Source organism: Triticum dicoccoides, chromosome 2B, assembly GCF_002162155.2.
Source record: "Triticum dicoccoides isolate Atlit2015 ecotype Zavitan chromosome 2B, WEW_v2.0, whole genome shotgun sequence".
Taxonomy (NCBI): Eukaryota; Viridiplantae; Streptophyta; class Magnoliopsida; order Poales; family Poaceae; genus Triticum; species Triticum dicoccoides.
The window spans coordinates 589486181-589558269 of record NC_041383.1 but is presented as its reverse complement, the minus strand read 5'-3'; the positions used below and the strand labels follow the sequence as shown (position 1 = coordinate 589558269).

The window sequence follows — 72089 nt, the reverse complement described above, 5'->3', positions numbered from 1 at the left end:
TATGATAAGCTCTACGTCCATCTACAACGGGTGCAAGTCAGTTTTGCACACACAGAATACTCAGGTTAAACTTGACGAGCCTAGCATATGCAGATATGGCCTCGAAACACTGAGACCGAAAGGTCGAGCGTGAATCATATAGTAGATATGATCAACATAGTGATATTCACCATTGAAAACTACTCCATTTCACGTGATGATCGGTTATGGTTTAGTTGATTTGGATCACGTGATCACTTAGATGATTAGAGGGATGTCTATCTAAGTGGGAAATCTTAAGTAATATGATTAATTGAACTTAAATTTATCATGAACTTAGTACCTGATAGTATTTTTGCATGTCTATGTTGTTGTAGATAGATGGCTCGTGATGTTGTTTCATTGAATTTTAATGCGTTCCTTGAGAAAGCAAAGTTGAAAGATGATGGTAGCAATTACACAGACTGGGTCCATAACTTGAGGATTATCCTCATTGCTGCGTAGAAAAATTACGTCCTGGAAGCACCGATGGGCGCCAGGCCTGCTGCAGATGCAACTGATGACGTTAAGAACGTCTGGCAAAGCAAAGTTGATGACTACTCAGTAGTTCAATGTGCCATGCTTTACGTCTTAGAACCGGGACTTCAACGACGTTTTGAACATCATGGAGTATATGAGATGTTCTAGGAGTTGAAGTTAATATTTCAAGCAAATGCCCGGATGAAGAGATATGAAGTCTCCAATAAGTTCTACAGCTGCAAGATGGAGGAGAATAGTTCTCTCAGTGAGCATATACTTAGAATGTCTGGGTATAACAATCATTTGATTCAACTGGGAGTTAATCTTCAGGATGATAGCGTCATTGACAGAATTCTTCAATCACTGCCACCAAGCTACAAGAGCTTCATGATGAACTATAACCTGCAAGGGATGGATAAGACAATTCTCGAGCTCTTCGCAATGCTAAAGGCTGCAGAGGTAGAAATCAAGAAGGAGCATCAAGTGTTGATGGTCAATAAGACCACCAGTTTCAAGAAAAAGGGCAAAGGGAAGAAGAAGGGGAACTTCAAAAAGAACATCAAACAAGCTGCTGCTCAAGAGAAGAAACCCAAGTCTGGACCTAAGCCTGAGACTGAGTGCTTCTACTGCAAGCAGACTGGTCACTGGAAGCGGGACTGCCCCAAGTATTTGGCGGATAAGAAGGATGGCAAGGTGAACAAAGGTATATGTGATATACATGTTATTGATGTCTACCTTACCAGAGCTCACGGTAGCACCTGGGTATTTGATACTGGTTTTGTTGCTAATATTTGCAACTCAAAACAGGGACTATGGATTAAGCGAACACTGGCTAAGGACGAGGTGACGATGCGCGTGGGAAATGGTTCCAAAGTCGACGTGATCGCCGTTGGCACGCTACCTCTACATCTACCTTCGGGATTAGTTTTAGACCTAAATAATTGTTATTTGGTGCCAGCTTTGAGCATGAACATTATATCTGGATCTTGTTTGATGCGAGACTATTATTCATTTAAATCTGAGAATAATGGTTGTTCTATTTATATGAGTAATATCTTTTATGGTCATGCACCCTTGAAGAGTGGTCTATTTTTGATGAATCTCGATAGTAGTGATACACATATTCATAATGTTGAAGCCAAAAGATGCAGAGTTGATAATGATAGTGCAACTTATTTGTGGCACTGCCGTTTGGGTCATATCTGTGTAAAGCGCATGAAGAAACTCCATACTGATGGACTTTTGGAATCACTTGATTATGAATCACTTGGTACTTGCGAATCATGCCTCATGGGCAAGATGACTAATACGCCATTCTCCGGAACTATGGAACGAGCAACTGATTTGTTGGAGATCATACATACTGATGTATGTGGTCCAATGAATGTTGAGGTTCGCGGAGATTATCGTTATTTTCTCACCTTCATAGATGATTTAAGCAGATATAGGTATATCTAATTAATGAAACATAAGTCTGAAACATTTGAAAAGTTCAAAGAATTTCAGAGTGAAGTTAAAAATCATCGTAACAAGAAAATAAAGTTTCTACGATCTGATCGTGGAGGAGAATATTTGAGTTACGAGTTTGGTCTACATTTGAAACAATGCGGAATAGTTTCGCAACTCACGCCACACGGAACACCAGAGCATAATGGTGTGTCCAAACGTCATAATCGTACTTTACTAGATATGGTGTGATCTATGATGTCTCTTACTGATTTACCGCTATCATTTTGGGGTTATGCTTTAGAGACGGCTGCATTCACGTTAAATAGGGCACCATGAAAATCCGTTGAGACGACGCCTTATGAATTGTGGTTTGGCAAGAAACCAAAGTTGTCGTTTCTTAAAGTTTGGGGCTGTGAAGCTTATGTGAAAAAGCTTCAACATGATAAGCTCGAACCCAAATCGGAGAAATGTGTCTTCATAGGATACCCAAAGGAAACTGTTGGGTACACCTTCTATCACAGATCCGAAGGCAAGACATTCGTTGCCAAGAATGGATCCTTTCTAGAGAAGGAGTTTCTCTCGAAAGAAGTGAGTGGGAGGAAAGTAGAACTTGATGAGGTAACTGTACCTGCTCCCTTATTGGAAAATAGTTCATCACAGAAACCGGTTCCTGTGACGACTACACCAATTAGTGAGGAAGCTAATGATATTGATCATGAAAACTCAGATCAAGTTACTACCGAACCTCGTAGGTCAACCAGAGTAAGATCAGCACCAGAGTGGTACGGTAATCCTATTCTGGAGGTAATGTTACTTGACCATGGCGAACCTACGAACTATGAGGAAGCGATGATGAGCCCAGATTCCGCAAAATGGCTTGAGGCCATGAAATCTGAGATGGGATCCATGTATGAGAACAAAGTATGGACTTTGGTTGACTTGGCCGATGATCGGCAAGCCATTGAGAATATGGATCTTCAAGAAGAAGACTGACGCTGATGGTAATGTTACTGTCTACAAAGCTCGACTTGTTGCGAAAGATTTTCAACAAGTTCAAGGGGTTGACTACGATGAGACTTTCTCACCCGTAGCGATGCTTAAGTCTGTCCGAATCATGTTAGCAATTGCTATATTTTATGATTATGAAATTTGGCAAATGGATGTCAAAACTGCATTCCTGAATGGATTTCTGGAAGAAGAGTTGTATATGATGCAACCAGAATGTTTTGTCGATCCAAAAGGTGGTAACAAAGTGTGCAAGCTCTAGCGATCCATTTATGGACTGGTGCAAGCCTCTCGGAGTTAGAATAAACACTTTGATAGTGTGATCAAAGCATATGGTTTTATATAGACTTTTGGAGAAGCCTGTATTTACAAGAAAGTGAGTGGGAGCTCTGTAGCATTTCTAATATTATATGTGGACGACATATTGTTGATTGGAAATGATATAGAATTTCTGGATAGCATAAAAGGATACTTGAATAAAAGTTTTTCAATGAAAGACCTCGGTGAAGCTGCTTATATATTGGGCATCAAAATCTATAGAGATAGATCAAGACGCTTAATTGGACTTTCACAAAGTACATAATTTTGAAAAATTTCAAAATGGATAGAGCAAAGAAAGGGTTCTTGCCTGTAATACAAGGTGTGAAATTGAGTCAGATTCAATGCCCGACCACTGCAGAAGATAGAGAAAAAATGAAAGATGTTCCCTATGCTTCAGCAATAGGCTCTATCATGTATGCAATGTTGTGTACCAGACCTGATGTGTGCCTTGCTATTAGTTTAGCAGGGAGGTACCAAAGTAATCCAGGAGTGGATCACTGGACAGCGGTCAAGAACATCCTGATATACTTGAAAAGGACTAAGGATATGTTTCTCGTTTATGGAGGTGACAAAGAGCTAGTCGTAAATGGTTACGTCGATGCAAGCTTTGACACTGATCCGGACGATTCTAAATCGCAAACCGGATACGTGTTTATATTGAACGGTGGAGCTGTCAGTTGGTGCAATTCTAAACAAAGCGTCGTGGCGGGATCTACATGTGAAGCGGAATACATAGCTGCTTCGGAAGCAGCAAATGAAGGAGTCTGGATGAAGGAGTTCATATCCGATCTTGGTGTCATACCTAGTGCATCGGGTCCAATGAAAATCTTTTATGATAATACTGGTGCAATTGCCTTGGCAAAGGAATCCAGATTTCACAAGAGAACCAAACACATCAAGAGACGCTTCAATTCCATCCGGGACCAAGTCCAGGTGGGAGACATAGAGATTTGCAAGATACGTACGAATCTGAATGTTGCAGACCCGTTGACTAAGCCTCTTCCACGAGCAAAACATGATAAACACCAAGGCTCCATGGGTGTTAGAATCATTACTGTGTAATCTAGATTATTGACTCTAGTGCAAGTGGGAGACTGAAGGAAATATGCCCTAGAGCCAATAATAAAGTTATTATTTATTTCCTCATATCATGATAAATGTTTATTATTCATGCTAGAATTGTATTAACCGGAAACATAATACATGTGTGAATACATAGACAAACATAGTGTCGCTAGTATGCCTCTACTTGACTAGCTCATTGATCAAAGATGGTTGAGTTTCCTAACCATGGATATGAGTTATCATTTGCTCAGTGGGATCACATCATTAGGAGAATGATGTGATTGACTTGACCCATTTTGTTAGCTTAGCACTTGATCGTTTAGTATGTTGTTATTGCTTTCTTCATGACTTATAGATGTTCCTATGACTATGAGATTATGTAACTCCCACTTACCGGAGGAACACTTTGTGTGCTACCAAACGTCACAACGTAACTGGGTGATTATAAAGGTGCTCTACAGGTGTCTCCGAAGGTACTTGTTGAGTTGACATATTTCGAGATTAGGATTTATCTCTCCAATTGTCGGAGAGGTATCTCTAGGCCCTCTCGGTAATGCACATCACTATAAGCCTTGCAAGAAATGTAGCTAATGAGTTAGTTACGGGGATGATGCATTACGTAACGAGTAAAGAGACTTGCCGGTAACAAGATTGAACTAGGTATTGAGATACCGACGATCAAATCTCGGGCAAGTAACATACGATGACAAAGGGAACAACGTATGTTGTTATGCGGTTTAACCGATAAAGATCTTCGTAGAATATGTGGGAGCCAATATGAGCATCCAGGTTCCTCTATTGGCTATTGGCCGGAGACGTGTCTCGGTCATGTCTACATAGTTCTCGAACCCGTAGGGTCCGCACGCTTAAAGTTAGATGACGGTTATATTATGAGTTTATATTTTTTGATGTACCGAAGGTAGTTCGGAGTCCCGGATGTGATCACGGACATGACGAGGAGTCTCGAAATGGTCGATAGATAAAGATTGATATATTGGACGACTATGTTCGGATGCCGGAATGGTTTCGGGTAGTATCGGGCATATACCGGAGTACCGGGGGATTACCGGAACCACCCGGGGAGACTAATGGGCCTATTGGGCCCTAGTGGAGAAGAGGGGGGAGGCCAACGGCAGCCCCCCCCCCCCAGTCCGAATTGGACAAGGAGGGGGCGGCGCCCCCCTTTCCTTTCCCCCTCTATCTCCTTCCCTCTCCTCTCCTACTCCCACTTGGAAGGGGGAAGTCCTACTCCCGGTGGGAGTAGGACTCCTCATGGGGCACGCCTAGGGTGGCCGGCCGCCTCCCCCCTCCTCCACTCCTTTATATACGGGGAGGGAGGCACCCCTTGGAGACACAACAATTGATCCCTTGGATCTCTTAGCCATGTGTGGTGCCCCCTTCCACCATAATCCACCTCGATAATATCGTAGCGGTGCTTAGGCGAAGCCCTGCGTCGGTAGAACATCATCATCGTCACCATGCCGTCGTGCTGACGGAACTCTCCCTCAAAGCTCGGCTGAATCGGAGTTCGAGGGACGTCATCGAGCTTAACGTGTGCTGAACTCGGAGGTGCCGTACATTCGGTACTTGATCGGTCGGATCGTGAAGACGTACGACTACATCAACCGTGTTGTGCTAACGCTTCCGCTTTCGGTCTACAAGGATACGTGGACACACTCTCCCTCTTGTTGCTATACATCACCATGATCTTGCGTGTGCGTAGGAATTTTTTTGAAATTACTACATTCCCCAACATTTGTCCATATTTTTAAGTGTTGCCATATAGATGTAGCGCTCTTCTATCTGGTACCTTCTCATTATCAGGGACGATGAGAGTCATATTCATTCCCTTTTTTTAGTAATGAATTGTTTGTATTGCACTTTTATTTTAACGCTTCTTGCTTCAGTTTTAAAGCAGCCTTCTAGCGTAGATAATGCAGGCAATAGGAGAGCTCCCAGCCTAAATGGATATATAGTGGCAGGTATGCGATTGCACTGTCAAAAACAATGCATCTTATGTAATCAATGATATTGATTCCATGTTCACATTATGATGATAAAACTGACGATTTTGTAATATAGGTTGTTGGAGTATAACATGGCCTCTTGATTTTATATTTATCAAAAATCCTGGTTCACCTCATGGTTTTGTTATCAAACTCTGCTTTACAAAGTTTTATTCTGAAAGTGATATGAGCTTTTAGCCAAGCTGTTTTTAAATTTATGAGTACACATGCAATGCAGGCAATAGGAGAGCTCCCAGCCTCCTCAGGCTGGCATGGGCACATCAAGAAGTGCTTGGATGTCAAACACGAGGTACAACCTACTATCTATTGAACTGATCTGGATCACTGCATATTCATTCCCCGTCTATACACAAGCAACAAATGTACCTTCTCATTTTGCTGTCTTTGATCTTGCACTAGCTTTGGCGATAATTGTATTCGGGTTGCAGGTGATGTGTCGGTGCTTGAGGTTGTATTCTCAAGGATGTGGTGGCTAAGGGATAAGGGAATGGAAGGAAGACGGCACAAAAGAACGGCGGCAGAGGGACTCGACGCCGACGAGGTGGCGGTGAAGGTCGGCCATGTTGCTCTCCGCCAGGAACAGCCGGGCATGCAGGGTCAGGTTTTTCTCCTCCAGCCTTGTCGCGCAAGCATCCTCGTCATGGCCATCAGAGTCGGTGGCGTCTGGAGTCGTGTAGGTCGTGCTCCAGTGGCGGAGCCAGAATTTTTGTGGAGCCTGGGCAAGTTGGGCCTAAGTGTATAATTTAAAATCAATAACCGGGTATTCGGATACGCAACATATAATATAGCACCAAACATCCAAACCACAAATCCACATTAATAACTAAGTGAAAACATAAACATAATAGTGTCACAAAAATGAAGTTTCACAGACCAAATAAACTAAACTTGACAAACAGAAGACATATAACTAGCCTTGCATAGAGGAAAACTCGCCATGTTGCCAACAAAAGTACAGCTATCCATACCAGATGTCGGTGTGAAATTTCTTTTGCCACGGTAAAAAGCATCTTTCATTTGTTCATTTTTGCCAAAAGAAGGACGCAAAACCAGCCTTGCATAGAGGCAAACTCGCCATGTTACCAAAGTCCTAGAAGACACTGTGGGATAAAATGAATTTATAATTCAAATAAATTTAGTTGTGTGATGTGAATATATTCAAAATAGAAAGCTTGCAAAAATAGATATGGTCACATGGGACATACCAATAGTGCACTAAAGAAAATCACAAGGCAAATGCCCTTTCCGAGACTGTATTGCAGTAAATGCTCAATCTCATTTGGATTAAATTCATTAGCAATGTGAGGTGTTGTCTGCTCCTCAACTTCTATTTCCGTTTACACACCATTCACATTTTCAGTGCTTGCTCTATTAACCAAAAACCACCTCATCTCTGAAATTTGATGTTAAAACTTGAAGTTAGTTGCTACATAAGTAAATAAAAAAATGAGCTACAAGTAACAAGTTTCCACTTTCCAGCATCCAACAAATATAATTTTTCTCTAGCCATCAGCATACTTCTCTAAATTTAAGCCCTAAGTCTATTGGTTCATTGCCAAATGACTTTTCAGATGTAAAAAAAAATCATCAAACACTTCCGTATGAAGATTGTTTCTTCTGAAGGCATGTAGTAGTAGTAATTAAGAATTTAACTAACATCATAGCATAGAGGAGCGCAGCGCTGCTGCTCTTTTGAAGTTGTGCTTGAGGTCTTGGGAGATTCAATCCCTAGCCCTAATTTTCATGGAGGATTCTTACGGAAAGAACTGGTGAAGCTGAATGAGAGGAAGGAGCGGATGAGGGAGGATTAGACCTCCCCGGGCGCCGTGTGTCTGCTCGCCGCTGGCCGTGCGTCTAACCGTCTAGGGCTCAAGGCCAGCCGGCAGCCGCCAGCCCCTGCGCTCGCCCCTGAGAGACGAACAGAGAAAGGGGGAGTAGGAGAGATCGATCTGTTTTTTTTTTTTTGAGGGAAGAGAGATCGATCTGTTGATTCCCTCACGTCAATTGTTTTGGCCTGGGCTGTGAACTGTACGAAACAAAGGCCCAAATGTTTTTTTTTTGCCCGGGTAAAGCAGGAAACCGAACAGGTTTGGCCCATTAGATTTTTGTTGATCGCTGTTGTCGCCGCTCCCGCGAGCCCGGGCAAGTGCCCAGGGTCGCTGGGCGGTGTCTCCGCCACTGTCGTGCTCTAAGTAAGCATAGCCTTCTTCAGGCTTGCTTCTGCTTATTTATTTGTTAATGGATGCAACCGAGTTATGCAACATGTGATGCCTCTTAATTTGTTACTGGTATATTGCGCTTGCATGTCCATGTGCCACTCGGACAGTAAAAAAGAAAATGGAAAGGGCACATACCCACACCGCCCCAACTACTAGTACAAACAGATTCCGTCTAGTCGTCCTGCACCCTTACAATTTTACTGTCAGCTTTTGTTTCATCCAGAAGCAAAAGTAGAAACTGATGAAGTTAGTCTTCTTTGTAGTTTGGAGCTAGAGTTTAGTCCAAACTTCTTTTTTCGAAGAAACTTTTCATTTATAGTTTAGTCCAAACTTCTTTTTTCGGAGGAACTTTTCATTTAGACAAAAAAGAGGCTTATGTACAGCGATGACAAAATTTTTAAGAGAATTTGTGGAAACCCTATATGGCAACTAAAAACCGGTCAAAAGCGTCAATGCCCTCGTTGGCTTGGGCAAGGCCATAAGCCAGTCACACTGCTTGATGTCCTCGAAAGGGTGCCATGAAAACGCGGTGGTTTGGCTCCTTCCAGATGTTCAAATCGTGTAGAAGATTCTTGCACTATGTCGACACTTTGAATCTTAGATGTTGATGAAACCATCTTGTCGACCACTCCGAGACTCCCGTAGTCCCATTGATGGGACAACACGGGATCTACCGCAAGAGAGAGTTATGTAGGCCGAAGCCAAGGACTAAGGGCATGTTTGGTTGACGTCCTGAAGCTGATGCCTGAAAAAATCGAGTGCCTGGACAACGCCTGAGATGTCAGTTGTTTTCTGCCTGGCCAGGCGAGGATTGTTTGGTTCCTGTCCAGGCCGGGGGTGTTTAATATATTAAATCAGGTCACTGTTCATCTGTACTTTCTGCTATTTTTAAATTGAAGAAGAGGGTTAGCATCCCAGGCACGTCTCAGGCACGTCCAGGCGTCTGGTTCCGGTAGCCTGGACCAGGCTAACAACGAGCTTGGGTTTTATGGCCAGGCTAATGACGCACTCCGCTTTTCCAGGCCAGGCTGCTATCGGATCTCCAGGACTCGAACCAAACAGGCAGCTCTCAGGCAAGCACCAGGCCAGGCAGCTTTGCATCAGGGTAGCAACCAAACAGGCCCTAAATGTCAACGGATGTACAGTTCCAAGATATTCGGTCCTCCTGCCCCGGAGCAAGGGCGGCATGGGATAGCATCGTCCAAAGGTGAACAAGTCACGGAGCTGAGCCGGGAAATGAAGACAGACAAGGACAGAGATCTAATTCTCATCTTGTAGCTCCTTCATAATCGTCCTAATATTTCTGGTTGCGATCTTGAAGAGCTCAGGAGCGTAGGCCTTGAGGGGGTCCTTACTGCTCCGGTTGTCATGCCAGAGTAGCAACTTCGCTCCATTGCCGATGGTGATGGTGGTCGATGCCCTGTATAAATCCATGTTGGCGGTGGAGGTCAAGTTTGGCCGGTGATCTTTCCTTTTCTTTTCGTTATCAGGGTTTTTGCATGCTCGGCCTTACTCAATCATTCCTTGTATGCTTTTTCAAGCTAGTTTTCTGTATAAATCGAGCCAACTATATATATATATTCTTCTTCAGGAGCACAGCGAGGTTCCGTCAAAAAAGAAAAGGTACGTCATGAGATCTAGGGTGCTCAATTTCAGCATGGGCAAACCCCACGTCAAATTCAACAGCAGCTAGATCCCAGATGTAAACAGACGTATATTTCACTCAAAGAAAAAGATGTATATAACTCCGCTAGAAAGTGGTTTTCCCATCCAAAGGCTGATTTGTACACACTTGCTCTTCCATGAGAAAGATGCATGAACCAGAGAGCACTCCAACGTTATGACTGCAGTTGCACATATAAAAACAATACATTGTCGTCCATAAACCTTCTGTCTGAAAGAAAAGGCTGAGCAAACTATGGTATACCCCTGTCTGTAGATAATTGATTTTGGGGAGTGATATGCTACTACTTTCTGGTAGCATCAGCTCTACGTTTTTGGAGACAAAATAACAATAGCAACCAGTGTAAGATGCACAATGGAGACCAAACTAGTAAAACAAGGAGAAACTGGGGCTGTGACACCCCAATCGAGAAAGCACAAACTCTTCTGTAATTCTGTTTGTGATCTCATTCTATTTCTACCATAGTAACTTTGTACTGTTTGAAATCATCTCTCCATGGCCTGAATTGGTCGTGATGCGCAATATTCTACAAAGGAAGGGAATAGATTGTTAGGGACACAGGTAAGTAAATTCAGTTGGCCTAACTAACCAAATAAGGGAAAATGCAATATTGCTTTTTTTTTTAGGATACACACAAGCGTGTGTATCATATATTATAGAGAGAAAGGGGGTAAAGAGCCCCATCCGCCAGAGTCTTACATGTGATTACAATACATGCGGACTCCCCATCCACCCACAAGCTAGCCAACTATTCGCCCGCTACCCACCTAGCTAGGGACCCAAGGAAGGAGGAGAGGTCGCCCTTAAGCAGACCAGCCGTACTCCAAGCCCGGGCCTCGCATGTTGGAGCCGAGAGCTCTGGCGAGGCCTAGATCACGATCGCCGCGGAGAAAAGAGAGGAAAACGAAAACGCCAGAGGTTTTTGTGCTACGCACAGTTCAGCAGCTTTTCTCATTAATCTTCAGCTTATTTGTACATCAACTGGGAAACGAAAAACCCTCCACGCCGCCGAGCCTACCGGACGTGCCATCCCACGTCGCCCGTCGTGCGCGAGGTGAGTGCAGGCCGAGTCCTACGCTGCATGCCATCCCATGCGCTCACAACGGCCGCACTAATCTAGCTAGCTACTAACTGAAAACGAAAACAGCTTCTGCGTGTACATGCACACGAGTCAGAGCCGGTTATTCAGCTAACTGAAAGCAAAAACTATCCTAACAGGCAAAGGATTACAGGCTCAACAATTCACCCCCTAATCCTTGTGCCCTGAGATCACCTTAACGACGCCGAGCTTCTGTCGAAGCTCAATGAACTTGATTCTGCCCAGCGCCTTGGTGAGGACATCAGCAAGCTGTCCGTCAGTGCCCACATGGTCGACATCCACCTTGCCATCTCCAATGCATTCACGAATGAAATGATATCGTATGTCAATGTGCTTACTTCTTTCGTGATGCACCGGGTTCTTTCTGAGCTCTATCGCCGACTTGTTGTCAACGCGCAGCTTCGCCGTCGTTGGCGCGTCGCCGGTGAGCTCACCAAGGAGCCTGCACAGCCACACGCCCTGGCATGCTGCAGATGCCGCCGCCATGTACTCAGCCTCACAAGACGAGATGGCGACCACCTTTTGCTTCTGAGATATCCACATGATCGCGCTGGAGTCGAGGAAGAACACCACACTAGTCGTGCTCCGGCGATCATCAACGTTACCAGCGTGGTCGCTGTCGCTGTAGCCGATCACCTCCGGCGCTGCATTACCTCCCCGCTTGTAGCAGCAACCATACTCCAAAGTCCCGCTAACATAGCGGAGGATTTGCTTCACCGCAGCCCAATGCAATTCTGCAGGCGCCTCCAGATACCTGCTGACGATGCCGACGGTGTAGGTGATGTCGGGTCGTGTGTTGCAAAGGTATCGAAGGCTGCCGACGACGCTTCTGTACCGTGTGGCATCCACGGCGTTGCCAGCCCCAGTCTTGGACAGCTGGAGACGATTCTGCATAGGAGTGTCGCTAGCGTTGCACCCCCTCATCGCAGCAGCTTCGAGGATCTTCATGGCGTACGCGCTCTGACAGAGAGTGATCTCTCCGTCCTTCTGTCGTACCTCGATCCCAAGATAATAGCTCAGGAGGCCGAGATCACTCATGTCAAACACACTGCTCATCTGCTCCTTGATGTCGTCGATGCTGCTGCCGGTGATGATCAGATCGTCCACGTACACGCCGACCAGCAGTGTCCCCGCGCCGGTGCTCCTCCTGTACACCGCATGCTCGAGGGGGCTGCGCTCGAACCCGAGCGGCGCAAGCGACGTGTCCAGCTTGGCGTACCACGCTCGGGGCGCCTGTTTCAGACCGTACAAGGCCTTCCGGAGACGCAGCACCTTTCCTTCCTCGCCGGCGATGACAAAACCCGGTGGCTGGTGGACGTAGACTTCCTCGATCAGGTAACCATTCAAGAATGCCGACTTGACGTCCATGTGATGGACTTGCCACCCTTGCCGCGCTGCCAACGCCAGCAGTAGCCGCACTGTTTCCATGCGAGCTACCGGCGCGAACACCTCGTCGTAATCCACGCCTTGCCGCTGCGAGTAGCCCTTCGCCACCAAACGCACCTTGTGCTTCACAATCTTGCCGGCGGGATCCCTCTTGACCTTGAACACCCATTTGAGCCCTATCGCTCGGTGCCCAGGCGGGAGCGCGGCGAGCTCCCAGGTCTTGTTCTCACGGATCGCGACCAACTCGGCGTCCATGGCGCGCATCCAGCACGCCTCCTCCAGCGCTTCATCGACGCCAGCGGGTTCTTCAGTAGCGATGAGGCAGAGACCCACTTGGTCTTCTCTCGCCACTTCTACCTCAGCCAGTACATGTGTCATCTTGCGGTAGCGCGTTGGCGCATGGTCGAGGTCGTGCCGCTCCCAGTCGTCACTAGGCGGCGTAGCCCAGCCGTCGTCATCAGGGGTTGGAGAGCACGCTGGCATTATCGGTGTAGTCGGACAGCTCCCCGGCGCGCAGGAGCTTGGTGAAGAGGATGACGAGGACGACCCGTCTGAGCTCGACGAGGAAGGCTGCACGTTGACGCTCTGTTCGTCGCTGTAGACGACCACAAAGTGTTCGTCCTTGGGAGTCGCCGCAGCGCCTGGCACCGGCGTCCAGTCCCACTTCCTCTGTTCTTCAAAAACGACATCACGCGTGACGTGCACCTTGTTCGTGGCCGGATCAAACACCCTGTATGCCTTGGCTCCTTCGGCGTAGCCGATGAAAATCATCGGCGTTGAGCGGTCGGCCAGTTTGTCGATGCCGGGGCTGACTCGCTTGACGTGGGCAACGCACCGGAATGTGGGCAGGTGATGGACCGCCGGCTTCTTCTTGTGCCACGCTTCGTACGGCGTCTGCCCGTCGACGCTGCGCGTGGGGGATCGATTGAGCAGGTAAACCGCGGTCTTGACCGCGTCGCCCCAGAACATGGCGGGCACGGCCATGCTCTTGAGCAGGCACCGTGCCATCTCCACCACGGTCTGGTTGCGCCTCTCGACCACACCGTTTTGCTGCGGCGTGTATGGCGCGGTGGTGCAGTGCTTGATCCCTCCATCCTCACAGTACAGACGAAATTATGTGGAGTTGAACTCCCCGCCCCGATCGGAGCGGAACGCCATGAGCCGGCGCCCAGATTCAGCTTCAGCAAGGGCCTTGATCCTTTTGAAACGTTGAAACGCCTCATCCTTGGATTTGATCACCTCCAGCCACATGTAACGTGAGTGATCATCAACTACCAGCAGGAAATATCGATTACCTCCGGTCGTCGCCGGCTTGATCGGACCACAGAGGTCCGTGTGGACGAGCTCGAGCGCGTGCTCCGCGCGGTACGCCGAGGCCTGCGGGAATGGGAGCCGGTGCTACTTGCCCAGGGCGCATCCGTTGCAGTACTGGTCGACGCGGTCGACGAGGGGCATGCCATTTGCCATCTTCAGGCGCGCGAGTTCGCGCAGCGCCCTGAAGTTCAGGTGGCCGTAGCGCGAATGCCACAGCCATGCCGTGTCGTTGCCGCTCGCCAGCAGGCACACCGGCTTGGTTAGCGCCAGGGGAAGGACGTAGAGACGCTCGACGTTGTGCGCCACGCGCGCGAGCAGCCGCCCATCCGGATTGCGGAGGCGAAGGACCCTGTCGTGGATCACCGTCTCGCAGCCGAGCTCATCCATCTGACCAATGCTCAAGATGTTGATGCACAGACGGGGTATGTAGTATACCTCTGCAAGCGTCAGGTGTTCCCCGCTGCGGCATTTGAAGAGGATCGTCCCTCTCCCCTCGATCTGCACACTGGAGCCGTCGCCGAGCCTCACGGTCCCCCGCGCTCCCACGTCAAGCTCGGAGAAGATCTCGCAGCGACCGGACATATGATTGCTAGCCCCGGTGTCCAGATACCAGGAGGTGTCGCAGGTGCCGCCCTCCTGGGCAACGCGCGCCTGGGAGCGTTCCTCGTTGAGAAGAACCCGCTCGACCGGGCGCTCAGTCGTGACCGTGAGCGCGATGACCGTGGCGAGCAGAAGAGTCGCCTCATCATCTTGGTTGCCCGCCACCGCAAGGTTCGCCTGATCCTTGCGTTCACGGCGCGGCTCGGTGCAGTGCTTCGAGAAATGCCCAGGTTTATTGCAATTGTAGCACTTTACCTGAGACATGTCGCGTTCCCCGTTCGGCGCGCCATCACGGACGCCGTTTCCGCCACCGCCTTGGCCACCGCCTCGACGTGGCTTGCCGCGGCGACGACTTGAGCCGCCGCCTTGTCCGCCGGACCCGCCTGGTCCGCCGAGGCCTCCTTGGCCGCCGTTCTGGCTGCCGCCCTGCCCTTGGCCGCGCTGATTCTTGCGCGCGTGCCATTGCGCCTCCGTCATCAGGAGCTGAGCCCCGCCGCCTCCACCTTGATCGTTGGTGAGGTAGCGCTCCTCCGCAGAGCGTAGACGGCCGACGAGCTCCTCAACTGAAAGCGTGTTGAGGTCGAGCATCATCTCGACGGCGAGGGTGATCTGCATGTAGCGGGGCGGGACGACGCGCAGGAATTTCCGAACCACCCTCACCTCTTCCATGGTGTCGCCGAGCGAGCGCAGGTTGTTGACGAGTGAAGTGATCCGCATGCCGAATGCGTCAAGCGTCTCGCCGTCGCGGAATGCGATGGCCTCAAACTCGGAGCTTAGCCATTGCGCCGTGGCCTCGTGCACGCGCGTGACTCCCATGCGCATGGTCTTGATCGTATCCCATGCCTCCTTTGCGGTCTTCTTAACCACGATCGCACCCACCATCTCCGGCGGTATGGATCGCAGAATGGCCGCCAGCGCCGCCTTGTCGTTGGGGACGCTCGACGGGTTCCCTTCCACCGCGTCCCACATCAAGTTGGCCTCCATGTTAATCTGCATCAACATAGACCACTTGAAGTAGTTTGTCGGCGTGAGCATTGGCCACACGGTGGTGCCGCTCGGGACGAGACGCTCCTGGACCGTGCGCTCGTGGACGACGACCTCCTTGCCGTACCGGCGGGTGCGGCTGCGACCACGGCTACGACCGCGGTCGGGAGTCGGCGAGAGCGCGCCACCACTGTCGCTGCCGTCGCGCTGGTGGGCTGCAGCATTCGCCGGGGAAGTCAAGCCGGCCATGGTCACTGAGGAGCTACGCGGCTCTGATGCCACTTGTTGGAGCCGAGAGCTCCGGCGAGGCCTAGATCACGATCGCCGCGGAGAAAAGAGAGGAAAACGAAAACGCCAGAGGTTTTTGTGCTGCGCAGAGTTCAACAGCTTTTCTCATTAATCTTCAGCTTATTTGTACATCAACTGGGAAACGCAAAACCCTCCACGCCGCCGAGCCTACCGGACGTGCCATCCCACGTCGCCCGTCGTGCGCGAGGTGAGTGCAGGCCGAGTCCTATGCTGCATGCCATCCCATGCGCTCACAACGGCCGCACTAATCTAGCTAGCTACTAACTGAAAACGAAAACAGCTTGTGCGTGTACATGCACACGAGTCAGAGCCAGTTATTCAGCTAACTGAAAGCAAAAGCTATCCTAACAGGCAAAGGATTACAGGTTCAACATCGCACTCAACCCTAGCGATCACCACCGTGGCAGAAGGGGTCGCCCCCTCAAAAACGATCGCATTTCGATGCGTCCAGAGTTCCCATAAAACCAGTGACGCCATGGTCTGTATGTCCTTCGCTTCCTTCTTCGAGGGGGCCCTCTGGGCGCAGGCATTGCACCACTCCACCACCGTGTCGCCAGCCTCCGGAGTGAGCTCCGGTCTACCGAGCGCGGCAAACACCTGGTGCCACACTACTCTGGCGAAAACGCACTAGATGAGCACATGATTCAGAGTCTCCGGCTTTTGGTCGCACAAGGGGCAAGCAGCCTGGTGGGGCAGGCCGCGGCGAGCTAGGCGGTCCAAGATCCAGCATCTATTTCTTCCCGTCAGCCAAGCAAAAAATCGGCACTGCCTCGGCGCTTTTGAGCTCCAGGCCATCTCCGCAAACGGTGCAGATTCCATTCCCCAAAACTTAGCCGCATATGCCGATCGAGCAGAGTAGATCCCGTTCGCCTCCCAAGCCCATGCAGTCGAATCCTCTATTTCAGGCCAGAGCTCCACCTCCATAACCCTCTCCCAGAGCTCGAACACCTCAGAAAGCAACGTGGTGTCTAAATCTGGCCCAATATCTAGGGCACATGCCCCATTGCTCATAGCCTCGAAGATGGTGCGGGCAGCTCAGACCTTCTTTCGCACCCGCATGTACAGGCCTGGCGTGAGGTCCTGCACCCTCATGCCCTGGATCCACCTGTCTTCCCAGAACAACGCATTCTTGCCACTGCCAACTCTCGTGCTCGTCGCGGCCTGAAAGATCTGGCAAGCCTCGTGGGAAACCTCAATGTCAAACTCCGCCCACGGTCGTGAGGCATCCGTGCGCTGAAGCCATGGCCAGCGGGCTTGAAGGGCATGGTTAAGCCATGAGAGGTCCGGAATGCCGAGCCCTCCCGCCCGCTTGGGCACACAGACCAATCTCCACGCAACCTTGCACTGGCCACCATTGGCCTCCGCTTTCCCGCACCAGAGAAAGCCCCGACAAATCTTCGAAATAGCCTTGATCGTCTTCTGCAGTATGTTGAGCGCCAGCATCGCATGTATCGGGATAGCGCAAAGAACAGACTTGATAAGCGTAAGCCGGCTGCTTATGGGCAGCATCGCCCCCTTCCAGTGAGGCAGCATGCGCACCACCTGATGAACCAAGTCATATAGTTGCAAGGCCGACAGCTTTCGGATGCTCAAGGGGAGACCCAAATATTTGCACGGGAAAGCCCCAATCATGCATCCCAAGGAAGCTGCGATGAACCTTGATTGGTCTTCTGAACACCTTATGGGCACGGCCAAAGTTTTGGCTAGATTCACTCGAAGGCCCGACACCTGACCAAAGGCATCCAACAGGTCTACACAGAGTCGCATCTCGGTCTCCACCGGCTTAAGGAAAAGAATGACATCGTCCGCAAAGATGGACACTCTCTGCTGCAGTCCGGGTCGCGCAAGGGGGGCGAGCAAACCCCTGTCAGCAGCAAGGGAGAAGAGCCGTTGCAGCGGCTCCATCATCAGGATGAATAGCATGGGAGAAAGAGGCCCACCCTGCCTGAAACCTCTTGTATTGCAAATCTGTGTGCCCGTCACCCCATTCACAAGCACCCGCGTGGAGGAGGTAGAGAGTAGGCCAATGATCCAGCCAATCCACCTTCGTCCAAAACCCATAGAAGAGAGCACCTCAATAGCAAACTGCACCGTGTCAAAAGCTTTGGAGATGTCAAGCTTAACCATGACAGAGGCATTCTTCAGACGTGCAGTTTCCTAACAGTCCCTTGAACCATCATGAAATTATCGTGAATCGAGCGGCCACAGACGAAGGCACTCTGGTGGCATCCCACGAGCTTGGGCTAATCGTCCGTAAGTCGGACCAATAAAATCTTGTCAAAGATCTTTGCTGCACCGTGCACCAAGCTGACAGGGCGAAAATCCCTAATCTCTTTCGCACCATCCTTTTTAGGGATTAGCGTGACGTATGCCCTATTGATGGCAGCCAGCCCACGCATGTCCCCTCTATGGAAACTATCTAGTGCTCTCATGAAATCTCCTTTGATGATATCCCAACAGCTGGCATAGAACCGTCCCGTAAAACCATCCGGCCCTGGCGCCTTATCCCTCGGCATAGCTTTGATTATCTTCGCAACCTCATCTTCTAGAAAGGGCAGCTCAAGGTGCGCGAGCTCCAGGCGTGGGATACCCAAGAGGTCGAGATTGAGGCCGTTAGCACGCTGCGAGGCCCGGCCAAGGATCTCCTCATAGTAACCATCTACCACCTCCGCGATTTCCTCCTGTCCAGTGAAGAAATTGTCGTTGCACTTAAGACTCATAATGGCATTACATCGCCTCCTGTGGCTGGCGTGCTGCTTGAAGAACTGCGAACTAGCATCTCCATCACGGAGCCACGTCAACCTGGAGCGGTGACGCGCGATAAACCTCTCCAGAGAGCACAAGCCGAGGAGCTTTCTTTTCATGGTCCGTCTAAGGGAAACTTCCCCCTTCGAAAGCAGCCTCATCTCCATCGCCACATCCAACCGAAGGATAACCTCAAGAGCTAGCGCAATCTGCAGCTTAACGTTTCCAATCCACCTTTCGCTCCAACTTTGCAGAGCCTTCGCAGTTACTCTGAGCTTGCTATCAAGAACCACATAGGGGTTGCCCACAGAGGGCACTGAATTCCACGCCGTCTGCACCACATTGCGAAACCCCTTGGCCTTCGGCCAGAAGGCTTCGAAGCGAAAGCGCTTGCCCACCTTAAAGTCAGCATGCAAGTCCAGCAGAAGAGGGCAGTGATCTGAGACAGCCGGACCCAAAGCTGAGAGAAAACAGGACGGGTGCAGCTCCTCCCAATCCACCGTGGTGAAGATATGATCTAGCTTTTCAAGGGTGGCCCGCCCACGCTCATTCGACCACGTGTACCTCCGACCATTGAGGTAAACCTCCTTTAGCTCAAGGGAGTTGAGCTTAGACCTAAACCGCACCATCATGCGCCTGTTGATGTGATCATTGCTTTTGTCCTCCGGGTTCGCAAGGAGGTTAAAGTCTCCCAAAACTACCCACGGCCCGACAATGAGCTCACGGATGTCAACTAGCTCCTGCATGAACTCAATCTTTTGCGCATCCATGGTAGGGCCATACACCCCTGAAATCCACCAGTGTGAGGATGTCCCAACCGGCGTAACGAGCGCGGTGACCATGTTCTCCGTGTAGTGCGGGTTGGAGAGTTGGACCACAAGGGGGTCCCAGGCCAAAAGGATCCCACCACGAGTACCAGAGGCCGGGAGATAGTAGAAAATTGCTAGTTTATTGCCCAAACAATGTGCCACCACACCCTGAGATACAACTTCCATCTTAGTTTCCTGAAAACACACTATGCTAGGATTGGCCGCCGTGACCACTTGGTAAATCGCGCTTCTTCGTGCCGGGTCGTTAAGACCGCGGACATTCCACACCAGCACCTTGATGGGGTGTGTAGCCATGGGAAAGGCCTACATCACGCCCCGCTCGCCGCCTCCACTCAAGCCGCTGCCTCCTCTAGCTCCAGCAACTCCACCACTGGCAGCACTGAAGGCTCCCAACCAAACAGTGCCAAGATGGCAGCAATGTGGGTGTCCGCCAAAGGCCTGCTGAACAAGTCGACGTACATCTTCAACGCCTCCTCCCCGATCACCTCCCCTTCATTGGCCAAGCAAAGTTTGCGAATGAGGACTTGCTGCCGCTTGGAGGCCACGAAGGGCCTTTTGCTCTTTGCAATTCTGGCGCTTCTTCGTGGAGAACCCGCGGGAACGTTGCGCTTCCGTGGCCGGCGTGACTTGGGGGCCTCAGGAGCAGCCAGGATGGGGGAAATCTGCCTCTGAATCTCCTCGCAGAAGGCATGCGCCGCTGCCCTGGGCGAAACAGGTAGAGGGGTAGGCAGTTGGGCCCCACCCTCATGCACATGCAAAACATCACCGCTCAGTGACCCCCCGAGAACCTCCACAGGGCTGCCGCCTGCACCTGGTGCATGGGCCAGGGGGCTCCTCTCCCTCTCTTCTAGCTGGGCTCCACCATGGTCCGGCCCCGAGACCGCATGCGGGGGACTACATAGGAGCGGGCCCGGTGAAGGGCTGGCTGGCCCACGCGAGCCCTCGTCTGGTGGCGACAGGCTGACCAAGAACCAATCAGAGGAGCGCTCCGATCCCACCGCCTGCCTCCGCAGCACGCCCGCCTCGGATGGCGAGAAAGCAGACCCCGGGGTCAAGGAAAGAGACCGCGGGGTCAAAAAGCCTCCATCGGAAAGCGGCCGGCCACTCCTGGCCATGACAGCCGGGGTCCCCGACAGGATCTCCACCGAGCCAATAAGAAGCGGCCCACTCACCCAATCACCGCCAGCTGCCAAGGGATTCACGCCGTCCTGGAGAGCCGTTCCCTCGGATCCTGCCCAACGAGCCATGCAGACCGAAGCTGGCAACCGGTCCAGCAGCTGTTGCCGCGGATCCCGAGACACCACCATGGCCCCAGGTCTGAAAAGCTGTGCAGAAGCCTGGGGCGACCGCATCTCCACCGTCATGGATGCCAGCCCAACGCGGCAGAGCATATCCTCCTCGACTGCCTCACCATCAACACTTTCCACTTGTCGCTCAACGATAGGATCCCCCACCATATCTGAACCAGCGACGTCAGGGGCGGGCCGGACCCGCGTCAGCGCATGCAGGGGTGACGCCACCCCAGTCCCAATTTGAAACTGGGTCTGCGGGACCGCGGGCGACGCCGCCGCCGGCGCGGAGGAGCCAGCAGCGCCCGCCCCCGAGCGGCCATCGCCTCCGAAACCAGACCGCCTTGCCGAGGCAGAGCCCGACCTACGCCCAGGCCCCGAGTCCCCATCCGACGGCGGCGATGGGGGCGGCGGAAACCTCGCCTCGGGCTCGTCACCATCCACCAGCACGGGCTCACCTAGCACCGTGATCTCGATTGGGTACTGCAGGGTATGCGCCATCCTGCCAACCGAGCGTCCACCGTCCGCCTCCGCCGCCCACAGTGTGCGGCTCGGCTCGGCGATGAAGAGCAACCGGCGCCGCGGGGTCTGTTGCGGCCGGTCCATGCGCAGCCAGACACGGAAATCTGCCATGTCATGGCGCCTGGCCGTGCCATCATCCACGCCCACCACGAAGCCAAGGCCCCGCAGGACCGCACTCGCCGACCTCTGACACCACGCATGGGCGGGCACACCCCGAAGAGAGATCGGCACGAGGTAGGGGAGGAAGACCGCCGTGGCTTGCGCCTGCCGGATCCATGGCCTGAGGGAGAGGTCGAACCAGGAAGAAGACGCCCGACCGGAGCGCACCATGCGATCACGAAGCGCTCCATCACGACAGAGCACAAGGAAATCGTCGGGGAAGAAGGGCCGAATGGACATGGCCTCAGGGCCAACCTCAAACTCCGCGTGCAGCGCTTCCGCTGCCGACGCCAAATCCACCTCCGGGCGCACGCCCGTGACCGACACCAGCACCGCCCGGCTGAGCTCCGCCTCCATCCGCCAGATATCCTCAGAGGCCTCCAGAAAGCATGCCTCCATCGACTCCGACGAGCCAAGATCCACCCGCGGCAAGGGCACACCCACGCTCCCAAAGGGGGCCAAGAAACCCGGGCCAACGCCGCTCGCCACGGACTCCGCCGTCCTCGCCTGCGGCGCCTGCACGACATGGCTCCGCAGCCGGACAGCCCTGGGCGGAGGGGGGCTAGGAGGTGGGGGAGGCAGAACCGCACAGGGGCGCATGGGCGAAACTCGCGACGGGGATGGGGCCGGGGTTGCGGGAGCCGCCGCCCTGGAACGCAGAGCAGGAGGAGGGCGCGGCGGCTGGTCGACCGGGGAAGGACTGCGGGGCGGGTGCAACCCCGCGAGCTGTGGCCGTGCCCACGGCACCGCACGCAGAAACTGGGATTCCTGCATTCCACCGAGATGTGCCCGTCGTCGCTACCGCAGTTGTAGCAGCAGGAGCTCAACCGGCACCCTCGAGGTTGGCGGCGGCCGAGGTGCAGCGAGCACGCGCTGCCGGGGAGGGTTCCGACGTCGTGGGGGCAGCCGGGACGGACGGCCCCGCGGACGGCGACTCCGCTTCACCTGCCAGCCCCCAGCGCCCGGCGGCGGCGGTCCTCCAGAGGGCCCGCCCCACCACCCTGGATCAGCGGGCCGAAAGCCGTGCCGACCACCGGAGGGACGATGATGGACCGCGGCTGGAGGTGGACCTGCGGAGGTGGGGAGGGGGCCCGCGCCCGCGCCCGCGACGCCGGCGGGGACGGGAGAGCAGGGGAGGAGGACTCCGAGGAAGAGGAGCCCGAAAGGGAAACCCGCGAAGCCATGGCAACGGGAGAAGGGGACGGTGGCCGCCGCCACCGAAGTGGTGAGTGGCGCGGGAAGGGGTGGCCACCGGCGCGGCTAGGCTTGCGGGAGCGTGCTGCGGGCTAGGCTTGCGGGAGCGCGCAATATATCAACATATATACTATCAAATACTCCCTCCGTCCAAAAATAAGTGTCTCAAGTTTGTACTAACCTTAATATGCGATATTGCTATGGAATTGGGCATTTGTTAGGGAAATCCATCTCATCTTTTGCGGGGAGGGAAATCCATCTATATAAGAAGCTGGCACATGCTATTAACAATCAAGCAATATGAGGAAATCACATGGTAGTTACTCCGTTGTGAACTAGTTTTTCCAAAATTAGCAACACGAAAACTAACACTGATGCACCGTAGCTGTTAGTACTTTGCTGCAAATAAATTCATTAACTACGATTGGTACCGTACCAGCGTGATCTTTAACAGGACAACATTGGGCTGCCTCCATTGACAAAAAATAATCTAAACAAAAAGAAATGGATTTGCTTTAACTGGGAACAGGTAAAAAATGTATTACTCCGTTCTTTAACAACAGGTGGAGCCATTATTGGTTATTAACGAAAAAAACAAAGAAATGCTATGAATGAGGTTACCTCCATCCAGAAGAAAAATCCACGCAACAGAGCTAACTGGTTGGGTTTGCTGGTGCTTTCTACACGTACTTGTTTCGCAAGTTCTGGAGTTAAATACAATAAAACGCGTTGATTAATAGTACGACATGTAAGAATCAGTGTTTCTTGCACAACCGCATAACAGATTACTTCGAACCAGATACCAATATGATTTTCTGCTACTTTCTCGTCTTATTTGGAAAGATAACTCCTCAAGCAAAACATAGTCATTTATTATAGCAAATAAAATAAACCTGCTGGGAATTTGATTTTGCCCTCCCATCATGTTGATGACCTTTGGACATGCGCTGAAAGCTAATTACTCAATTTTAATTCAACACAGCGCATTCGTCATCAATATAGTTCTCCACAACAAACTATTTCTATTTCAGGTATTTGGCAAAATTGCTCCAAAATCCTCTCACAGGAAAGCTGGACTTCTGCGCCGACATGTTGTGTTGTGTAATTGCTCCACAACCACTTTTCTTCTATCAATTTATTGAGATGCAAGCTTTGTAATTTATCAAAGAAGAAAATAATAATTACATGAAAATTTGCGCAACACAATTATGAAAATGCCACAATGCTTGTTGTTCCGAAGTCCTGCTAATTACCTAAGCGTACAGGGGTTTCAAGTGTATCTATAGAAAGTTTATGTTCACCATAGATTCAAGCAATCCGTCAGCAAGATATTTTGGACATAGATTTAACAAGCTTGTAAACCAATATATCACCGAAAAAACACAATGTTAGCTTGCAAGTTTCAAGGTTCAAAAGGAGATGACAATTGCGAGCAAAGACAACCACAAATTGTTTCTTAAATAACAAGGCATTGTGTTCATTAGGCATGGAAAATGATTCTGATCCTGTAATCATTATGCATAAAAGTTACTTTAGCCATGTGGTCGCAATAATTCCCAGAACGATGTTTCAGCATAAAAATAATAAGGAGAATAGTACATAATAGAAGTCCAATGAACAAAAAAAAAGTATGCACGTAGCATAAAAGCAAGCATACCTGGCTGACCATCAAAATATGATGGCTGCCTTTCATGTTCAGAGTTGTAGTACTTCACGCCACCGCGTGTTTGCCTTTTCATTGTTGCCGGAGGGCGAGTCGTTGCCTTGTCAAGCAGCATATCATATTCTCCCTGGCTAAATGGTTTGCGGAGAAGACGCAGCAACCTTTCCTTGAATTCAGAATCTGGCCTCTCCATGATATGGGCTGGCCACACAACACCATGTAATTCCTGCGACACATGTGGTAAGCAATTCAAACTATTTCAAAAAAAAAAAACACCATGTAATTTGAAGGATCATTTAAACCGAAATATTGTTAACCAAACCATACACTTTTTCAGCAAATATGCTATGCATAATATGGTATGTACTATGTATGGATAATTTTCCATTACTTTGTCAATGTTAATGTTAGTGCTCGTCTTTACCATTGGAAAAACTTGTTTCCTTTTTGCCATTCCTGAATTCACACAGGCTAGGGCTAGGCTTCGCAAACTCGCGCTGAGTCCTAACATGAGTGTAATGTTGCAGGTATCTGGTGGGAGTATATGTCCAGATTTCCATATAACGGAGAACTCTCTTGTCATTTATGTGTATATTCACTCATAAATAGTGCATCGTCAAACATTTGTCATAATTTATCCAAAGTTGTCTCAATTCCATCAAAAACTACCTATTTGTTGTCACACCCCAAATGATTGGTGTCGTGGCCTTAAATTCTCCATGGAGCATGGGAAATAACTAAGCAAACATATAACGGTATAAGCAAGTGATAACTTGGCAGCAGAGGCCATGGTAGGAACCGTATGAGACCAAATAGGGAATGGATCAAAAGCTAATCTACCATGAGGCATTTCCAAGAGTGACATTATAATTTTATATGTTGACAATTGGGTCCCAGCGAGGTCCAAAGACTCAAACTTGGGTGACTGCAATTGTTTCGAAGTCGAGTCAAATCTCCACCCTGCCGGATAGTTGACTACTAGTTAGGACTTCTACACAAGGGATTTAGGAAGGAATGATGAAGGTTTTTAAGTCATATAGTACATGTTTAGGACTACTTTTAGTGAGCATTACACATATTGACACAATTTGAGCGGCACAGATGAATAATGACTATATATCTCTGGGGCTAGGGTTTACGACACTTGGGTTGTGCAGTAACTTTCTTGTACCTTAGAGTGACATCTTGCGGAAGTGCAATTGTATGGGTAGATTTAACGGAATTTTTTTTTCTCGAATATGCACAAGCATGCGTATCATGTATTAAAGAAGAAAGGCAAGATGACCCATCCATGTCCACGGTATCGCTACATTATGCTTACAATGCTTTGCACTCCACATCTACCCTTAGCATGAAAGTGGACTACTCGCTCTGAACCCACCTAGTCAACGCCCCAAAGAAGGGGTCTAGTTCTCCTTTTAATATACTGGCCTGCCTCCACACTTGACCCTCGGTAATCATCCTACTTCACACATGTTGTATCGAGGGTGTTGCTCCATCAAACACAATTGCATTTATGTGCTTCCATAGTTCCCACATGGTCAAGGTGAGAATGGCTCGTATGTCTCTTGGTTTGTGCACAAGACCGACCATGCTGAAGCACCATTTGTCAAGTATGTCGTTTGTCGACGGTGCCCACCTTGGCATGCCTAGGGCTCTACAGATTTCCCACCAGACAGTTCTCGCGAAAACACTGTCCAGGAGAATGTGGTTGATTGTCCATCTTGTTGAGCACAAAACGGGCATGTATCTTGATGCGGTAGTCCTCTCCTGGCAAGTCTGTCGGATGTCTAACTTCTGGTCCTCAGGGCTATCCGCGTAAAGAGGCGACATTGCAAAGGCGCATTGGATTTCCAAGTGAACTCCGCTATGAGTATGACGTACCCCCTGCAAACTTAGTGGCATAAGTTGATCTCAAAGTCTCCATTCTTCTCCCAGGACTAAGAGATGGTGTCCGGAGTCTCAGGAACTAACTGCACCGCTGCCACTCTTGGCCATACCGCCAAGTACTCCAACATGGCCAAGTCCAGGTTGGGGCCCACATCTCATGACCATGTTGCTCCAATAAGGCAACTCTAACCATTTGGGTAGATTCTAACCTCTGAGGAACCTTGGCGTATAGCTGGGGTGCCATATCTTCCATTCTTATTCCGTCGAGCCATTGTTCTTCCTAGAAAAGGTGGTGCTCCCATCACTGGTAGTGGCCAGAGTGGTTGCTCTGAATATTGCTAGGGATTCATCCGGTATCGCAATTTTAAACTCCTCCCAAGGTCTGCCTTGATCCACATGGTGGCCAAGGCTATCGAGCTTGCATGGCAATTTTAAGCCATCTCAGTTTGGGGATGCCCAGACCACTAACACACCTCAGGGCGCAGACTGTCTCCCAGGACACTGCACAACTACCACCACTCACATCCTTCTTCCCACACAAGAAGCTTCAACAAATCATGTTCAGTGCCACCAAAGTTTTCCGAGGGAATTTGAGAGCGAGCATAGAGTGTATTGGAATTATATCAAAGTACATGGAGGATTGGGAGATTACTTATTTCATATGCCTAAAATTAATATGTTCTTTTTTCTATGGTGCATTATGGTATGGACTTAGGGTGTGTTTCTATCAATTGTAGCTTTAGCCCCCTAATCTGTGGAAGTAGCAATAGTTAAGGAGCCACTCTCAAGTTGTTCTGATTTGGCCATGCATATTAATGCCAACACTGGTACAATCATAATATGGACATGAGAGTTGTGAAGCATCATTTCTCCCCAAAAAGGTAAGAACAATGAAGTGTATGAGATCGCTAGCACAATCATACAAAAACATGGTATATGTAAAATACTAGCTAGTTCTTCTAAATGAGACCATAACTAAACAATCTTTGGCTTCAAACTAAACAACACCTTTATTTGGAAAAGGGTCCGCTTGAAAGAATAGACCAAGGAGCTTTTGAACTACGGAACTTAGCCCTACCTAGAGGGCCGCACATAACCTCCGCTCATGGTGGCCCCATGACAATGTTTACAGATCAGATCCTACCCACGTTGGAGTTAATGAGCACATAAGCACGAGTATAAGCCATCCTTTGTATCCATGACGGCTTTAGCTTGCATAAGAAGCAAGCGACTACGATAAGAGCATCTCCAACAGGCGCGCTAAACTAGCGCCGCGCCGCAAATAAGTCCGTTTTAGCGCGCGCGCAACGCGGCGGGTCGCTCCAGCGGGCGCGCAAAAACGGCGCGCGCGCTATAACGAGTTGGGCGCACTGTCGGAAACACTGCCCCGCGCGGGGTATTTCGGGCGCCCGCTACAGCGCGCGGCACACTCGAGCGCTCGCGCCCGCACTTCCTCTCCCACTTCCACCCCCATCCGGCCGCGCCGCCGCCGCCACCCGCGCCCCCCGGCGACCGTTCAGGTGCTTCCCTGGCCTATCCCCGCGCACCCGCGCTTCCGCCCCATCCCCTCCTAGTCAAGCCGGCGCTCACGCGCCTCCGTCGTCCGAGGAACAGCGCTCGAGCGCTCGCTGCCGCGCCGCGCCCGCAAGGTGTTTGACAAAACGCCTACAAGGTATGTATTGCTCAAACTTCATGAATTTGGTGCATGTTTTGAATTGTAGTTTTTATAGTATAGTATTGAACATTGTAGATGAGTTCGTCGTATGATTCTTCCGAAGAAGAATTTGATATGGAAGAGGAGGAGGATCTTGCAATGATCGTAGCTATGCATATCAATAAAAAAACCGAAGCACGGTGGTTCGGTTATGGGTCGGGAGAAAATTTGGAGAGATAGGATTGATGCCCATAACAGATTGATGAAGAACTATTTCATGGAGAATCCCACATACCCGGAGTCGTATTTTCGTCGCCGGTTTAGGATGAGCACCGACTTGTTCAGGCGCATTGCAGAGAAACTAGCGAGCCATGACCGGTTCCAGCAAAGGAGGAATGCCGCCGGAGAGCTCAGGCATAGCACCTTTCTGAAGGTGACAGCCGCTTTGCGTATGTTGGCATACGGTATCCCGGCTGATCTAGTTGATGATCACTTGGCTATGGGTGAGAGCCAAGCCATCATGTGTGTCAAGCGCTTTGCAGTGGGAATTGTGCAAGTGTTTGGTGAGGAGTATTTGAGATCTCCCACTGCTGAAGACGCCGCAAGGCTATTGGCGATGAACAAAGCGCGCGGCTTTCCTGGCATGCTTGGCTCAATAGATTGCATGCATTGGAGTTGGAAGAATTGTCCAAAGGCATGGCATGGGCAATTCCACGGCCAAAAAAAGGGTTCCACTATAATCCTTGAAGCGGTGGCCGATCAGGAGACTTGGATTTGGCATGCATTCTTTGGAATGCCTGGATCTTTGAATGACATCAATGTTGTCAACCAGTCACCACTGATGAATAAGATTGCAAACGGTGAGTTGCCACCTGTGCAGTTTGTAGCAAATGGCCGTATGTACAACTATGGCTATTACCTAGCGGATGGCATCTATCCAAAGTGGCAAACCTTCATGAAGCCGTTGAAAAAGCCGGAAGGTAAGAAAAATCTTGATTTCCACAATGCTTAGTCGGCGGCTAGAAAAGATGTGGAGAGAGCATTTGTGATTTTGCAAGCCCAATTTGCTATTGTGAGAGGACCGGCTAGATTTTGGGATCAAAAAATGCTTTGGTACATCATGCACGCTTGTGTGATCATGCACAACATGATCATCGAGAATGAGCGTGGCCAAGATTTAGACTACTCACAGTATGAGCCCTTGGGACATCCCGTGCGAGTGCGACGGAGGGCTGAAAGGGTAGCCCATTTTATTGCCTCCTATCATGCCATTCGGCGTCCCGCAACGCACAATGAACTTCAGAATGATCTGATTGAAGAGTGGTGGGCATGGCATGGACTACAAAGAGCATGATGATTTCTGCATTCGACATTGTATTGTTCCTGAACTATTTGTTGTGTTTAATAGTTGTTGTATTGAACGATAAACTATTTGTTTGAGTTGTAATGATAACGAAATTGAACTATTTATTATTGAATTATTTTGTTCGTTTGATGATTTTTGCTCCTCTTCTTGAAATGTATATGTGGTTTGTGCGGCGCGCGCGCGTTGTATTTTTGCGCGCTGCTGGAGCGGCGCGCGCGCGCTGCATTATAGCACGGCTGCTGGAGCCAGCGCTGGCGGCCGCGCTAAACCAGCTGAAGCGCGCACGGCAAACAGGTTTTTTGCGCGCGGCGCATAGCGCGGCTGTTGGAGATGCTCTAAGTTCATGTATTTGTGTTGATAGGTTAATCAAATAGTAAAGCTAGGGTTTATCACTATGACATGAAAGTTCATTTTCAATGCATTGTATGTAGTTTTGTACAATTCTGTAAGCATGATTATCACCAACAGACCCATCCATGTATGCATGCCAACAACCCATGTTATGCCGACCTTGACCGCTTCGGCGGAGCCTTGCGCCTGCGCTAGCCTTGGTTCTAATGTAACAACCCGGAGCGCCCTTGGGTGGGTTCGGACCTGCCTTGCAGTGACTCAGACATGGACCCTTTCGTGCCTCTACCACAATCACCGTTGGCGATGGCGTGTAGACAAGTTTCGGAAAAGATTACTGTATTGGTTATTCCGCACTTTGCACCATGCCCTAGAGCTTTTCTAGATTGCAACTAGGAAGATCAGGACGACGAACCAGGGTCTCCAGGGGGATAAGTGGATAACATCTGTCGTAGGCCTTAACACCCCAACGCAACTGCGTGTGGATGGCCTCAGATGAATTCTTAACCAAATCTGTGTATAAGATACCCTTGGCCATGTGCAACCTTTTCGTACTGGGACGGTTTGGAAGGAAACAACCACTCCCAAATGCAAGCTTTCTGCTTGGCTCGTGTTGCTGTTGGAGATATGCCCTAGAGGCAATCATGTATGGAGATATTTCCTATGTGTTTATGAATAAAGATAGTCCTTGGATGTAATCAATGATACTTGTTGGCAAGTACGTGACTTGTCTGTGAGATCTTGTGTTGTATGATACATCCTAAATTGTCCCTAGTCGCAAGTGACGTGTGGGCACACGTCGGACTAGACTAGCATATGACACGGTGGATGGCTCGGTCTCACTAGCCATGGAGCATTGGATGCTAACCGGATAATATGAACTCGGAAGGATCTGGTCGGATTCGACGTAGTCGAATCCCAGTCGAGATAAGGTCCGAGTCAGACAGACCCAACTATGAGACATAGCGATATGTCATCTGTGAGTCTCTAGTACAACATACGATCTATGTCCTAAGACCTGAGCTGACGCGTGTACTCGGGATGGTGACAGACTTGCTTTGGGCCAACCAAACGCTACTCCGTGACTGGGTAGTTACAAAGGTAGGTTTCAGGTTTGTCCAGTCCCATGCTGCGAGACATGGTCGAGCAAGATGGGATTTGTCCCTCCGGTGAAGAGAGATATACTCTGGGCCCCTCGTGTGATCCAACCAGGATAAGCATGGCCATGCGACAAGGATTATGAGATAGTCCAGTTTGTGGTCGGTATCACTGGAACGAGAAAGAGGTCGGGCTAGCACAAGGATGACAGTCTCGCCTTGAGCCCGACAACATATATCATGAGGCAAAGGAACAGAAGTGTGACACGTTGTACAGGTTCTCCTAACCAGCTTCATAGTCTGCTTGGTGGTCAGCACGCCTTGCTAGAGGCCGCTACCAATCGTGCAGGTCAGAGGTGATCCGAACTGTGACCAAGCCGACTTGAACCTAAGGGGTCGCGCGCTTAAGGGAAGGAACCTACGAGGTCGGTTCGGAGGACACTGGTCGGATGTGATCCGAGCTGGACTTGGAACGCGACCGAGTAGACTTTGGGCTTTAGGATCCGTGCAAGGCCCAAGTGTTGAGCCCGCGACGGATGCCTATAAATAGTGAAGGTGTGGCACACTTATTCAGTTGATCGCTTCGGCGCTGTCGTTAGGGCTTTGCGTGTGTTGCAACTAGCCACCTCCACTCGCCGCCGGTTGTGTGATCGGACCTAGCAGTCCGCCGCACGACGTTCCTCCTGCACGCGCAGATACCGTTAGAGGCGGTGCACTTGCGCCGCTCCAACGAACCTATATGAGGGATCCGACGACCGGCTGTTCGAGGGAGATCGGACGAGGAGACGAACCACGCGGACGCGCTGCCCCAACTCTTCTTCCGCTACACGGCACTGCGCGTCTAGTGGTAACGATCTGTGATCCATTCCCGTAGCATGTTCCCGGTTGTTCTGCGTGTAGAAAAAATTTAAGTTGCAGTCGACGCACCCTACCGTAGAACCCAACAGTGGCATCAGAGCCTCTGCTATAGGATTGGGATTCAGATCGTATGCATATTAGATATGTGGAGGCAGCAGATGAGATCTGTTGTCGTTGATGAGATCGGCTATCTGCACGGTTGATGAGATCAATTGCACATGGGGATTGAAAAGGCTATGTTTTCTGATGATCAGAGTCGATGAGGTCGTGACACAACCTACCCCTACCGGTCGGTATCCGCCATCGGGGTTAACAGTGAAACGTAAATCCGAAACGGACCGCCGTGTGCGTAGCGCCTTGTATTTCGCGCACAATCACTCAAACCGGTAGAATGCGATTCTATGCATAACTTTATTTTGCAGGGTTTGATGTGAATAGTATGGCTCATGTGTATGTGATGCATGTGTGTAAATTATACATGGCTTGCGTGTCATGTTTGTCAACCGGCAGGAGCCAAAGTGATGTCATTATAATGTATAACGACTTGTGTGTCGACTTGTGACTCTATGTAAAATTCATTACTAGTTGTAGTAGTTGGATAATAGAGATCAAGTTGGTGGTTTGGCGTCCCGGCGTGACAAACAAGATGAAGTTCCTAGATGGTCATCGGAGTCGGAGCCGACCTGGAAGAACGCCATGAAGGAGCCATACTATTTCACGATATGTGTTTATTTGTGATTGTTATGCTTCTTTGTTTCTATGCATGTTAGAATGGTAGAAAGATCCCTCATGAATATTAAGCGAATTGACATCCCTGATGTTGCACCTTCGCACGTCAAGTACGTCTAGTAGTGGGCTCATAAAATTGGGGTACTACTAGGTGTCCTTGAACTGAAGGGTTCATGTCGGACACGGACATGCACTGCATCAGGTTTACTTGACAAGGCTATCAAAATGGTTTTGGTCCTTGTGACAAAGAAGGTTGGGAGCCGGGGTATGAGATACCTTCCCTACCGACAGGAGTCGTATAGAGATGCGATTAGCAAGGAGTTGCTTACTGGATAGGCATGTTGTCTAGCAGTGATGCTAAAGCTCACTAGTCGCATGTGCTAGTCGGATCCTGAATCACTGAGAGTTTGCGGAGGGATGCTGACTTCAGTGGGAGTATTTCTATTTAAGGCTATAGTTACTCTACATAAACAGATTGCTTAATGATTGCATATTTTCTGTTGTAGATCAATGGCACCACCTGCTCAACCCAACTTTGCATTGAAATCAATTCTGGAAAAGGATAAAGTGAATGGAACAAACTTTACCACCTAGTATAGAAATTTGAGAATTGTTCTCAAGCATGATAAAAAGGAACATGTTCTAGAGGATCCACTTCCAGAGGAACCTGCCAATAATACTAATGCCACAACCAAGAATGCCTACCAGAAACTCGTTGATGAATCAAACGAGATCAGCTGCCTCATGCTGGCTTGTATGGAGCCCGATTTGCAACAGCATTTCGAAGATGTTGGAGCTTTCGATATGATCGAGAGTCTCAAGAGCATGTTTCAGGTACAGACTAGGACCGAGAGGTTCAACGTCTAGCGATCCTTGATGGATTGTAAGCTGAAGGAAGGTGATCCACTGAGCCCGCATGTGATCAAGATGATCGGATATGTGCAAGCTTTGGATCAGTTGGGCTTCCCGCTCTTGGATGAGCTGGCTACTGATGCAGTCCTGGGTTCTCTTCCGCCCAGCTATGGGACGTTCATCTCGAACTATCATATGCATGGCATGGATAAGAAGCTCACTGAATTGCATGGGATGCTCAAAGTGACAGAGCAGGATATTAAGAAAGGCACGCATCAAGTGTTGATGGTTCAGAAATCGGCTAAGTTCAAAAAGAGTTGGTCCAAGAAAAAGGCTAAGGCAAAGGGCACGAAGACGGTAACCTCCGCTGCTGCGCCGAAGTCTAGACCAGACTCGAAGACCGTTTGCTATCACTGCGAGGAGACCGGTCACTGGAAGAGGAACTGTAGCAAGTTGCTTGCAGAGCATGGCAAAAAGGCCGGAAATGCTTCTTCGGGCAAAGGTACACTTGTTGCATATGTTATAGACATTTACCTTGCTGACATACCTAGTAGCTCTTGGGTATTTGATATCGAATCGGTTGTTCACATTTGCAACTCGATGCAGGGGCTGGTAAGAACTAGGCGTGTGGCACAAGGGGAGGTTGACATCAGGGTCGGCAACAAAGCAAGAGTTGCTGCGTTGGAGGTCGGCACGATGCAGCTCCAGCTTCCTTAAGGATTTATTTTGGAATTGAATAATTGTTATTACACTCCTGCACTTAGTCGGAACATTATTTCTGCCTCATGCTTGATGAGTCAGGGTTATGAATTCAATTTAAAGGACAATGGTTGTTCGTTTTATTTGAATGGTATGTTCCACGGCTATGCACCCATTGTTGATGGGCTTTTTATATTGAATCTAGAACCGGAACCGGCCTATAACGTGAATGTCAAGAGGCATAAGCCTAATGAGATAAATCCGACATACTTCTGGCATTGCTGGCGTGGACACATTAGTCTAAAACGCATGAAGAAGCTCCATGATGATGGGCTCCTAACTTCGTCTGACTTTGAGTCGTTCAAAACATGTGAATCATGCTTGCTCGGCAAGATGACTAAGTCTCCTTTCACAAAGAGTTGCGAGAGGGCGTCCGAGCTGTTGGAACTTATACATAGTGATGTGTGGTCCAATGAGCACAATTGCCAGAGGTGGCTATCAGTACTTCGTGACTTTTACCGACGACTTGAGTAGATATGGATATATCTATTTGATGAGGCACAAGTCGGAAACTTTTGAAAAGTTCAAAGAGTTTCAGAACGAGGTTGAGAATCAGCTCGGCAAGACTATAAAGCTTCTACGATCTGATCGTGGAGGTGAGTACATGAGCCAGGAGTTTGATGAACATCTGAAAAGCCAAGGTATAGTACCTCAGCTCACACCTCCGGGTACGCCACAGAGAAACGGAGTGTCAGAACGAAGGAATGGGACCTTGTTGGACATGGTCCGGTCTATGATGAGCAAATCGGATTTACCCTTGTCATTCTGGGGATACGCTCTAGAAACTGCAGCTTTCACAGTTAACAGGGTATCATCAAAATCCGTAGACAAGACACCACATGAGATGTGGACCGGGAAGAGTCCCAGTTTGTCTTTTCTAAAGATTTGGGGTTGTGAAGCATTTGTTAAGCGACTTATGTCAGACAAGCTTACACCCAAGTCGGATAAATGCATATTCGTGGGATATCCAAGGGAAACCTTGGGATATAGCTTCCACAACCGTGAAGAGAATAAAGTGTTTGTTGCTCGGAACGAGGTTTTCCTTGAGAAAGAGTTTCTCAGTCGGGAGGCCAGTGGGAGGACGGTCCGACTCGAAGAAATTCGAGGACCACTTGGGGACGGCTCGACTGGTGATGAGATCATACCGGAGTCAGACAGGGAACCCGTAGTGGAAGCAACACCGGAACCATGAGGTCGGAAAGATTGCGCAGAGTGCGTGATGTATTGTTGCTAGAAAGCGACGAGACGGCCACATATGCGGAAGCGATGGTGAGCCCAGATTCCGAGGCATGGTTGGAGGCCATGAGATCCGAGTTAAAGTCCACTGATGAGAATCAAGTCTGGGACTTGGTTGATCTGCCGCCTGGCGTAACAGCCATTGGTTGCCAATGGGTCTTTAAGAAGAAAACCGATGTGGATGAAAATGTTCAGATCCACAAAGCTCGGCTTGTCGCTAAGGGTTATGGACAAGTTCAAGGGATTGACTACGACGAGACTTGCTCGCCGTTAGCGATGCTGAAGTCGGTGAGGATCGTAGTAGCTATAGCTGCATATTTCGATTATGAGATATGGCAGATGGATGTCAAGACGGCTTTCCTTCATGGAAATTTAACCGAGGACGTGTATATGATACAGCCCGAGGGTTTTGTCGATCCGACTAGCGCTAGTAAGGTATGCAAGCTCAAGAGATCCATTTATGGGTTGAGGCAAGCATCTCGGAGCTGGAATATTCGTTTTGATGAGGTCGTCACAAGTCTCGGTTTCATCACAAGCGAAGAGGACGCTTGTTTATACAAGTTAAGTGGGAGCTCGATAGTGTTTTTTATCTTGTATGTGGATGACATATTGTTGATCGGGAACGATGTTTCGATGCTAAACTCGGTCAAGGTGTCATTGAATGGCAAGTTTTCGATGAAGGACCTTGGTGAGGCAATGTATATTTTAGGCATTAAGATCTATAGAGATAGATCGAGGAGGCTGCTCGGCTTAAGCTAGAGCACGTACATAGATAAAGTGTTGAAGCGGTTCAACATGAGTGAGGCTAAGAAAGGGTTCTTGCCACTCTCACATGGTATAAGGCTAAGCGAGACTCAAAGTCCTTCGACATCTGATGAGCGAAGCAGGATGAGTAGGATTCCGTATGCCTCGGCAATCGGATCCATCATGTATGCCATGATATGTACACGGCCTGATGTTGCTTTTGCTATAAGCCTAACAAGTAGATACTAGGCCAACCCAGGTGAGAGTCACTGGGTAGCGGTAAAGACTATTTTAAAGTACTTGAAAAGGACTAAAGAGATGTTCCTAGTTTATGGAGGTGAGGAAGAGCTCGTCGTAAGGGGTTACGCCGATGCTAGTTTCCAAACCGACAGAGATGATTGTCGATCACAGTCTGGATTCATATTAAATATTGATACCAGTGACCCCCAGATTAATTGCTGATAAATATACGCCATGCTCCTAAATACTTCTAGTTTTCACATCCTTGATGCTAACATTTCTTTACAGTTTTAAAATATTAGGAAAGGGTTGCAATATGAAGATATTATGTAAGAGAAAAAATATTTTAAAAAATAGTTCTATTTAGCCAAAAATGTGCTTTAGCTTTAGTTTAAAATGCATTTCTCTTCTTTAGTACTTTCTTTGTTCCAATGAGCAAGGTCCGCCCGCAATCCAAAATTCAACTTTGACACGAATGCCCCTCTATATTTAACAAATATACAACAACTTTCATTTTTCAGAACTAACGTGATTTAAAATGCGATATTGTAGTCTTCAGACATGTTGCAGGAAGCATCAATATAAGCTAGACACATTGGTACAAGATATACTACTGTTCTGCATATTGATAGACTCTTACGTGGTACAAGATACATCTACCGACAACCACATATATAAAGTTAAAAAGCAGAACTCTACTAAAAAATAGTGCAGGCAGGGAAAACATAAAGGCATAGGAGATTCTCACCGAAGTAGTGCGAGACTGGGCATTTTGGACATAAGTTGATTGCCTTTTCCTCTTCACAGCATTCAGTGTTTCCACAAGCAGCTCCTTCGACGGCTTCACTTCTTCCTCCACCACTGAGTGATGCATAGTGGAATCGCGTACACCAGGCATCAGCACAGGTCCACCTATGGTGATCGCCGCCACCTTCCCCTTCCCCTTCTACAAAAAATAATTCTTTTTAGCCAAAAAAAATCTTTTTGCTTTAGTTTGAAATGCATGTTTTCTTTAGTAGTCTTAAATCCCGACTCGGCTACTTACTGAGACAAGGTACGTTAAGTACTCCATAGGTGTTTGTACTTATAAATATTGGTACCAGTAACCACCAGATGAATTGCTGATGAATACATGCCATGCTCCTAAATACTTGTAGTTTCAGACATGTTGTACAAAGCATCAACATCAGTTAGGCACATTGGTACGAGACATACTATATTACCGAAAATTCAATGTGGCTCGTACTATCATACGGTATCATTATCTGATCCATTGGTGCACCTCGGGATATATGCCCACAGCCGTATTGAGCGTTGTATTGCTTTTGGTGGCATCAATATTGAACACTGGCACTGTTGCTTGTCCGGTGTCCATAAATGCAGGGACCCGGAATGGTCTTGTACGGTCTTGTTGCCCCGCATTTTTCCTGGACCGGAGTCCACATGCAACTGATTCGCTGCTTTTTGCTGTTTTGCGTCTGCTGCTAGAACTGTGAGGTCAAGGGGGAATTGGTGCCGGTTTTTTACAGTCAGAAGAAATGTTGTGGTTGTCCGTTGGCTTTGCGTCAGCCCTTGCTTAGCCAGCTCTTGATACTACCTAGCAGACTATGATATTTATGTTGTGTAGACTGAGATTGTTTTCTACAAAAATGGATGCCCACTATTTATCTCTGTTTCCGCACAGAGTTCTAGTAGGTGCAAATTCCCCTTGACCTATCCTCAAAAAAAAAATCCCCCCTTGACCTCACATTCTAGCAGCAGACTTTTGACAGCACACCCAAAACAGCTAAAACCATAACAATGACATGAATTCAGTACAGAATTTTCAGGGTAACATCATTTACCTTCAGTTCAGAATTCTTTTCTGGCACCATCACAGCGATTCAGTTCAGAATTTATACGGGTGAATTTTCCAAAGAAAAAAGTATCCCTTCACTCGCAATGCACTCTAGGATTTTTTTTGGCACCCAAAAATGCCAATGGCAGCCATGAGATGACACCTTTCGCAGCAGCATCAGTAGGCAAATCTAGCAATAACACCTTTCCAGTTTTCTAGGAGTACTTGTCAAATCGAAGCCTAATGTCAGCTAAAACAGAACCAATGCCTCTTAATCCAGCCGAGCACTCGCGAATCTGGTTTCACTGCAGATTCCCCAGACTCCGCCCGGCCGCTGTCCCTGCTGGCCGCGTCGTCGCTCCCCTGCTTCCAATCTCGCTTCTCTCGTTTACATCACCGGCCGCCGCCCCTACCCCTTCCGGGAATATTGGAAACCCGCGCCAAAAAATCACGGGATCGGACGAGAAAGAGAACACGCCGCTGGCTAGCACACACGGTCGACGACCGAAGGAGCACCGTAGACCGGTCGCGGTAAAGAAAGATAGGGGGATCCAAGGCCTCACCTGAACACCGGAACGACAGGAAAATCGGCATTGCCGCCGTCGCCCTCTCGGTTTCCACCTCCATTTTGGCCACCCAAACCCAGCGGCACAGCGCTCCTCGCAGATGCAGGGATCCCGCGTGCGTACGGCGGTATGGGGTCATTCAGGAAAAAATATATTCTGGACCATGGTCCAAGTGCGATGCACATCCTGTACTGTACCACCGGTCCATCCGCGTTCCGTTAGCTACAAATGTCCCACGGGTGGTCCCCCCCCCATCCACATGTGTCTCGGGTCCCTACCGTATACTGTTCACGAGCTACGCACTGCACGGCTGCACCTACGAATACGATGTACAGGCACCGATGGGGGAATACTGGAATATTGGGAGCTCGCGCTGGCTGCATTTAGGGCATGTACAATAATACTATCTTAGGAGTGCCATGTAGAATAATTGATGAGGTGGAGGGGAGATAACTCATAAGAAAAGGCTTGCCTTCTCTTATTTAAGAGAAGATAAAAGATGATCTCTTAGCATAATTTGTCTCACCATATTTTAAGGAATAACAAGTTATTGAAGATAAGGCTAAGATATAACCCATTGTAGTTATACTTTTTTGTCATCTCTAAATTATATGCAAGCCATAAGATAAACCGCCTTATCAACCATTGTACATGCACTTAATACCCTCATCACCTACCGATCTCGTCATTCAAACGGTCCAAATAATGATATTATTTGTCAGTATGAGCCATATCGCTCCTTCCATACTTTTCTTCTTTGACGAAATATATTATTGTTATTCTATCATAATTATAGACTCTTATGTGGCATATCTATCCATAACCACAAAGATAAACCACAAACCACATCTCTAGTACCAAGACATGGTGTAGACTGGAAGAAAAAAATTTAAAAGACATAGGAAATCCTTGCCGAAGCAGTGTTGAGTGTTTCCAGATGTGGTTCTGTCGCCACCTTCATCTTCTTAGCACCATTTTTCAGTCCATTATTCTTCTCCTTCTGACCATGTTCGCACATGTATATATAACATGTGTTTACTTTGCTTTAGGCACGCGACAACATATAGAGAGGGGAAAGATAAACAATTTTACCTTTTGCGGATGTGCAGTGAAATCCCCCACACAAGACTTCAGCGCAGGCTCGCGCGTGGTGATCGCCGCCACCTTCCCCTTTCCCTTCTCCTTCTTCCCTGAAGTAGCATGGGAAGCCACTTCCTCCCCATCCTTCTTCCCTGCCCCATCAGACTTGTCGCGAACTCGAACCAAAACCGTGTCCAGCCCGCCTTCCGGCACGACCACTATCTGGTGGCCATTCACAAAGCGCATGCAACTCAAGTACTTGCGGTACTCCTCATCTATGTCCTCCAATTTATCATACAAAGGGATTTCCTCGAGGGAGTTCTTCTCCTTCATCGGGCATTCACTTCCTTTCAGGGCCGGGGAGCGTACGGGGCCGCTTTGGGCTTCGCCAGCGACGGATACCTCGTGCTTGGTGGTGACGGGAGGGCAAGGGGAGCCGCCCCGGGCAGGGATTCCCTGGGCGTCCATCTCAGTGGCGATGGAGTTGGCGGCGGAGCTTGGAGCGCGTGGCCATGGTGGCATGGTTGGGGCTTTGTGTCTGGGTTGGTAGCGAATGGGAGCTGGCGAAGAGGCGCCTCGTCCAGATTAGAAGTTTTCTGTTGAATGCCTCGCTTCTGACAATCGAGTATCCTGCAAGATGCCAGAGGGGATGGTTGAGTGGACGGTCTGAATGGAAAAGTTCGCCTTCAGGAAACTATACAATGACGCCTGATCGGTTGGTGACGATATGGTTTTAGCAATGGAAAAGTACTAGCATTTAATAAAGGGGCCCAATCCAATTTATTAGCATATATTTAGCACTTTTAATTCGTAAATTACAATTGGTTTTTCCGGAAGGCTAACTTTGGCAGTTCATCCAATAAAAGAGTCGTGATATAATTGTGCAAATCATTTTGAAATAAATGCAGCAAATAAAAATTAGTAATCTACTAGTGTAAAACCAAATAACTTAGGCTGGCCATAGTGCGAAAATGCTCTTCGGAGGCCGAGCACCATGGGGCTCGCTATCTTGGGCGTTGGTCTTCATATGGATCAGGCGCAGCTTCGTACTTGTCTAATGTATTCCACCCGCCAGGCTTTTACACGGCACCGTATTCTCATTTATGAACAGTGGCAGTACATGTAAAACAGCGGCCGTACTAACACACGAACAAGTGCCATCATCGGATCGTGCACGGCAAGATAGACGAACATAGGCAGTATTCTGGCTGATTCTAGCAACCGTTTTTACTCGCTGAAGGATCCATGCACGGAGCCGTCAGAAGGAGGCGGATCCTCTAACTTAGAGAAGCAAAGTCACGGTGCTACAGTGTAATCATAGTGTAAAATGAAGAAGGAATGTTAGAGACGTTTAACGGATTATTTACTATTGATATTTACTATAGATATAAATAATCTAGAATTAATTTTATTTCACCATCAAATTGTTTGTATATAAATAATCTAGAATTGATTTTATTTCACCATCAAATTGTATGTATGTAATGATTATGAACGTAAACATTAAATCTGTAATTTGCATATTAATTTAAACCATTTAGCCTTAATTATATGGATTGCAAGAAGGAAAGTTAGAGGATTGTAGCTTCTCTAACTTTCCTTCTTAATGTTAGAGGATCTGGTTCCCCGTCAGACATGTTCGCGTGCTGCTTAGTCAATTTCTAGCTAGCAAGCGAGTACTGGGAAAGATCACATCGGACCGGCCAGTTAACAAACCAGGTGGGCCACTTTGTCCAACTTGGTGTATCAAATTTGTAGAAAAAATCTTAATTGTGTAACCACCGACATAAATACATAATATGCCCGTTTTAGTACACGAAATCACCTGAAAACATCATTTATTGCTTGACGGGTTTAAAAAAATTGTGCATAATTCAAATTGTTTGGAATGACATTTTTCCTTCACATGGATTAATTGTCTAGATGCACTTTTCAAATTACTTTTGCATCACAATGTTTTGCTAGAAAATTTTGATGACAAATTTGTTTCCGGAAAGTGACTTCATCTCAAAGTTATGCTCTTTTTTACTCTGTCCGTCCCATAATAGGAGAGCCTTTTTAACAATGTACTAGTGTAGAAAACGCTCTTATATTATGGAACGGAGGAGGTAATACGTTCATGTGATAAACAAATAAGTGTACGCGGGCCAACCTTGCATGGATACGGAAACACATTCAGTTTATGATCAAATTTTCACACGCTATCAACAAAAATGCATTCGGATTGTTTGTCATTTTATACTAGCGGTTTATTTTAAAAACAATCGGTCCTCTAGCACTAGTAATTCTGTTACCAATTGAACATGCAACCCCCTCCCCCCAAGTTCTCCGATGTCATACCATAATTGCAGCTCACGTCGACCCCATAGCACTCCAAGTGTACTAATCGACAATTTCCAGGTATGAAAATTTCAAGAAATCACATCTTATACTCTTATGGCCACAAGATAAATCACATGTACGGAATAATATTTGATTGTCGGCCCCTCTAGCAAAGGATGGCAACCATTCGACTATTCACGCTCTTCAGTTTTTTCGCCAACCACATATGTTACCCAGTGTTCCTAATCATTTCAGTTAAGATGCGCTCTACCATTTTTCGTGGCGACATTTTTTGCTATTTTTTATTTTTAAATAATATTTCTTATTTTCCTATATAACCAGCTAAAAGAAGATGTGCTCTGCCTCATGCGGTCATATTCTATTTTTAAACTGGTTTTATTATTATTTTATAACTAGCAACACATTAACTTGTACGAAGAACTGTTTTGGTTTGTTTCGCACATCCAACCGAATCCCAAACCAGAAGAAGCACAACCTTTGACAGATCTGCCAAATGATTACCTGAATCGCACTCCTCAAAGAAGAGTTACATCCCATCCATGACAAAATCGCTCCTGTCCACTGTGCCACATGAAGGGGGCGACATGTGCATCACCTCCAAGTAAATGTAATGTGACATGTATCATCAGTTGGGCCCATACATCTCTACTTCTAATGGAGCAGTTGGTGAATAGTCCGTGCGATTTATTTTCGCTGGTTTATTTTTGTCATTCTCCCACCTCCGTTTTATTTTCATCATCCTCCTACCTCTGCTTACTAGGTACCCTCTAAGCGAAAAAAAACCGTCTTGGACTGGCAACGTGCGAACGAGCGAGCGAGCGGGCGAAGCCTCAGGTGCCCTCGAGCGAAGCCAAACCAGATCCCTTCGCCGCCGCCCTCGCCCCCGCAGCCGCCGCCCTCGCCCCCGCAGCCGCCGCCGATCCCCTCCCCATCTTCCTCCCTCAAACGCTACCCCAATGACATGAGTGTGCCGCCCCCTGCTTCCACCCGTCTCGCGATGCGCCGCCGCCCGTCGCGGCCACCCAGGCCACCTCCGTCGCGGCCGCCCCCGCCACCTCCCATCGCGGCCGCCGCCCCAGCTCCCGCCGCGGCCGCTGCCCTGCGCGCAAATGACCCCTTCCCCCGCCCCAGCCGCCATCACAGATCCCTCCGCCGCCGCCGATCTATTTGCTAGAGCCATATGACCATATGATCCCTCTACCACCTCATCTCGTGCTCCTGACATGCCGAGGGGGGAGAGGAGTAAGAGAGCAGGGACGAGTGCGCAGAGGAGGGAGATGCCTGCCGTGAAGCTGCCAAGCAAGAAGACAAAGGAGGAGCGATACTTGCGGAGGCGGCCGAGATCGGGTACTACATCTTCTTAGATCTTCGCTGTCGTCTAGGTCAGGCCTCCCTCAGATGCCCTGATCCTCCATCATCAGGTTCTCCATCTTCTTAGATCTCACCCTTCCGTACCCAATCGGCCAATCCTCTCGAATCGCATCTCACCTGTCTCTGGCGATGACTCCGGCCTGACATCTCACCTCTCACAGTATCCTCTCATCTCTCTCCCAGGGATGCCCTGCACTCTCCTCTCTATGTCTGCTAGCGGTGGCGGCGGCCGGAAATAGAGGGGACCAGTGGCAACGTGGAATGGTACCCAGGGGCGTTCTGGTACAGCGCGAGAGGAAGCAGATGAATGTGCCACATGTGAGAGGGAGAGGTCTGTAATGGTATCTGGTGGTGGCCTCTTGAAAAGAACCCAAGATTCTCACTAATATCCTGTAGCTTGCTGTGTTCTTCGGGCTCTCTCAAACGACAAGAAGATGAGTTACAGCGAATTATACGTCTCACCCCATTGTTTGTACAATGGTATCCACTTTGAGTAGTAGTGTTGTGGGTTGTGGCTAACTGGCTATGTGGATTTGTCAGTGATTTTGCTAGCTTTGATGTGTTTCGGTTGGATGAAAGGGAGTGTGTCGGTGCAGGTGCGATGCATCCGATTGAGTATAGGAGGACCGAGGACATGTGGTGAGGCGTTGTGCCACAGGGCACAACGACAAGGGTGCGCACAAGCTGACCAGCGTCTAGCTCCATGGCCTCATCAATGACAGAACCAGGTACATTGCCAACCATTCAATTTCCTCTGACTTGGACTGATGCATTCATGGATGATGGTGGCCTGCACGTTCCTTCACAGTTATTGATTAATCATAGCCATACATTGTTGTTTATCATTTTCGTGCTTGCAAACAACTATGATGTAAACTGTAGGCACCGAAGACATCTCATCATCCTACTATTTTTATCGCACTTTTTTGAAATCAATCTTCTGCATTCAACCCGTGTGAACTTACCTCCTGATTCATCTTACTTAGCAAATACGTATTTTCGTGCAGCATTTAGGACGACCATTAGATCAAAGTATGGTACTGCATTTTTTTGTACTGTTCCACAGATCGATGGCGTAGCTAACACTCTTACTTGTTCATAACATATATTCACATTTGCTCATTTCTGCATAAATTACTGAATTATTATCGAAATAAAAGATAACTTTGTGCAGTCATGATTTTTAAAGCAACCGTGTATTAGGATCTCAAAAATTATGCGCTTCAACATTACTAACTTACTTTCTGGAGAGATATCACCATTAATGATGTATTTTATATTGTTCAAAAGTTCCGTTGGTTTTGCACAAGGTGCTCCCCATAATTAAAAATGTATCCATCTTTAAGTAAAAGAATGGTGTAAGTAACTGCACCTATTTGTTAGATACTGGGTAAACAAGCTTGTCAATTTCCTCTCGAGAAATTGGCCAGGTTGCGCTCACAACTGAGCCATATCTACGATGCTCAATATGTTGTTGCTTTTCTCTCGGAATCCTCGTCTATGAGGACCAAGCATGACACAGAAGCGAGGAGGAGGATAAGAAAAATCTCGGAAAGCATGAAATGGGGAAGTTGGTGTGTGTTTGTAGAAGTTGAGCAGTTATTGTCCGAGAAAATGGAATAGCACATCTGCTGATGCATCCCTCTTTTCTGTTTCAAAAGTCCACATGAGTTCTATGTTATATTCTGATGTTTTCATATACTATAATAGCTTTAGTGATTTATATGACCACACAATGTTGGCTAAAACAGTACAAATTGGCTTTTTAAAAGAGGAACAAATGATCGTCAATGGTGCACTAAACCATGAGAGTGCGGCGCCTTCTGTGTTGTGGACATGGCATGGGCTGTCTTCTGTGAGTGCCTCTGTAACGTTTGTTATTTTGCCTAACTTTCTGAAGTTAAACCATCCTTTCACAAAGTTCCATCTCCTTGTTGAAACAAAGGTTCACTGTTGTGTTCTTGCTGCCATTCCGCGGTATATTGGAGTGTTTCATCCTAATATATGTCTGGTTACATGACCACAAAGAGATAGAAGAATATGATGTGTAAGTTACCTTTCTGATACAACCACAATACTATGCTGCTATTATTATTTGAGTTCAGAGATTTGAGACTCTGGACTTTATGGTCCGTTAAATCAGTTTTATTAAATTAACTGAAAAATAGATTAGCTCACAAGTATGTATACTCAGTATCTCAGGTTCTGCTTGCAGCTAATTTTTCTTGTAATGGCATCATCTAAAATGTTGGTATGATCGAATTGATAGAAGTTCTTTCAACATAGAAATGTATTTTCACTGTATAAATTTAGCCATTGCAGGTAAGACAGTAATTGTTAGAATCACAAATTACAAGATGTCATGATACCTGACGAAACTGCTATTGAAATTCGTACACTAATGCAGCATATCCCCTTGTTAGAGTCTGGAGCAAAATGGAGCTCTCCCATTCGTTTGGATTCTGAACCGTTCGATCGATTTCCCTGGCGCGTAATGGCCGTCGGATCTCTTGGTGCGCTGGTACTGGCCGTTCGATCAAGCCGGCGTTCGATCCTCGCAGGTCCTGGTCGTTGGATCACTGGCAAACACTGCTGCAAGCTCCGGTTCGTGCCACCGCCTGTAATTCTCATGCCCCACAGAGGGCATTATTGTCTTTTCTCATGCAGACGTATAAAAGGCAGAATATGGAACCCTAGCCGTCTCTGTCCTTTCCCCACTTCTCAGCCCCCTCTCCTCCCGTGGCGGCAGAAATCACATATCTGACCTCAGGCAGAAATCAAATCACAAACTGACCTGGTCACGAAAAAATTTCACTCTGCTGACCCTTTGGTGTGGCGCCCGACAGCCGGGCGCCGCACCCTACTGTGCAGTGCCCTTCCCTTAGGCGTCGCACATCCTGCCAGCGTGGTAGCCCTGGTCCAGTTACGGCCCCACACGCACCTGTGCAGCGCCTAAGAGCTAGGCGCCACACACCTGTAATGTGCAGCGCCTAGCTCTTGGGCGCTACACAGTCTGTGTTCCACTTGGGCTGGCCCCACCCTCTCTCCCCTCCCACCCCCACCCCACACACCCCCACCCGACCCAAACCCTTAGACTTGCGGCCCTCCTCTCTTCCCCTCTCCCCCCTCTCAAATCCTTTTCAAATCTTGCAAATCCGGAGTATTTGACCATGGATTTCGAAGCCAACCCCTCCCTTAAGGTAATCTCCTCCGATCCCCTCGTTTTCATCCATAGGAATTGTCACATTTGCTCAAATCTTGCTAGTTTGGGGAAACCCTAGATTTTGATAGGATTTGGAAATTTGTGTTGAATGATGTTATATTTCTTTGCTAATTTGGGTTGTTTAGGCTTCCATAGTATGCTAGGGTTAGGGTTATGTGTGTTTGATGTTGGTGTTAGGGTTATGTTGGTGTTAGGGTTGTGGTTATTGTTATGTGGGGGTTAGGGTTATTAATTCATATATATGTTAGGGCATATGTGTGCAAATATTTTTCTTAAGTATTTACTTGATATATGTGTGTTTTTGATTATTGTAGGGATGGGGAGAACATGTGTTTATGTTCATCATGTGGATAAAGAGGCCTTTTTGAAAGGCAATGTTGAGACGGACCCGGATGAGCTTGACATGGTGGTGGTCTTGGCCGTGGTGATGGTCTTGGTCGTGGTGGTGGTAGAGGCCGTGGTGATGGTCTTGGCCGTGGTGAAGGTCTTGGCCGTGGTGATGGTCTTGGACGTGGTGGTGGTAGAGGTCGTGGTGATGGTCTTGGTCGTGGTGAAGGTCTTAGCCGTGGTGATGGTCTTGGTTGTGCTGGTGGTAGAGGTCGTGGTGATGGTGTTGGTCGTGGTGAAGGTCTTGGCCGTGGTGGTGGTAGAGGTCGTGGTGGTGGTCTTGGCCGTGCTGCTAGTAGAGTCCGTGGTGGTGGTGGTGGTATAGGCCGTGGTGGTGGCGGTAGAGGCCGCAGTGGTGGTGTAGGCCGTGGTGATGGTGGAGGCAATGGTGATGGTGGAGGCAGTGGTGATCTTGGCCTTGGCGGCGGCCGTAGTGGAGGAATGTTCTCTTGGCTCAATGGACCATTGCCGTATGTGACTTACTATGATCTTGTTCTTTTGGCTCAATGCTTGTGTTGTCATTTTGTATTGTGTGACTAACTATTATATTGCCATTTTCATGGGTATGGAAACAATGAAGGGGGTGGAGGACACGGAGGGGGAAGGTGAGATCCCTTGGTGGTGGGAGGAGGAAGAAGAATAAGAAACTACATGGACCGTGATTTGGACAAGTATATGTGCTATGTGTGTATGACTATGTGAGGGGACTAATATTTCTGTGTATGACTATGTGAGATCCCTATGTGTGTATGACTATGTGATTTGGACAAGTATATGTGCTATGTGTGTATGACTATGTGATTTAGACTACTATTTCTGTGTTTTGGACGCCTACATTTAATTTGGATATGATTATGTGGCATCTTTATGAATCAAAAAACAAAAAAAACCAGCAGTTATTTGAAAATAGCAGTTAGTGCAGCGCCGAAGGCCAAGGCGCCACACTACACAGTGCAGCGCCTTGGTCTTCGGCGCTGCACACCTGGACATGGCAGTCCAGAGAGCAACAGAATCATTCCAGAGAGCACCAGGAGCGTTCTAGTTGGTTTTGCACCCCAAAAATTGCTAAGTCAGTGTGCAGCACCGAAGGCCAAGGCGCCACACTACATAGTGCAGCGCCTTGGTCTTCGGCGCTGCACACCTGGACATGGCAGTCCAGAGAGCAATAGAATCATTCTAGAGAGCACCAGGAGTGTTTCAGTTGGTTTTGCACCCCAAAAATTGCTAAGTCAGTGTGCAGCGCCCAAGGGAAAGGCGCCACATTATACAGTGCAGCGCCTAATCCTTGGGCGTTGTACTGTATAGTGTGGCGCCCTTCCTTTGGGCGCTGCACACTGACTTAGCAATTTTTGGGGTGCAAAACCAACTGGAACGCTCCTGGTGCTCTCTGGAATGATTCTGTTGCTCTCTGGACTGCCATGTCCAGGTGTGCAGCACCGAAGAACAAGGCGCTGCACTGTGTAGTGTGGCGCCTTGGCCTTCGACGCTGCACCCCTGGACATTTATTAGGCTGCACCAACTCCCTCCCACCCATCCCCACCCCACACACCCCACCCTCCACACAAACCCGAAGCTCAGTGCCTCCCCTCTGCCCTCCTCTCTCCCCTTCTCAAATCCTTCTCAGATCCGGAGTATTTGACCGTGGATTTCGAAGCCAACCCCTCCCTTAAGGTAATCTCCTCCGATCCCCTCGTTTTTATCCATAGGAATTGTCACATTTGCTCAAATCTTGCTAGTTTGGGGGAAACCCTAGTTTTTGATAGGATTTGGAAATTTGTGTTTCTTTGCTAATTTGGTATGGTTAGGTTTTCATAGTATGCTAGGATTAGGGTTATGTGTGTTTGATGTTGGTGTTAGGGTTATGTTGGTGTTAGGGTTGTGGTTATTGTTAAGTGGGGGTTAGGGTTGACCAATAATTCTCGGTTTTTTAGGCATGGCTTCATCCGGTTCCATGACGAGGCCACCGTGTGCTAACCAAGAAGACATGACGAACAAGTGGGAGGACGCATCTTTGGACAAGGTGAAGGAGAAAGATGTCAACATCCCGCCTTGTTGGTGTGGAGATGTTTGCAAGGTGAAGGTGTCCACCGACCGAAAGAAAGCGTGGACGGAAGGGCGGAGATATTTTGTATGCCCGAACTATGCTTATGATCGTGCACTTCCAACTAACGCCTATGACCAACCACCGGTAAGCTCGAGAAGTAAAATGTTACTCTCAAATGTGTGTCAACACTAACAACAAATTTTTATGCAGTCACCGCCTCCTCTATGCAAGTACTTCACGTGGATAGATCTTGAAGTGCCAGAAGATGTTAAAAAGGACCAATACGCAGATTGTCTTAGGCGGTAACGACGGTTCGAAGAATCGTTTCGAAGAGGCTTGGAGGAAGAGTGTCGTCAGAAGGAGAGGATGGAGCGAAAGAAACGAGAGGAGGAGAGGGCACGCCAAGTGAAACTTGCTCGTGAGGAAGAGAGGGAAAGAAAGCTTGCAAAGGCTCGCGAGGCGCAAGAGGAGGACTTGGCACGTGACAAGAAGGGGAAATGGCCTCGCTTTACTCAGTAGGGACTTCGCTTCGGTGCACTCGTCGTCAACTATTTTCTAATGAATGTGTCATGAAGTTGTGAGGGCATGTGAGATGTTGGTGAACTATCTTCTAGGGCAAGCTGCCATTTGTCATTTGTAATGAATGTGTCGTGAACCATGTCGTAGTAATGTTTGAATTGTCTTAAGTTATGAACTCGTCGGCTTAAAATTTGTGTTTGTTCAAATTGTTGTGATGCTGCAGTCATTGTAAGTATTGTGGATGTGATGCAAGCCAACTGTGGCTCTCTGGATCGTCATGGAAGTAGTGCAGCGCCTAAGGACAGGGCGCTGCACTATATAGTGCAGCGCCCAAGTGTTGGGCGCCACACAGTACAGTGCAGCGCCTAACTGTTGGGCGCTGCAGTGCTGCTATAAGCAAAACTGCAGAAACAGATGCCATTTTGGCCTCCTGCAGCAGCACTCACATAATAAAAATACTGTAAACTGCACATGCTAAGCAAAGAGAACTAATAACTTGAACATCATATCATTTAAGACAATTCAACATTACTTCAGGTTTGCAAACACAAATACCACACTAGTAAGAGTTCACCAACATATAACATAACCTCACAAGTTCGTCAACCTAATTAAACGGCTACAATTAACATGAACAAGCACTAATGCCTTCCGCGCGTGTTCCTGGTGGCACGCCTGTAGGCAAGCTTCTTCTTCTTAGGAGCACGAGGATCCTCTTCGTGCACTTCCTCCTCCGCCTCCGCCTCCGCCTCCGCCTCATCATCCAAGCTAGCCATCCGTGAGGTCCCTACGACCACCTTTGGGTTGCCTCTGTTGTCATAGTCGTTGGGCGTGTACCGGCGTCTGGGCTGCCTAGGCTTGAACACATATGCGGACCGAGCTTGAGCGTCCGCCAAAGTCATGTCATCATCAAGCTCATCGCCCTATCACACAACGAAACAATATGATGAAGGCCGATGTCGTAATCAAGTGAGAATCACATCTAAAGGATTAGTCATACCTCTTGGGTGATCCCACCCTCATCATCCACATAAGCATATGAGGAACTCACATCGTCCCCCTCATGGTGAGGTGCGGGGTCTGATGGTGTACCAGACCTAGAGGCAGATGGTTCATCATATTCAGGATCACGGCAACCGAGAAGGTTCGATAACCGCCTTAACTTCTTGGCCTGACGCTGTAACATGAACAAGTGTGTAAGATATCAAACTTCGCAACATAGACTGGCTCTCATAGTGAATGCGATATGTACCTTGAGGAATGCTCGTAGTGAACCATCATCATTGCCAGTTCCAACCGGTGTCTTCTCCAGAATAGACTGGCTCTCATCAGCTGCTTTCTTGATCTCGGTGCGCTGCGGATGAGAAAAAATGAATGCGTTAACCATTCAAACATGTGTAATACGGTCAACAGGAAAGTAAAGAGGGGAACACTTTACCACATAGTTAATCACCGGAACAGCAGGGACTCCTTGCCCTAGCCTGACATCTCTGTTGTACTTCCCCTTTGCTAGATCCTCAAAGTTTACTGGTTCTTCAAGAATATCCTCATTATATGCCGGCAGGCATATCTCAACTCGAGTAGTTCCAATAAACCATCATATGTAGTTATCAAAAGCAAGTGAGTTGTGCTCACGAAGCGGGGCGCGTGCAGTGCTACGAGCTTGCTCCACACAAAGCTGGAAGCGGGTAACATACGCAGAATGATGCTTGGCCCAGTCCTTTATCTTCCGTTGCCTTCTCCTGTCCAACCTGCGTGGTATAAAACCAAACATTAGCACAATCAAAAGGAGTCCCGATGATTAGACAATACGCACACATGCTCTCTTACCTATGAAGTGCTTTATCCGTGTCCACCCAATCCGGCGGGTGAGGCTGGAAAAGACCAAACTGACGATACACGCAATGCGGCAAATGAAACTCAACCGCCCAGTTGCATATCAGTGGGCACCGCATAAGCCAGCGATCCTTATCCCGCAAGCACATCGGGTTGAGGCGGAACTCCACGGTGTACCCCAAGCTCTCACCCGCGCCATATGGCTGCCATTCCACCTATGAAACAGGGCAACAATGCAAATTTGATAACTATTTTTCAAGCAAGCATGAGAAAGGACTAAAGTAATGACCTCCTTACCTGCTCAGGCGTAATCGCGTCCAACTCGGCAATGTACTTTTGGTACATGAGATTGACATCGTTCATCATCTTGAAAACGATATCCCACTTGTAAGCCCACGTGGGGCGCCGTAATTCGTCATGTTCATCTGCATACCAAGGATCAAACCTGACGCTCTTCGGGCGTCCAACAGGCAGACGCTCCCAGCTCCATACAGAAAGTAGAAGCAGATTACCACCAATGCCTGCACTAGGTGTGATCCTGCAACACGCATCATCCAGCTACATATGAAAGAAAAACAATGTTAACTTGACAGCAAGCTTGCATTGCTAATGAATAAATGAGTTGATCACAAAACAAACCAACTACCTGTCGGTACAAGTAGGCAAGAGTCGCTGAACCCCAGCTCCATTTGCTATCGAAGACGGTCAACGCCTTCAGCCACATCCATGGAGCGTTCTTGCCAGTGGAGTCAGGAAACAAAGTCCTCGACACAATGTACCACATATACACACGAGCATGTGTCTGGCTCACATCATTAGTTGCATCCGGAGGGCACGTCGCAAAGTTATTTTGAATCCACGTGAAAGCAGCTCCGGCTGCCTTCCTTTCCCTCTTCTTCTTCTCTTCTCCCTCCTCTACATCATCCTCAGCCTCGGTAGGAGCCATACCGATAAGAGCAATCATCTGCTCGCGCCACCCATCAGAATCGGTGCTCATACATAGAGGCCTCCCGTCGATAGCAAGACCGGTGATCAACGAGACATCCTCGAGCGTCACGGTCATCTCCCCGGTCCGAAGATGGAAACTGTGGGTCTCTGGCCTCCACCGATCAACAAGAGCGGACACCAGTGGAGCGTTCAGATTCGGCGTGGACCGGCTGACCAACAGAATCCACGGGAGTAGTCCTGCCTGCTTGATGTACCGCTCATCGTAAGGCATGGCAGGACCAGAGACCCCGTGATACCGAATCTTCAGAGGTTCAAGCTTCTGCAAAAAACAAGTAACGACAAATCTTAGGGCATGTAAATTTCAACTAAAGGCAAATTTGCAAAATATTTAGATTACTCATTATTACCTTATCCTTCTCGCGCATCATGTAGGCCCGGTGTTGCACGTCGTAGACATCGTCCAGAAGCCAAACCATCCTTACAATTTCAAACAATAAACATATAAAAGTTCATCTTCATCTCAAATATCGGTATACACTAAACATATAACATGTGTTCAACTACAAGAATCTCAACATCTCCTTCTCACACAATGAATATGTCATATGTGTTCAAATAAACTAAACATCTAATATTTCAAATAAACTCAACATCTAATATTTGAAATAAACTGAACATCTAATATATATCTAAACAAACTTCTCATATATGTCTACAAAAATCAACATCTCATAGTTATCTATAAAAATAGGCATCTCATATATATCTAAAAAAACTAAACAATCTAGGGTTTCAACAACAAGAATCATATATTGTGAACTAATAAATAACACTACAGTACTACCAATATGAATACACATCCTAAATCGAGCAAACCAAACAAATCAAGGGTTCCATCAAATCATGGACAAATCTCTAGAATCGCAACAAATTTACGGAGCAAAAGAAAGAGAAGGGAAGAGTTTACCTAGCAGGATGGATTGGGGATCGAATCCACGGATCAAATCTTCAGATCTGAGAGGGATGTGGGGGGATTAGATGGGGCGCCGCCGCCGCCGCTGCTCTCTATCCAGAGAGCGGAGAGACGAAGAACTGCCTGGTCGGGCTGGGGCGGCCGCGCTTAAGTCACTGTGCAGCGCCCAAGGGCTAGGCGCTGCACGTCAAAGTGTGGCACCTAGTTCTTAGGCGCTGCACAGGTGCGTGTGGGGCCGCAACTGGACCAGGGCTACCACGCTGGCAGGATGTGCGACGCTTAAGGGAGAGGCGCTGCACAATAGGGTGCGGCGCCCAGCTGTCGGGCGCCACACCGAAGGGTCAGCAGAGTGAAATTTTTTCGTGAACAGGTCAGTTTGTGATTTGATTTCTGCCTCAGGTCAAATCTGTGATTTCTGCCTCCCGTGGCCTTCGAGCAGCCGCCGCCGCCACACGCCCACCAGCCATCCTCCCCGTCCGCCGACTCCGGCGACGCCATGAACCCTAGGCGCCGCCCCATCCCCGCGTTCGCTCCACCCCGATGCCGTCCACCCCTCTCGCCAATGGCACCGTCCGCGTTCGCCCCTCTACCATCTCCTTCCTCGCCCATCTCCTCCCCATTGCTAAGCCAGGATCTCCGCGCCCTCCCCAGTTGCTCGCACGCGAGGAGAAGAGGAGGTGGCAGCCACTGCCACCGTTCTCGTGCGGCCGCGCAGCTCCTCTGCTCCGACCCCGTCTTCCCGGGGGGCGCAGCCGTCGCTCATGTTGCTGCAGGAGTAGTGCGCGCAGGGGGAGTGGCGGGCCAAGGTGCGCTCGCCGGCGCCGCCCGCTGATCGGCGGATCCCGGCGCACCCTTTCCGACGACCTGCTGGGCATGCCACCACTGCTGTCGGTGAGGAAGCTTGATTCCTTCTTATTTTGCAGATTGGAAGATTTGGTTGCTTTATGCCTGAGAGAGAGGGAGGGAGGGAGATGTGGCAGTTCATCTGCTAGGTCGGTGTGAGAGAGATGGGGTTCTGCCTTTCCGTGTTGTAGATCAAAATCTGTACCTCTTCCCGATTTAGATTCAGTGGCTATTTATCATGGTTCAACATATTCATCTTACGTATATGTTTGGTTTATGTGTGGTGCATTTTTTCTTTTCTTGCTGGGTTGATACAATAATAATACCAATGTTTTTTGTGACTGATATCTGATTCCACATCCCTTCGGGTGCCTCATCCTCTCCGCTATATATCCCCACCATTCCATTTCAGTTTTGGTTTCATGCACAATGTTTAGCTTTACTGCTATATATTTACGAATCATAATTAGTAGGCGTGAAAACATGTAGAGTTCACTTCCATGCCATTTTGTTGTAATTATAATTGGTTATAGATGTGTAATTGATGAAGTAGACTTCAGAATCAAGCTCTTTACTGGTATTTTGATTGGAGGATTGAAACAATTTTTTGACTAGCTTATCAATTTGCAGATTGCCTTAACGCACAAGGAGAGTCTCACTGCCACTGCTGGGAGCATAAGACCACCTCGATTGTTTGAGATCTGGATTGTTTGTATAGATTTTTTTGGTAGTTGGCAGGTCTGGTCCGTCCGCAACCTTTTCTATCTTCTTGTATGCTCATGATCATGTTGTTTCAAACATTTTAGATATTTCTTTGTGATATTTCCTGTATGCATATATATCTTACAAACTGTTGTCCCTAGAAGTTATATCATGCTATTGGTGGAGGTATAACTACGCTGTTATGTGTCTCTAATTTTTGTCAAGACCGAAGAGGCTGAATATGCATGATTATTTGGGGCTGTCATTCATTCTTTGCTTTTCCTGTGCATGGTGTACCTTCCATATCTCCATTACAGTTCTTCTCCCCGAATGCACAGGGCTGTGGTTAGGGTTTGGTGTCAGGTTCATTGCTGTTGTGGTTGCTGGTCCGTGGTGTGTGTTGACCGACGGCGTGTGTTGTTCTTGGTGTCGCGGTTTCTTCGGCCCTTGGTCATTTATTTGAGCAGCAGCTCCTTCTCAAGTGATTTGTTCTACCTTTCCTACTATTGATTTAACAACTAATGCATTGTTACTGGTTTTTGTTCTTACCTGCTAATCTACACCATGAGCATGTCCTACTATTGATTTAACAGCTCATGGATTACTTGTTTTTGTTCTTGCCTGCTACTGTTTTGAGCCTATGAATGAACGGATGCATTGGTGTTGGTTTTCACACCTGCCTCTTATTGTGTAGAGAACAAATGTGTGTTCCTCTGGATGAATGGGTAGTGAAATATTGCATGCTCTGTTTACTTATGTTTTAGTTTATTGTTTAAATATTGTATGTGCTTATATTATAGTTGGTTCAATTTTGTTCACTCTGTATAATTATGAGCTCTGTTGGGTTTCTTAGGGCCATCGTTCGGGTTTGCTGCCGCCGCTCATTTGGTTCTCGATCTTGATCGTTTCTTTGACAGTCGTCTCCTTCACAGGTCCCTTTCTTCTACCTTTTGTGGTGACCTGTTGTTGTCACCACTCCATTTTGTGGCTGCTGATACATATAGATTACTACTGTTTTATTAATTCATGATAGTCAAACACACTACTTTAATATCTTTCTATAACCACCACAAAAAGTATGCAGATGATCATACCATGTTGCCATTAGAATAATTTCTTTTTCTTTAGAGTGTGCTCCACCAGCTATTGATTGCTGAAAGTACTTTGTATTTGTTATTGGTGCATCATCTCCTGGTACTTTATGGCCCTTGGAATTTCCCATCTTCCCTTTACCCTTTTGTCAATGCGAGTATTAAGTATGTTCAGCTGGACACAACTGTAGGTTATCTTTGCACGAGTATTTGATTCTAAAATACCCAGAGGTAATCTTCGTTGTTTCTAATGGTTCTGTTTGTGATGTTATGTTTGCAAGGAAACAAACGATTGGTTTATACATGTTTGATTACCTGCTTTGAATTTTATGCATGTTTGCTTTGAATTGTGTTCTACTTTCCACGAAACATTTGAATCATCTCTGTCAAGCAAATTGTGCATACAAATCATGATTAGTTAATACGAGCGAGTGGGCATGAGGGAGGCCTGAAACTGTAGAAACAAAGAATCGAAAGTTTGTATGTTGGGAACATATATTTCTGCTGCAGTTTACTCTATTTCGTGCATTTGATTATGTGTAGTAGGCCTAGGCACAATGAGTAGCATCACCATTTGACGGTCTGCATGTTGAAGTTCAAGATGCTAGCTCAGGCTTATGAGGTTATGAATGATCCTGAGAAGCTGGGAGGTGGAGGAATGCATGATCCGTTTGACATCTTTCGGTCATTCTATGTATAAGATAGCTATATAATAGTTTTACGCCCATGACTATGGTTTCATTACTTGAAGGGCTCCTGATAGAATGATTAAAAGGAGTAGCATCACCATCATGTTCATAATAGACAAATATGCATAATGTTTTTTGTGGAATGCTTCTAATTTGTTAGGAAGAAAGTAAATAACACTGAAATATCAACTTGATGCAAAGAAATGCCATTTCAGAATGTCAGTTCTTTTCACAAGTCTCCTTTAATTAATAGACTGCAGTCATTATTATTCTTTGGATGCCGGCAATTTTCTACTAATCATATCAGCATATTTGTATTTGAGTTGTGTTCGTAGTCTAGAAACTAGGCATCCAAGTATTGGAGCACATCCTACTTATTTCTTTGAACCCGTTGTAGTCCTGATTTCCTTTGTATTCTTTTTCTTTCTTATCAGTGTAAATGTATTTTCTTTCATCTACTCGCATATTTCATTTGGAGTTTTATCTGGATATATGGTAGCTATTTATTGGGAGTTGGTATGTTCGTCATTGTATAAAAACCATTCTTATATTAATAGCTCGGGCACTTTCGAAGAAAATGGGATGTCTGGTTAGAAATTTTAGAGTGCACTATCTTTTCTCTTTCTAATCAGCCATTGTATGAATTTCTTAAGCTTACACTGATGCACCTTGATGTTTTATTGTTGTCTTTCGAGGATAAGGGGGATGCCACCATCTTTCTTTCTCTCGATCATCTCTCTCTCTCTCTCTCTCTCTGTGAGTGAGCCAGCGAGTGGAAGTGAAAGTGCATTGCCTACCAATTGGTGCTTTCTACAGTAATTTCTTGCTGATTGATACATGCGTGGATATAGAAAACGTACCAGCCATCTATAGATTCAGTCATACAAAAGATATACCAACCATCTATGTATTCAATTATACTATACACTCATGTTTTGCTTGCTAATGTGATTGCTTGGTATTTATATTATGACAAACCATGCTGGATCCATGCTAACAGCAATCCTCTTGGTTTGAATATAACTTTTACCAGGGCTCAGGTGGAAGCACATTGATAGGATCGACGATCGACGACCGGATCTATCTCACTAACAGATGGAAAGTGCGGCTTGCCGCACCCCGCACCCACCCCTGACCGAATTCCCACCGTACTGCCTGGGCAGTGCTGTCGCCGTCGTGCGTGGGGAAACCAACACTGTACCAAGGTCAAGTGCACCGAGCTCATCCATTGTGGTTTAGATCAGCTTTTGCCTTTCCTTGAATGCTCTTGTTCATATTTATGCATGTTTCCTGATTCCCCTTTTCTCATCTGTGATGTGATGCTCATACGAAAAGGAAGAGTAAGAAGAAATCTATGAAAGATGGTAAATTGGCAATAGAAGAACATGTAGGTGTAGAAGCTGGTTGATGCTGGCAATTGCAAAATATTCTGCTTGCTCCTACCTCTTTCATTGCAAAATAACAAATGTTGGATCAACCTGAGACAGGCAGCGTGCCCCAAAGTAGTATTACATTGTTGTGGCTATGTCACAGATGCATAATTTTGTATGTGTGTGCTCAAACATAGGGTTGGGCAGGACCAACTCCATGTAATGGATACAATTATGTTATCTATAAAAGCAATTTCATGCTTTCATGCATTAAAATGATCTATTCTTGGCAACTATTCTTGCAACAATATGTACTTTGTTTACTTGAGCCAGGCACCGCGTGCCAATGCTGTTTTAGATTGATAAACACAACTGCATTATGTTACTTTTTATATTTACAATGCTTCAATGATTGTATTACCGGGTGGGATATGACTATACCCGGCAGCACCGCTGTCGGGTGCGGCAAGCCGTATTTCCTACCTAGTTCTTTTGATTAGAAGCAAACGTGGACACTCAAGAAGAAGCTGGAAAATCAGGATTGGAACCCAACAAGAAATCTGAAAGCATAGACCATGTTTAAGAACTGGTTGTTTTTGTTGTGCTATTTTTAAGAAAAAGGATTGTCTCGAAGGAAATGAAGCTTACCAAACAAGGAAATTATGGCGAGGAGGCACTTTTCTCCACCCTTGGCAATACAGAGGTACTCAACTCCAACCCTATCCAAGAAGCGGAATATATCATACTCTAGAGTTTGGACTTTAGACATATTTTATCCTTTTACTATACTCATGCTCGTTTTGGAAAACAGATGCAATGCAAATGTTATGTATTGTGCTTTTGCTTGTTCAAGGGACCTCCTAATGACACACGATGGAAACGGATCCATGGATTAATTCAGATGGCATTAATTGGAGAGAAGGGATCTAGCTAGGTTTGCAATGGCATGTGTACTACCAAAAAATAACATCCTCAGGTTCTCTCCTGCAAATCTAAAGATCATGTTCGCAGAGCTAATAAATGTATATGGATTAAAATAAAGATGATGTGTATTCACCAATATATATGTATTTCCATCAAGAAATAAGTTTGGAAGAGTAGTAAGTACCACGACATTTTCTTTCATAATACAATGGTGTTTATTTGATAATGTGTTTCTATGACATGCATATGTTGCTTTAATTTGCTCGTCCGCGAACCCCTCAAAATTATCTGACAATCTGCTTATACAAACAGCTTTGAGTTTGGTGCACTCTATTGCTTTGTTAGGCTTGGTGGTGTATCAGATTCAGGAGAATAATAGTCCCTCTGTCATCATATTTTTGTTTGTGGTAATGCATGACATTCAACTGTATGTAACAATATGGCAATGACTCAAGAGACATCCGATCTGCCTTCTTGGCTTAGGGCATCAGGGGTGGCACACGCGTCCCACTTGGTGGCGGTGACAGATCGGCAAGAACAAGGGTGGGGTTGTATTAAGGAGGAGAGCGGGGCGGTTGGCGAGGGACTCCTCCTTGGCGGTCCGTGGGGAAGTAAGGTGAGGTGGGTCTCATTACTAGAGCCATATGACCAAAAAGATGATAGGAAAGGCTCTTTCCAAGCATACAAGCATAAGGTCAAGTTTATTTCTTAATATAATTTGGCCAGTCTGAGACCCAGTACCTTTGTTCTGCATAATTCTGCCATCGATTAGGAGTGAAATCACCATGACATTTCCAAGCTTTGTCTTTGATGCTCGGGCCGATGATACCTGGAATTCTTTGGAGTTCTTTCGAATCAAAACAGTAGAATGTAAGCTTGTGGTGACTTTGTGAAGTTTTGGCATTGGACCGTTTGAAACTTTAGAGGCAGAGAGCTAGAGACCCTGGTGGTCTGAAGGATGTTAAATTTGAGAACACAAATTATTGTTGTTAAATAATCTTTGCTTCCTTCATTTGGAAAAGTTAGTGTTGTTGGGAGTTTGATATTGCGTAGCTGGGAACCGGCGAGGTAGGCGACATCGTTGACGACGGCTGTCATGGCCTCCACTTGTGCCCTCATGCAGGTGGACTGCTGGTCATTGATGGAGTCGGGCTCATGCAGCAAAATCTGTGATATTCTCTGGAAGCTGCAGGTAGGCCAGGCTGTTCATGAGGATCCGACGACGACCACCAAGGTATGCCCTCCTCTCCTTGCCCTTGGGCTGCCATCTCTGATCAGGTTGTAATCTGCTGGTGCAGTGTTGCTCTGCTTTGATTTGGGAATTCCTATGGGATCTATTTTTGATTGGCCAAAGCTGGTTTGTTTGCTGCCGTTTGGTTTAACATGATGCTAATAATGCGCTACAGTACAAGTGACCGGTCAGTTAATTTGAGGATTTTTTGCCTTTTGTTCTTCAGGCCTATAGTGTGTGGTTTCATTCCGACAGTTAAAACTTGCATTGGCTTGTTAAACTTCATGTGACCGGATCAGTAGGGGAGGATGATCGCATATGGAAAATACTGCTCCATGGTACTAAAATCTGTTATAGGTGTAGGAAGTCAATTCTAGGAACTCCTGGGATGTGCTCATGCATGCTTGGTCTGAACCTTTTCTTTTTAATCAGTTGATGAACCGATGACCTCAGATCATGCTGTATGTATACTCCACTATGTATGGATAGCCCGCTCGTCGTATATTGACATAGTGAAATCAACTTTGATCGATGGAGATGGATTTCTTTCCTGTTGGTGCAATTGTATGTTCACGTGGTTCTTTCAGGTCCTTTTTCTCTCTAGCTTCTTGATGTTTTCCTTATCCGGTGTAATTTAGTTGCCATTTGTATAGTCAAATGTTCATGTCAAATATGACTTGAAGATTTTCTATGCCAATTGACATGTCATTTATTTTCTAATTAACCTATTGTTGATGGTGTCTGATCTCCTTTCTAACATATTCCAAGAATAAGTTCTCATGTTCAGTAAATGCAATTCGGTTGATTATTCTGAATTATTGCATTAGGTTATTATGATTTAATTGTACTTAAATTTTGTTTTGCACAGGTATACAAACAACAGTATAACAACTCTAGAAATCTACATCTTAATACTGCCCTATTTTCGCGGATTATAATCTCCAGGCTGGAATCAACAAGCCCACATAATCTTCAGTCTTCCACAATTATGTTTTGCTTCATGTTCTATGATCAGGTTGTAATCTGCTGTACGGTGCTGCCCTGCTTTGATTTGGGGATTCATCTGGGATCTAATTTTGACAAAACAAAGCTGGTTTGTTGGCTGAAGGGGAGCCTTGGCGCAGTGGTAAAGCTGCTGCCTTGTGACCATGAGGTCATGGGTTCAAGTCCTGGAAACAGCCTCTTACAAAAATGTAGGGAAAGGCTGCGTACTATAGACCCAAAGTGGTCGGACCCTTCCCCGACCCTGCGCAAGCGGGAGCTACATGCACCGGGCTGCCCTTTTTTTAAAGCTGGTTTGTTGGCTGCTGGCTGGTGTCACCTGATGGTACTGTGCTACGGAGACTCGGAGAGAGATGTTTTTCCAGCAATAGAAGTGGCCAGTTAGTTAAGTTGAGGATTTGTGCCATCTCTTCTTCAGGCTTGTAGCTTGTGGTTTCAGTCAGATAGTTAAAGTCGCATTGTCTTGCAACAGCGAGTGACTGCTGGGTTAACTGTTTGTGGTTTCAGTCAGATAGTTAAAGTTGCATTTTCAGTCGGACACATGTTTGTTGTTTTGCCTGCTTTTTTCTTGACTGCACACTCCTGCCGTTCGTTGTCGTGCAATGTTGAAGTTATTCATGCGGTGGGGTGGATGGAAGTTAGTACCAGACTAGCACTTTGGTTGCCCCTGTTTGGTGATAAAAAAGCTTTGACTGAATATTGAATCAATAATGTTTCTTTTCAGCAATCCTTCTGCTATTGCCAGTGCTTCCATTCATCAAGATATCTGTCCATGCATATCTTGATGAACAGACATAAAACCTTGGATTCCCATAAATATGTTAGGTACTCACCTGCGTTTACTGAACATATATGTACTTACATTCTTTTTTACTTTTGTATGCTTAAACTCCAGCTAACAATTTGCTGATAAGAAGCAGTCCCAACAGATTTTATGCATTCAAAAAGAATTCTAACTTCATCAAACGAATTAGAGGACCAATCGTAGGTTTCATGTACGTGTGAATCAGCAGACAAGTCTCATTCAACAAAGAAGATAATTGTGGGGAATTTTTGTAGGTAATATCCATCCACGGATATTCTCAAAGACAGCGGCGGGGGGGCATATGATGAAGGATTTGCCAACAAGGGGGTTATCGTCAATTATCCCGTTTGCTGAAGATGCATTCAACAAAGAAGATAATTGTGGGGAATTTTTGCAGGTAATATCCATCCATGGATATTCTTAGTCTCTTGCTTGGAGAACCTTTTTTTGCCCCCTTGCTTGCATGTAAACATCAACCTCAAATTGTACTTGGTCATATTATCAGAATTGGAACAGAAAAAAAGGGTGTAAAGTTGGTGTTACTTCGAACTTAATGATACCTTTGTTCGATGCAAAGAATTTCATTTTTAAGAAAATCATTTTTAAGAAAAGGCTGGGACATCTATTGTTGTTTGTATCTTAGTGTTACAATGTAAATCATTTGTGGTAGCAAACATGTTAACCAGGGCGCAAGTATGTGATTCATGTTGTATTGTACTTAAATCAGTTTTTTAAGTCCACAAAACTAACTACATGCTTTATTTGGTTTTGTGTTTTCTTTTCGCTTTTTTTCTTTGTAATAGTGCTCAATGCGATTTTCAATATGAGCCATCTCGAGTCTGAAGTCCAAACCATGCAACCTCTTTCGGACTATGAAAATATGAGCCGCTGGGCTTCCTTCCAATTGGTTGGTGCCTCAAGAAGCCTCAAATAGGGTGGAAGACTGATTTGAGCTTCGGTTTTGTTAGCAAATCGAGGAGAGGAGAAATCAAAGTCATGGAGAAAAAATTCGACCCTAGACCCCATGGCCTCGAGTTGTGTGCATGTGTGGTGCGACAAATTGGCGCCCATTAGGCGGCGATTAGACACTAAGTGGTCATGCGGGGACATGTGAGGGACCCATCCTACCTCAATGGAAAAACAGTGGAACAAGTTCATGACATTTGATGTCAATTGCGAGAGGTAGTATCATGGACGAATGTATAGGGTATATTTCAGATCTTGAGCTATGGTTATTATATTGGGCTAGGAACTTGTGTTATTTTTTTCCCGATGCAACGCACAGGCAGTTTTCTTAATAATATTAAATTCCTACCCTTCATAACTTGTATTTTTTGACGATAAGTAAGTACCTAAGTCTATGTTACGTTTAAGTTAAAAGTACAATGTCGATGTGGGCCATACATACACCGATTAATAAAGCGGTTAGTACTTAAATTGACCATCATGTCCTATGTGCCTTAGGGTTAAGTTTTAATCTCCACCATTGACTCTCTTAAGGTGGGTATACTGAAGCAGACCCCTTATAATTATGAATGGTTTTTAAATTTGAAGGATGAAACTTGAACGAACACAATGCTGAGGTTTGTAAAGTGGAGCCAAAGACAAGTTCGAGTGAGAAATATGTACTTGTCTCAAACTATATTATCAGATGACGACGAGGGCCTTGAAGACGATGAAAATGAGTTTCTGATGGTTCTATTTTGTTGTAGGCGAAGTCTTTAATTATAATTATCAATGTGTTTGTTTTTCTTAAGGACACAATGACATGCAAGGCGAGGGAAATTGAAGCCAAAACATGCAGGATGGCCGGGAGTGTGCCATTTTTTCTATGACAGGTTAGTGATTTTATCCTTTTTGTATTTTTACATTGCTAGGTACTGTAGTTTATATGAAATGATTTGTTAATGGCAGGGGGTGGTTCTTCAATCTTCATGGAATCAAGCGGTAGCACCAGATGCCGACATGCATGGAAGGTAGCAATATGTGTATTTGTATCAAATCATCCAAGAATGTGCTCTGAAATGAAAGTAACATGGAGTATACTCTAAAAATCAGTTTGGTTTGAACCCACGCGATCAATCAAAGTTCTCCAGCATGATAAAAAGAATACTACAACATGAGTACTACAACAGAATCAGTTTGGTTTGAGCCAAGCAAGAGTACCAAAATCCTGACAAAAAAAATTAAGGATGCAAACCTTGCAAGTCGAGCATGGGGAGCTCGACTTCGGGGCCGACCTGGGCGCAGGTGACGGGGAACTCGTAGCGGTGGCGGACTACCAGCAGCGTCCAACACGGTGCTCCTCCTTGCAGGTCGATGGCGGCGAGGAGCGCTAGCGTCCGTCACCGCCTTTGTTGAGCAGGACAAGGCCATCGTGCCCGCTCTCCTCACGCTCCTACTCGACCTCGCTAAAATAGACAACTTTGGCTCGATCGTGGCACAGAGGATGATGCGGGTGAGAGGGAGAGGCGACGCAGACGAGAAGGCCCGGCAGTGATGCCTGAGGAGAAAGGCGGCGACACGACTGATTCGCCGAGGCAGGTGAGGGGGAGGTGCGTTGCCGCCGCGGGCTAGGGATTTGGTGGAGTGGGTGAGCGAGGGGAATGAGCGTGAAGAGGCGACTAAGCGAGTGAGCAAGGGGAAAAACTGGAAACCATAGAAATGTTCACTTTTATAAGGCCTTGAAGATATTTCACACAAGATGCAAAGTAGCTCATTCTTAGGCGAACACTTGTGTCCGGTGGAGTATGCCCCTTGTGTTTATTTTGTCCATTAACATCAGCCAGGCGAACACTTTATGTTTCATGATACACTTTGTCTTCCAGATCATTGTGATGTATGCGGGTGGCTGCAGTTCTCTGAAGGAGTTGTAGAATTTCTTGGGCCGAAACTAAACGTCTCCCCAACAAGTAATCCATTCATCAGCCATCATTGGTTCCAAGTAGAGATCATTCATATGATTCTGCAGACATGTTAATGGCTGCAGCGCCTCGGTTGATAGAGGGAGATAAACGTTTTCAGAAGCCTATGGCCTGTCTTGGAATTGCACTATAGAAATACCCCCCTCCCTTGTGAAAGAGAACATGTCTGGCAGGTTATTGAAAAGGGGTTCGTCATCGATCCAAATATCTTTCCATAGAATGATTGTGTCGCCAGCTCTAGGAATGCAAGTTGTAACCCCTCTGTATATGTCCATGAACGAGAACACATCGTTCTATATATCTTTCCATAAAAAAATTGTGCAAAAATTTCTTAAGCGCAACAACTAGATATTAATTTGTAATAGAATTTTAGTTGGATCATCGCTCTATATGTATACATCATTAATTTATCATTTTTTTATCAATTTACATTGCAAGTGAATTGGACTACAGTAAATACCCAATTGTGTCCGTGCTATCTTGTTTCTACATGTGAAATTTGACATGCATTATGTTTACATAATTCCAGAAAAATATTTTTGTAGCACGTGGCAAGGCACCGACATTCCCATACTATCTTATCTCTACATGTGAAATTAAACAGTCATTATGTTTATAAAACTCAACAGAAATATTTCAAAAGCCCGTGGCAACGCACGGGCAGTCTACTAGTACCATGTAATGACACACTAGGCCGGCCCTAGCACCACATGTTGAAAATCATATCTGCCCTGGAGGCACACCACGTACCTGCAATCTCAGGCCCATGTACAAATCTAGCACACCAACCATGGCACCTGTGTATTCCCACAACGTACATGCATTGTAAATGCACGCTGCACACATCACAACGTCTTAATGCATGGCTCTGATAAAGGCCTTCAGGTAGCCCGGCCTCCAAAATGCTCCACTCGCCATAGTGGGGGTAACATAACTAGTATCATGTATTTGGGACTCACAAATATGTTTATGTGGTAGGTAATCTATATCTATATCTATATCAATATAAAAAGACACAAAGAGGCAGATCCAACTAATCTCGGCCATCAAACTAAGTCAATCCAACGATCTAGACTGCTCCAATGGCGAGTGTTCAACGTGTTTAACGTGCAATTAATATCATACTAAATTTTGCACTAATCACAAAACACACAAATAATAGCATACCTAATATCCGCGTGCAATGAATATATTGCCTAAAAATTAACGTGCGTTGCACGTGCGCATTTACTAGTTAAAGAAGAGAGAGAGAGGGTCATAGTAATATAGGTAGATACTGTATCATAATAAATGTTATGCTACTATGTGTCATGCATCTATATCAATATAAAAAGACACAAAGAGCAGATCCAACTGATCTCGGCCATCAAACTAAGTCAATCCAACGATCTAGACTGCTCCAATGGCGAGTGTTCAACGTGTTTAACGTGCAATTAATATCATACTAAATTTTGCACTAATCACAAAACACACAAATAATAGCATACCTAATATCCGCGTGCAATGAATATATTGCCTAAATATTAACCTGCGTAGCACGTGCGTATTTACTAGTTAAAGAAAAGAGATGGTCATAGTAATATAGGTAGATACCATATCATAATAAATGTTATGCTACTATGTGTCATGCATGACAATAAATGACATCGTTTATGATACTACTTTATGATATTATGCACTATGGATGTAGTATTATACACTAGTATCATATGCATGATACTAGTAGTATATGTTACTCTCCACTATGACCAGCCTTAGGATTCTTAGCTGGAAATGCATTCAAAGCTAGTCCATTTTTAGCTGGAAATTATAGGTGCCTTGGTTATTTCAAAATAAATGCATTGAATAAAAACAAATCTATGCTACAAAAACAAACAAAAAAAAGCTAGAATTCTTAGCTACTCCTAAATATCCGGTGTCAGCCCATTTTAGCTGTAAATCATACGTGTGCTAATCTACTAGCGTAAACCAAATAACTTAGAATTTTTAGCTGGAAATTATCCGGTGCCAACCAATCTTTAGCTAGAAATCATAGTATTTGCATCAACCCCACAACCATTTCCTTTAGATTTGTTCAAAATGTCCCTGCAAAGAAAAAAGGATTGTTCCGAACATAATATGCTCAAAAAGACGCTTAAAGATTCTCATGAACGCTTGCTTAAAAGGATTCCTGAAATTTACTGTTTGAGAAAGGGGTCCTAGGAAAATACACAGGTTTTGACCTTGAGAAAGTTATTTCTAATGAGTCAAAAGGGTCAAGATCTAGACCCATTAAACAATTATATCTCTACTTTTAATGGAGCAGTTGGTAGAATTGAGTCCATATTTTTTTCGTCCCACCACTTTCGTCTGGTTTCTTTTTGACTGGTTTTTTCGTCCCCTCCCCCCATCCCTTTTCTACGGATTTATTTTCCTCTTCACTCTTTCCTTGTAAACCAACACTTTCCTAAGATACAAAAGATTACATGTCTCACTTTGCTAACTTACCTAAATCAATCGATTCCTTCCATCAATGCAATTTACTTTAGGAAATAAAATAATGAATTTTAAGGAAACAAATAACGGAATTTAAGGAAAAATCTGATTGACTACTTAACCGATATATTTCTAAACCTTCCTTCTTCAAATAAAAATCAATCAACAGTTATGAAGAGAATCATGACTTACTTTTCTTCTCCAATTCTTCCTATCCAATCTCCGAATCTTTGTTGTTCTACTTCCTGCCTTCCCCACGCCGCCGGGGATGCATGTGCACACGGGAGCTGCCGCCATTGGAGACATGGACGCACACGGCAGCGGCCGCCTGCTGCCCAGTTTCCGGCGGTCCAGCCACCACCGGCTCCTCCAGCGCATGGATTCCTTTGTCCCCGGAATCTCCATCCACCGATCTCGCTGCTTTGCCCTCCCTCCACGACCAGAACCCAGAACCTAGACTGCCACTGAGCGACCACCAGCTTTCGTCACGAGATCGCCACACATCCTGCCGCACGGATGTCCATTGCCTTGTGCTGGTAGGTACAGTTTGCGCGCATTTTTATTCACGTACTGCTTTCCTTCAGTTGAAGGAAAAGGGGTGTGTGGTATAGGAAGTTTTAATTTTAGAATTACACATCTAAAAATTGGTTGCAGATTCATGGGGTTTCATGTCAAACTCCATCAGATTACAAGAACTTGTGTATAGATAGGAAGCAGCAAATTAACGCATACATGGTCTAAATTGTACCTGAGGATTTATTACGAATTCGTATCTGGCCTAACTTGTGTAACGCCATTGCAGTGTATACAGATGCAGCAATGGTCTCAAAAAAGAGATAGAAAGCAGCAATGGTCTAAAAAAAGAGAGATAGGAAGCAACAAATTGGCTAATATCAGATACGAGATTGAGTACTTATGTTTGTTCAATGTTTACTTACTACACTTTCAGAACTGAGTAGAGTACTCATGGTCCTGCTGTGAGGGGCTCGAAATTTGCAATCTCCTGTGGTTTATATGATTTGTAGTTCGATAAGGACGTCAGCATATCCACCACCTATCTCACTGTGTGGGTCACAGTCGAGCACTATGAACTTGCACAGCTTTATTTAGAGTAGTGCATATTACTTTTTATCTCTTGGGCACCGTGAATTTGCACACGATCTAACCCATATGTATTATTGTTGTAGGTTCATGGAAGTTCAGTTATACAGTTGATGATTGGTTTCCTTCTTTGTTGTCATGCCTTACCATTGGTATTGCTCTTGGCATTCACATTGTTTTTTAATTATATGTGCAGCCTGAGACATATCTGTTGATGCATGACCTTCTTCTGTCATGAAACAACCTGGTCTAATGTCTTTTAGGTCATCTACTATTTTTTTGATGTATTCATACCCTTGCACAGTACCAAAGGCACATTCCCGTGGACTAGGCTGGGCGCTCATCTTCTTCTGTGAGTTCACTACTACAGCTTTAGTAGTCAAATAATCAATGAAAACAATGACTTCCTTGTGTTTGGTGCAATGCGCTTAGCCCCTTACACCCACTACTAGTGGCAGCTGAACATATGGGTAAGCGCCCATGCTTCTCTTTTGACTTTGCGTTTGTGTGCACGGCAATAACTATCCGTATTTTTTATTTCCGTTATAGTTTGAATATCCCTAGGATACCAAGAATGTAATTCATGGCTGAGATGGCTACAATTTTGATAGGAATCGGTTGAGGATATGTGTTATGGTTTGGTGGTTTGGCTAAATTAATTGTTCTCAGATGATTCATTTTGACTTAAAAACATCCTTAAGATACAGAATCTTCTGCACTGTTACAGAAGCATGCCTTTTTTATGTGTGTATTAATTTTGAAGCGGATCTCCCATTCTGATGCCATTTAGGGGATTTCGTGTAAGATATCAGTTCGTATCCCCTTCAAGCCTGATCTGGCAGAATGTTATGTTTCTTGCTTGAATTATATTGTACCAAAAGGAACGGAAGGACAAAAGCTTACCTGGGGGCAGAGGATCAAGGGCATCCAATTCTTGCATGGAAGGATCATATCCGATTTATTCAACAATAATCTAGGGATCAACAAATGCAGGCCATGAGGTGAATAGGCTAGGGCAGCAGGCCATGAGCAAATGCAGAAGAAGCCCCATAACAATGAGGGCACATCCTCATGAGGATGGTGGCTGTAGGTTGTGGCTGCATGTCTGGTGTTCCACTAGGACCACAAGATTCTTTGCATGAAAAAAAGGTAACAAACCAATTCCTCACACCAATTACTCAGACATAGTTTGGTTTCTAAATCATTCAATTACTGCTTTGTGCAATCCTTAGATCCGTACCTTGAAGAATATAATTTTTGATACCTACAATTTTGTGGCCCATGGTATAGATCAGGCACATGTATACATAGAAGACCAAAATAGATTCCTTGATACAGAGGTGAGTAGCGAGAAAGCTGGATAGATGATCTAGCCATATAGTTTGAGAACTCTAAAACTTATTGCACAATTTAGTTTCTGCCTAGATCTAGATGCTTTAGATGCTAACATTGAAGAAAAAAAAATCCACATTGGTATCCCCAAATATATCAGGAGGGTGTTTGTGCTCATCTAAAATTTAAATAAAAATATGATTACTTAAATAGCTAATACTTAATTCTACCCTTTTCTGATTTTGCCATTTAATTAGAGGATATTTGTTATCAAGTGACACTAATGTCTTAGGTATAGATAGTTCTGTTTAGGGAGCACTAAAGAAAATAGAATGCAGCAAATCTAGATTTGCTTTGTACTACTTCTTGAGCTTGCATTGATGCAGCAAAGTAGAGATAAGTATTTCCCTGAATTAAGAACCAAGGTATCAATCCAGTAGGAGGAACAAGCAAGTCTCTAATAGATGCACCTGCACAAACTAACAAACACTTGCACACAACGCGAAAAAGGGGTTGTCAATCCCTTCACAGTCACTTGGAAGAGTGAGATCTAATAGAGATAGATATAAAAGATAAATAAAAGGAAAAATAAAGTAAAGGTAAATAAATTGCAGCAAGGTATTTTTGGGTTTTTGGTTTTATAGATCTGCAAATATATGATGGAAAATAGACCCGGGGCCATAGGTTTCACTAGGGGCTTCTCTCTTGAAAGAAAACATACGATGGATGAACAAATTACTGTTGAGCAATTGATAGAAAAGCGCATAGTTATGACGATATCTAAGGCAATGATCATGAATATAGGCATCACGTTCGTGACAAGTAGACCGACTCATGCCTCCATCTACTACTATTACTCCACACATTGTCCGACTCCTGCCTGCATCTAGAGTATTACGTTCAAGAGAATAGAGTAACACATTAAGCAAGATGACATGATGTAGAGGGATAAACTCAAGCAATATGATATAAACCTCATCTTTTTATCCTTAATGGCAACAATACAATACGGGTCTCGCTACCCATGCTATCACTGGGTGAGGACACCGCAATATTGAACCCATCACAAAGCACCTCTCCCATTGCAAGATAGATCAATCTAGTTGGCCAAACCAAATCAACAGATCAGAGAGAAATATAAAGCTATTTAAATCATGCATAAAAGAGTTCAAAGAAGAATCAAATAATATCCATAGTAATATGATCATAAACCCACAATTCATCGGATCTCAACAAACACACCGCAAAAGAAGATTACATCGGATAAAACTCCAAGAACATCAAGGAGAACATTGTATTGAAGATCAAAGAGAGAGAAGAAGCCATTTAGCTACTAGCTATGGACCCATAGGTCTGTGCTAAATTACCCACACATCATCAAAGCAAGGTTGGTGTAGAGGCCCTCCATGATCGAACCCCCTCTGACAGAGTGCTAGAAAAGGCCCCAAGATGGGATCTCACGAGAACAAAAGCTTGTAGCAGCGGAAAAGTATTTTTGTGGACGCTTCTGGTATAAGGGGAATATTTGAGAATATATATAGTGCTGGAATTAGGGTTAGGAGGTCTATGAGGGGCCCACATGCCCTGGGGGCAAGCCCCTACGGCTTGTGGCCAACTCGTAGGTCTTCTGGCCTCCTCTCCAAGTCTCGTGGGTTTCTTCCGGTCGAAGAAAAATCACCGTAAAGTTTTATTCCGTTTGGACTCCGTTTGATATTCTTTCTGTAAAAGTCAAAAACAAGGGAAAAAATAGCAACTGGCATTGGGCACTAGGTTAATAGGTTAGTCCCAAAAATGATATAAAATAGTACCATAATGCATATAAAACATGCAAGATGGATAATATAATAGCATGGAACAACCAAAAATTATAGATATGTTGGAGACATATACTATGCTGCTTTTTGGAACATATATGAATGATGTGGATTGTAGACAGTACTTCAGAATGGAGTTCTATTAAGTTCATTGATGGTGTAGGATTGTTAGGCCCGTGTAGTTTCTTGTAGTACGGATATTAGAAATGTATCATTGCCTTCTTAGTTCATAAATCCCACTTTAGGACCTTCGGGCTTTAGAGAACATGGAAATGAACATGTCTGTAATACCTTCTGGCTTTAGAGAACATGGAAATGAACATGTCTGTAATATATGCTTTGATGTTTCTTAGATGCCCGTAACTGTAGCTCCATGATACGTCCATTTTGCATCATGCTTTTATATTAATATTTATTGCATTATGGGCTGTTATTACACATTATATCTCAATACTTATGGCTATTCTCTCTTATTTTACAAGGTTTACCATGAAGAGGGGGAATGCCGGCAGCTAGAATTGTGG

The 72089-nt window shown here is 46.5% G+C and overlaps 1 protein-coding gene and 1 long non-coding RNA gene across 12 annotated transcripts; both read left to right on the top strand.

Annotated features, from left to right (window-relative positions):
- Window positions 1-42791: 42791 nt before the first annotated feature.
- LOC119365050 lies at window positions 42792-46028 on the top strand. 2 transcript variants are annotated; one of them, XR_005175292.1, is made up of 5 exons: window positions 42792-43382; window positions 43516-44060; window positions 45105-45187; window positions 45278-45379; window positions 45756-46028. It is a non-coding gene; the product is annotated as an uncharacterized LOC119365050 (long non-coding RNA). The 2 variants fall into 2 exon arrangements; XR_005175293.1 differs by having other exon boundaries at window positions 45084-45187.
- A 7648-nt stretch (window positions 46029-53676) lies between these two features.
- Window positions 53677-62542, top strand: LOC119365048. 10 transcript variants are annotated; one of them, XR_005175287.1, is made up of 11 exons: window positions 53677-54153; window positions 54736-54843; window positions 55661-55739; window positions 57621-58660; window positions 59365-59497; window positions 60005-60115; window positions 60339-60450; window positions 60545-60699; window positions 60981-61127; window positions 61839-61939; window positions 62174-62542. XR_005175287.1 is itself a non-coding variant. In XM_037630635.1 (7 exons), exons 1-7 carry the CDS (start codon window positions 53803-53805, stop codon window positions 62175-62177), a joined length of 1005 nt encoding a protein of 334 aa, XP_037486532.1. In that variant the 5' UTR covers window positions 53677-53802; the 3' UTR covers window positions 62178-62542. The 10 variants fall into 10 exon arrangements, 3 of the variants coding, with proteins under 3 accessions (XP_037486532.1, XP_037486533.1, XP_037486531.1); XR_005175289.1 differs by lacking the exons at window positions 60339-60450; window positions 60545-60699; window positions 60981-61127; window positions 61839-61939 and adding an exon at window positions 58811-58933 and having other exon boundaries at window positions 59373-59497; XR_005175290.1 differs by lacking the exons at window positions 60339-60450; window positions 60545-60699; window positions 60981-61127; window positions 61839-61939 and having other exon boundaries at window positions 59373-59497.
- The last annotated feature ends 9547 nt before the right edge of the window (window positions 62543-72089 follow it).

Coding starts and splice junctions, on each gene's coding strand:
- LOC119365048 (XM_037630634.1), top strand. CDS start 53,803: ATGCCGTCCACCCCTCTCGCCAATGGCACCGTCCGCGTTCGCCCCTCT. Junction 59,498..60,004: donor GCGGTCCGTGGGGAAGTAAG/GTGAGGTGGGTC, acceptor GCCCTCATGCAG/GTGGACTGCTGGTCATTGAT. Junction 60,116..60,980: donor ATCCGACGACGACCACCAAG/GTATGCCCTCCT, acceptor TGTTTTGCACAG/GTATACAAACAACAGTATAA.